The sequence below is a fragment of the Opisthorchis viverrini genome (assembly GCF_000715545.1).
Source record: "Opisthorchis viverrini unplaced genomic scaffold opera_v5_352, whole genome shotgun sequence".
NCBI classification, from domain to species: Eukaryota; Metazoa; Platyhelminthes; class Trematoda; order Opisthorchiida; family Opisthorchiidae; genus Opisthorchis; species Opisthorchis viverrini.
In genome coordinates this window covers 136,652-190,589 of record NW_008752008.1, presented here as the reverse complement: position 1 = coordinate 190,589, position 53,938 = coordinate 136,652, and the positions used below count along the sequence as shown (strand labels likewise).

General features: G+C 43.2%; 2 protein-coding genes across 2 annotated transcripts; both read right to left on the bottom strand.

The window, feature by feature from the left end:
- Nucleotides 1–12,770: 12,770 nt before the first annotated feature.
- T265_10270 (hypothetical protein) lies at nt 12,771–29,437 on the bottom strand (the record flags this gene model as incomplete). Its single annotated transcript, XM_009176590.1, has 11 exons — nt 12,771–12,932; nt 14,500–14,722; nt 16,190–16,466; nt 16,550–16,652; nt 17,980–18,155; nt 18,703–18,915; nt 20,055–20,239; nt 21,661–21,821; nt 23,030–23,209; nt 23,448–23,536; nt 29,266–29,437. The coding sequence occupies 11 exons, from the start codon at nt 29,435–29,437 to the stop codon at nt 12,771–12,773; spliced, it is 1,941 nt and encodes a 646-aa protein (XP_009174854.1).
- Nucleotides 29,438–29,479: 42 nt separating this feature from the next.
- On the bottom strand, nt 29,480–39,922 carry T265_10269 (hypothetical protein; the record flags this gene model as incomplete). Its single annotated transcript, XM_009176589.1, has 6 exons — nt 29,480–29,629; nt 30,637–30,765; nt 33,589–33,768; nt 35,245–35,561; nt 36,685–36,948; nt 39,697–39,922. The coding sequence occupies 6 exons, from the start codon at nt 39,920–39,922 to the stop codon at nt 29,480–29,482; spliced, it is 1,266 nt and encodes a 421-aa protein (XP_009174853.1).
- Between the last annotated feature and the right edge of the window lie 14,016 nt (nt 39,923–53,938).

Sequence of the window (53,938 nt, the reverse complement as noted above, 5' to 3'; positions counted from 1 at the left end):
GACGCTCGTGAATAGGTGCAATCCAGACGAACTTGCAGGCAATGACGGACGGGCAAATTAAGTATTGACATCAGTTACTGAGGAATAAGCAGACCTTAGGTCGGGACGAAACAGGGAGAAAACGAGCAAAGAAACGAAACGGTGTAATAATAAACAGATGCGAGTCACATTACTCATGAGTAGTCAGAAAACAAGGAAAGTTACCGCTGGTTACCGTTGATTCGCAGGCGGAATCAACACGGTGCTTACCTTTCATTATCTGCTACACCTCTACGAATGCACCCGGTTTTTTCTGGGCAACCCATACTTACATTGCAGAGCGGCAATGTATCAGCAATCACGTTAGATGAGACGCAAAAGGATGCTATTGACAAGATTTCAAGTTAACCCGTAACAAAAGACTTATACTACTCAACTGCAAAGAACAGATTTTGGAAGAACCAGCCCTGAACGCAAATGGACCACACTACTGCCAATGGAATAACCGTTTTCATTGAGATTTGCCCTTGACAGATGGGTTTTATTTTTGGTATCATTTTTTGGCATACCTAGAAATTCCTACGTGAGCTTTGTAAACAACCCGTTTTCGGCTGCACATCACACACCTGTACACGTCAGTGTTTGTTAGATCAGCTAATTCGCAAATTCATTGGCTTTCCCGATTTGGCTAAGAGCATCAGGCTATCAAGCGACTACCCAGACGCGTGTTCACGGTAATAAGAGTTCACTGAGAAAACCGTGACCAAAACACCTACATAATTCTCATTTTGCTTCGACGATAAGCCGGCATTCAGGTCGCGCTTGAAGTAATCCATTCCCACAGGCTTCCTGCTTTCCCTTACAATCCTGGGTTCTCCACAATCCACCCCTTTTCTAGACCTTTCTGACTATTGCACATTCATCTCAAACTATTTCCCACAGGCAAAAATGCTAGGCAATTTAGCTTTTCCACCAAGGTGCAGGGCGTTCCCAAACCATACCCTGGAGTAATATGCGTCACGTTTGCAGACCCTGTCCGTCAAACTTACCACTGTGTATATTTTTCGTGTCCAACAAGCTCCAAAAATCTGCATGTTTGCATCACCATATGCCACAGCAATTTCAAAATCAGTGTTAGCAGGGCTAATTATATGGGATACGGCTGTTTATTTTCAAACCATAAGTCCTCAGATCACTCTTCATCCAACAGGGCTAGGTAGCCTATAATACGCATCAGGAAACCATATGTCTTGCGGTAAACCAAAGCCACCTTGGTACGGTGATTGTCGTTTCAGAGGCTTGGATACCACCAGAGATTTATAATATCACTATGTTTATCCTTAAATGTATGGCCCGTAGACATGATTAAATGGGCGGATGGCACGGGCTTGGAGCCATTAATTAGGTGACATTGGCTACCGCTTATCATATCCACCCCGAACATTTTATTTACTCCATTTTTGGGCTCCCCAAACTGTACTCTGGCTGAGCTGGCATCCTTGGAAATATTGAAAACTTCTCACTAAACTCAAGATCGTTGGGCCCAATTTAAAAAACCAAATTTCTACGGGGAATTTTAGTGATCTAGCTGTGAAGAACTCTTCAGACGGCAATTCGATGAAACTACTTTGAAGTTTCTGCTGACTTCATCATCCTTTTAGCCACATGTGCAACAATTCAGTGGATAGCTGGAACAGATGGAGTATATCAAATCAGTTTACCATCAAGACCTTATGTTTAAGAGCCGAACATCACATGGACACAAGCAACCACTGCATCAAACGATTTAAGTTTAACCTACAATGTGTTAGCGCACTCCACCAGCCTGTGAGAACCCATAGATGCAACGATGTAGCTGCGCTGAAAACGTATAGGCTGAACTAACATGGTTAGCAGCCGCTTGTGCCAGCTGCATTGATACAAAAAACGATGAGGTAAAAGTACTGCGAGAGACAAGGAAAGACCAGGGTTTAACTAATTTGGTGGTAGTTAAAATAGTTTGTTGCATCATAGGGATGCAAGGCGAGTAGCCCAAAAAGTGCAACAGACGTGCAGGGAAGCGTACGAGTGGGACTAGCAAGAATCGTTGGCGGTTGTTTAGAGGCACACCCCATTTATATTTTGACCAAGTAATAGCTCCAATGGGCTATCGGGGATATAGCCAACGAGGAATATTTGTTTGTGGAATTATCAGAACTTTTGTTGACAGAAACGCCCATGTGTTTCGGTCACAGCATTAGTCTTTAGGTAACTCAGGCGCGAGTTAATCAGCATATCCAGATAGACTTTAGCCATCGATCCAATAGCCCATTACTTTTCCACGAGGTCAAAGCATTACAAATGTGCCACACAAATTGCTAACGATCCCATTTTTCAAACGACAGGCGGTCGGAACTTTGTGTTTAGTTACGGGCTAGGTGGCATTACATCCATCCTGTTGAGGAATGTGACGTGAAACGGCAACTGTGAACCGCTTACTTAGTACCTTGGTTTTTAGCAAGTGATGCGCCAACTGAAAAGACTTCGTTCAGGAATTCACGTATTTGTGCTCTGTATCTAAGTATCCGTCTAAGCCTTCTAGGTCGGATTTGTTTTTTGCCGTTTGTAGCTTTTTTCACCAGAAAGGACCAAACGGAAAAATGCAACCACTGCTGTTCAACATCTCGAGATTGAGCGGCAAGCTTATCAGCGCAAGGGATCGCAGAAATTGTATCCTAAAGCTCTTTTATTCAAGTCTCAGCTGCACTCTGGGCAATCATCTGTGGGGGATGTTCCAAGCACTAACCACCAGAATTGAGATAAAAATGTGTGAACCTTCCTCTATGTTTCCGAGAGTTTTTCACAATGTCTCTGCTTAGAATCTCTAGATTAATGTTGGAAAACCTGTCGGCTAGTGTAGGTACTAACAAGTCTTGGGTACGTAGCTGGTCACCGCCGAAGGGACGATGGTGGGTGAGTCTCCAAGTTGCTTACGGCGTGGGTCACATTTAACGAATATGAGGCCGGCAATCATCTTTCTTGATATAAAGGTCACGTTGTCCTTGTATCCTCAGCAGTAAACCTATTTGGTATGCTTACTAAACTCAAGGATGGGTGAAAAAGGCTCCACGGAGTATCTACAAGGCCGTGCGAGTAATACGGTGAGCGATGCGGCGGTGCATCTGAAGAATGACGAAGGCGTTTTCAGCCGAGTTGTTACGGGGGGAAGGACGCTTGAATAGAGCTAGATACATGATTCTTCTGTTATCCAATTATGTAATATCTTCTCATGTATTCTCTCCACACCATAAAGTGCATTATACGAGTCCACTCATGAAGATATACACGAATTTTTGTTGATTACGCGCAGCAACCACCCGAAATGGGAAACATTTTGTCTACTAAGGGCGGTCGCGTTGAACCCAAAAATCTCACCGTGACCCATGCTGGGTCAACGGGAAAAAGGTTGTTAGTCAAACCTTGTTTAAGCAGGGCGTAAGTAAGATCTGGGCCTCCTGGTAGGCCATGGAGGATATCTGGTAGTCAATGCGAGTAATAAGGTGGAAGGTGCGCTGGATCCTCCGTAGAACGGCGAATGCCTCCCGGTCCAGTTTCTCATGGTGAAATAAGAAGGACATATTTGAAGCGAGCGGTACCCAAATCTTTTCTGACATCCGTCTTTGTCATGCCTTTGGGTCCATTATCACTACATGCGACACAGTCGGCCGCCGAGTCTCCCCCAAATGACATGTTAACGCACTTTTCGTCATTCAAACGAAGGTGCCATTCCAATGTCCACTGCATGCAGTGCATGATTCCATTCAAAGGGCACCGGCTTTGGAACTCCAGGATTTTACATCGTCCGCAAAAAGTAGACATGGATTTGCAGGAACGTCTAGAATGTTGTTCACGTGGATCAGAAACAGCTCATTTTCCCAAGACTGGGTCTCAAGGAACTCCAACAGATACCAGCGCTGATGAAGAGTAAGTCCAGCTTATTCTCACTCGGAACGATCTGTCTGATAGGACCGCCTTGACCTAGTGCATGATTTTTTCCTTCAATCCAGTAAGACTCGAGGTTATGGAGCCGCGGGACGCGTGTGATTCGAGCAAATGTCGTTGAGACGTCGTAGAATATGGCATCTTATGAGTCCCTCGTCCTTAGTTTGGGTTGGGCTGTTAATTAATACTAGCATGGTCATCACGCACGAACAGTTTGGGAGGAATCTTTGCTTCGTTGGATATATCAGTTTTTTGACAGTGAGGTGATTTGAGATAGCCCGCTACAGAATGCATTTCATCACCGTACACGCTACGCTAATGAGGCTCATAGGCCTGTAGCTGCCGGATGATAGTCGGTTACTAGCTTTTCTAACGTCGCGTGGCAATCGCTTCGTTTCAAGCAAAGTGAAGGTACTCTCGTCAAGCCACTGACGAAGCGTCAGGTAGAAATGCTTCGCTAGTGTGAACGACGTTTCCGCCAAGATCCTTGGATGGATTTCGTCTGGCCCAAATGCGCAAAACGGGCTTGTCTCGTGCATGAGTTGGCGAATGTCCTGCCCCACTAAGAGTAAGTTGTTAAGAGGCCGTCCGCAGCTACCCTTTGACAAGAGTGGATGTGACGAGGACGCTGGGGCTGAATATAAGCCTGTATAGTGTTCTGTGTACGCGTTAGGTGCCATTATTGAGTCCATCGTTGGTTCATCGCTTGTGTCCCTCGAGGAAAACCGGGATTACTTACTTCTGCAGCGATGTCTCCCGTGCTTAAGCAGCTCATTTTTGTTTTCCTGGGTGAGATCTGGGATGGTTGCTTGTTTTTGTATGTTCCAATATTAAATTGCTGATTTACAGTCATTCCGCAGTTTCTCTGTGTCCTGTGGTCAACTTCTTGAAAAATAATTTAAGACCACTATCCAGAGGACGCTTAATCCATCAGAACATATTTGGCTCAACCGAATGCGTGCTGGCTTTTTTTAATGGACGTTGCGTCAGACTTGCGAACGTTATGGAGAGTGATCCTGATTCAATTCAACCAAAGCTGGTTCAAGTTTAAATTGTTGAAGAAAAGTGCATATCCCTCAGAAGTCTGCACGGCAGAAGTTTCAAATCCACACTTGGGGCATATCCCTCAGAAGTCTGCACGGCAGAAGTTTCGAATCCACACTTGGGATTCGGGATTTTCTGGCCCAAAAGTAGATGAAATCAAAGGTCAGCGCACAGCGGTCATTACGTTTCATTGGGGCGTTATTTATCATCTGACCGCAGAAGTGTCTTTCGTTGTTGATGACCGAATCTGGGGGGATGGTTGTTGACCCATCGGTATCCGGTGGGTGCAACAACATGTTGGGTCTAAGCGCTCTGTAGAACGGCTTTGGTCGGCACTGCTGCAAAAGGTCCACTCGATCCGACCCGCTGGAGCTCATTCTGAGAGGCCCTTGGATCGGTGAATTTGCCTACTTGCATGACGCGAGTCAAGCGGTGGCTGAAGTGGATTTGCTCAAGCGTTTGTGAAGGGAACTAGTCGTCTTCCGAAGAACTCTTGGGACAACGGTAGACCACACCGAAAAGGGGGATTAGGGATTCACGCAGCGGGATTTCTATCCACAGAGTATCCTAAAAAGGTGCTGGAGTGGCATTAACGGTAGACCACACCGAGAAGGAGAGAATAGGATTCACGCAGCGGGATTTCTATCCACAGAGTATCCTAAAAAGGTGCTGGAGTGGCATTAAACATGGCATTCGGAATGGGCAGCGCTGCCTGTAAGTATGGATCAATCCCAAAGGCCCCTACTCCTTTTGAGTCAGCTTAAAAAACGGGGTAGCCTTCTTACGAGATCTCTGCGCCAGTGACATATGGGTTGGGCCAGGTCTCTGTGAATGTGATTAGGGACTGTTTAACTTCGTAAAGCTTGTTGAAAAGACTGAGGAAGTTTTTGGACAAGTACTTCAACTTTGTCACCACTGCTTCCGAAGGCGAGGAGGCAAAAGATGTGCAGCCGGACAGCTTGGCAAATTTAATAGCATTCACTTCGGCTCCGTAGACCTGGAGGGATTTTTCGGGATATGACAAGAGTTGCCAGAAGTCCTTCTCCATGAAGACCGAACTGATCAAAGACTGTTCGTAGTTACACCTTGCCATGAACGGATGTGGTGAGTTATCTGGGGAAGAATAAAGGCCTGCACGTTGTGCACTGTGGGCATTTGATAACACTTTTCGGTCCATCTAGGGTTCCCTGTTCCTGTTCACGAAGAAGAACGCCGTAGGCATTTTCCTCCCGCGGGGTCTCATGTACCCATGTGGTATATCTTTATTTTGTGGGCAAGGTGAAATACCATCGTGCTTTCATATGTTCAGTCGCGGCCTTCTGGTTTACAGCGGTTCCATATTTTACGAAATGCCAGCCATGCCTATAAGTCCCGTATTCTTTCTGAAGCATGGGTGTAGCCATATTATCAGAAGCCATCAAATCGTTTTGGGTAACTTATAATTCGCTCGAATGCGCGCTGGTATCTTTTAGATGAATGCCGCATCCGCTTTGCGAAGATCCCAGATAATGAAGTTGTATATCTCACGTCGAATATCTCGACGTGTGATGTTTCGGGGTCTTTACCCAGTAGCAGATGAGATCAAGTCACCAAAAATGCGCAGATGTGCTCGATGGAGCCTCAATTAAAATATAACTGATGATGTGCGTTCAGATGCCGATAACTCGAAACAACATGTTTGATAGCCTGCATGGAATTTGGTAGGCTTACCGACTTGATGAGTTCAAGCACTCAGCCGAACGAAATTATTAAACGTCGATGCACACTACCTACTAGATTTGGCGTGCTGAAACTTTATCACGAAGGCCCCGCAATTGAACAGTCACCCACCAGCAAAAGTTGTGTAAAGTGTAAGTTAGAGGAAAGTTTCTCGGAGGCCTATATGAGGAATTGAAAAATGGACAACGCTGTAAAGAAGAGTCGACCACTTGCAGCAGAATTGGAATACACGAGGCATCACTGAAGGATTCATGAGTGGTATCCAAGAGGGTAGAGTAGAAAGAGTTGTACCTCAGCACAACCCAACGCCACTTGATCCATGGAAAATCATATCGGTCGAAAAAGTGGAGCATGTTTAGCTGTCATTATCAAGGACAAGGAATTCGGCGATCAGTGGGACCGGCCCGACATACGAAGGAATTCCAAGCAGAGTTACAGATGATGACTGCGCCTTCAAACAAATTGACCACTTTTTACAGGTTTTAGCTGGCGGGCGTTATTTTCGTATTTGCAGAATTATCACAGACCTATGGGATACCAGGGATGCGGTTTATTGACATGCGAGTACCGACGAGCGACTACCGCTACGAACTAAACTCGACGAGCCCGAGAATGCAGACAAATACTCAATGCCATTAGACGAATGGGTCCGAAATTAGGGTAACTCGATAGATTTAATGCCAAAACAAACGAGGATAGAAATTTTAATCGGGCTGAATCGGTGCACGCCTGTCTTAACTTCACCAAAAAGGACAGAGAGGCTTAAATGGGGCGCGGTCCACTCCGTTTAGGTCGCAAGCAGAGATGTCACCAATTGAATAATTTGCTATCGGAGCAGAGTTCATTCAGGGAAAGGAGGTTGCGTTGCTCCATACTTTGATAGGCTTTAATCTACCCCACTGCCAACGGCATGGTGACCAATACTTCCCGAGCCCCACTCCCACTGTGAAATGCAGACGTTTGCTGGGCTAATTTACCACAGTCTTTTGAGTTCACTGTTATATACGTGGCTATGACAGAGACCTTTATCTTACCTTTAACTTACTCCATCCTTTTGTCTAAGGTATGAGCGCTGAGTTGCAAGAAATTCCTACTGGCATTCTAAATGTGCCAACGGTGCTTTGGCCACACTTAATTGGTAAATCCCTGTTCAAGCTAATGTACGGCTGACATTCGCACCTTTCACGTGCTCGGGAAGTTAGGATGTGGCCGACATCGCGCATGTCCCCGGAGGAGGTAGGACAGGAACGGAGGAGAGATTGGGAAAACTTGACCGCTGTTGAGGAGAGGACTAGACAGAAAACGGCAAATATTAATATACGACTATTCCACATAGGCGCGAAGGTCAGCTGCAAGGATCAATAGAATCCAAGAAAGAGTGGAACCGGGTTGCGGGAGCTGAACAGTTGGTGTCAAGATCCATTTGTCGTTTCCAGTCGCCGGGTGGACTTCTTCACGATTCACGGAGTTTGAAGGTAAAAAGAGTAAACGGTACTCAGCTTCGGAAGTAGCATAAGGCACCAAAAGAGCTGCCGAAATGACCAGCTTCTGGGGGCCAACCAAAAGAATGAAGATGGGATTTGGTGGCACGCACGCGACCTTAGAAAGGGGAAGGTGTGTGACGGCGGCTATTACCGATGAGGCATGCGAGAAGACCGGGGTCTTCTGAAAACCCACCCCGCGTCTAACGGAAGGTGCAGTTTATTATGGAACTTGTGGAACTGCTTTTCCTGTTCGTTTACAATTGCCTGTGAACAGAGATACGGCGTTCAATTGGTTAGCACGTGTTTTCCCAAAGATTGCTCATAAGTGTGATTAAAAAGAGACTAGAGAGGTCTGTTGAGTCGGTGACCAATACCGGGCCATATGGAACAGGCAGAATGCTGCACAATAGAAGCTTGTTTTCAAAAAATGGTTTGATTGTTGACAAAGTCGTGGGTGTGATGAAACCACTGTGACCAGCTAGAATTCCTCAAATATGGTATCTGGACATGAAACATAATGGCCTCCTCTGTAATACACTACTCATAAGGCTGCTGAAATCTGCTCGACGGCCCACGACCGGTTTTGCCCTTCTTGGGGCTCATCGGGTAGGCGCGGTCTCCGAGTTTCAGTCAATCTTATGTTCTACTTGAAATCGAATTGCACGAAATTAGTGAATATACACTCATTTGCAATTTGGTTTCAAGTAAAACATAAGGTTGACGGAAACTTGGGGACTGCGCCTACCTGGTGAGTCCCAAGAAAAGTGAAGCCGGTCGTAGGCCGTCGAGGAGTTTTCAACAATCTTATGAGTAATGCATTATAAAATATACATGTCTCGTAACGAATATCGTATCGTAGCGACTGAAACATGAGGCGGCCTGGTGCAGAACATTCAGTTTCCTGGAAACATCAAAGCCGAGAGATTCAGCTGCGATCCAGGTGAGTCTCTCGAAAAACCAAATTAGTTTGCAGATGAGTGTATACCTTAATAATACACATATCGTACTGCTAGTAATAATCTTTTTCCACTCGTGTTTTAGTGTGGGTGTTGGATGGTTGATGTCTCCGAATGCCATCATAAACTAAACGTAGTTTGAGCCGATTGTGTAAATCTTGGGAATCGGTTCTTATTCGCCACCTGTTTCATTTAGGAACACGTCTTCAAGATAACTAATCGGTGGGTAGTACAAAAACGAGGAAAAGTTAGGGTAAACGTGTTTCGTCGTGAGCCAGTGCACAAGACCTCCAGATGAACAGATTTGGCACCATCAACCTCCTGACTTCAGTCGTCAGACAAACTGGCTGCTGAAATACGCATACGAAAAATGTTGTGTGAACCTGACAGCCTGGTTTATCTTCACAGATAGCGGGATGACAATCAGTGGCTGTGGACCCCCAAGGCTGGTGGTGCTTACAGACTGTGAGTCAATTCCACGAAATGGAATGAAAGCTCAAAATACAGCAATGAGTTCTGGATTGGCGAAAACATGTACCCATTTTTTCTGACGGCTTGGGGGAGAATGGACAACATAGGCACGTTCCAGTCCATTTAGAAAGGTTAATCAACGCCTGAGTATCGATGACACTTGGCGCAAAAAACCATCAAAGTATTTCTACATATATCGAGAGATCACTACGTAGCTTCAGCTATTCACATTAGTGTGACAGTACGGTTACCACATCTGCCGTTTAATGATCTATCATTGACAAATGAGGTTTTAGGTATCCAAGTAAGCCAGTTGGACAAAAATAATGTGAGATGTACTGCTCAGGAGCTGAATCATAATGGTTGAAAAATGAGAAATAAGGGGAAATGCAAGTGTGATACTTCCAAAACCAAGCCTCCGTTTTACGAACGATGGATCTCGGAAGATTGTGTGTTACTCTGTCTAGCCGATCAATAATTTCTACATATATCGAGAGATCACTACGTAGCTTCAGCTATTCACATTAGTGTGACAGTACGGTTACCACATCTGCCGTTTAATGATCTATCATAGACAAATGAGGTTTTAGGTATCCAAGTAAGCCAGTTCGATAAAAATACTGTGAGGTGTACTGCTCAAGATCTTAATCATAATGGCTGAAAAATGAGGAATAAAGGGAAATGCAAGTGTGATACTTCCAAGACCAAGCCTGCGTTTTACGAACGATGGAACTCGAAAGATTGTGTGTTACTCTGTCTAACCGATCAGTAGTGTGCTAGTTTAATTCAAAATCGGTTTCCCAGTAAGTGAAGGGTACAATTATTTCATAGTATGTTCACAAACATAGGCGCAATGTGGTGTGCGTCTCGATAGTTTCCTATTTCTCAGGAATGATCTATTAACCCGGTTCCCATGATGAAGCACCTCCATCGATGCACAGAACCCTGTTCTCCTCTGAGCCAACAGTCGAGAGGGCCGACTAAGAGATGCCCCCTGATTGCATTGCTAGCATAGTCGCTTCCCAAAAGTGAGCGGTAAAATCGCGGTGTTTCGTATTGCATGATTGATACACTATCTCTGACGTCAGTGAAAACTTCTTGACTCTTCAAGTGTGTTGAGACGCACTGCAGAACTACAGAGTCAAAAGTCAAAGAAAGAAAGCACTTGTACAAAGCTTTTCAGAGAAACGGATACTCCAGCAATTTAATCTCCCGGACTATCAGAAAACTCAATCGGACCAACCTAACAGCACAATGTGAAGGAAAATGGATCATGCGTCCATTCATCAGGAGTATTTCGGGAATGACCGCACGTTAGCTACCACACTACAACAAAACAATGTCCCACAAAACTGCAAAATCCCTACAGAGAGCACTATCAAACCCAAAGAGACGCAATGTTGAGGACCAACATCATGTACAAGATTTGGTGCGGAGATCTTAAGGGACACGACATCATGTACAAGATTTGGTGCGGAGATCATGAGGGACACTATGTGGGACAAACAGGAAGGAAACTTTCTACCAGAATATATGAACACAAAGTTGCAACCAAAAGGCACGACCAATTTTCACCCGTCTCCGTGCGCGAAGATCAAGAAGGACACAAATTCCACTGGAGCACTGATCCCATTTTGGCTCCAACGAGAACAAAGAAGGAACTTGATTTCATGGAAGCATGGCACTTTACTGAAATAGCCGTCAACAAACATCAAAATCGATCCAGTCTATCGACCACTGCGAGTAAAAGAATTACGAAATCACAGGACCAGAGGGGGACAAACAAAACAAACAAACAATCAGGCTGATTCAGGCTGAAGGAAGGAAACTACCAGAAATAGAAACCACCATCACAACCAACCTGATTCAAGGTAGAAAGACTACGACACAAACCGGGAACGAATCAATCGAAATCGGGCCTGAAATACCCCAAAGGAGCAATCCAATCGATGGAACGTGAGGCATACGGACCACAACGCAGTGCAAACCACGATCGGGCCAAAAAAGCTTGGAGAAAGGTATATACCAATTATCCAATCACGTGTCAGGATATTAGATAATCTTGAAAAACTACACAAACGCAGCTAGGCAAGTACCCATTTTAACTGCGCACTGACGATCTCTCCCCAAACGGGGAAGGTACGTTCGCAAACCAGTTGCCAAGCTTGACGACGAGATCAACTACCAACTACCCAATCAACAAACAAAATACATTATGACTTAATCTGACTCGGTGAAAACGACTAATCAAGTTTGGGTAGGCAGATAAAAGAAATACCGCTGTGATTAACCGCCTAATTTGACAGTTTTCTTTCGGTTCTAGGAGGATGAAAACACTTTTGGTGCTTAGATCGCCAAGAGTGACGATCGTTATAGAGCCCCAGGCTGTCACGATATAAGGAATATCTGAGGGATTTAGTTAGCACTAAGTAAAAGAATACGACGTACTTTTACAAAAGTCGTTTAACCTTGGATGCGTCGGTTACGTAGCACACGGCTCTTCTTGGTCATTCTTAAACGAAGGATTGCTTTCCGTTGGCGGGAATCAGCTAAAAGGAGGATCGCTCTATAAGGACGCTTTTTGTGTTTGCAGTGATGTAGTGAGTTCTCGAAACTTCACAAGAGTATGCAGATAAAACACACACACACAAGCATAATTTGATTTTCTGCTAGTCTAGGTTCAAAATGGTGTGGGCATCACTGAGTATGAATGCATGTGAACTATTGGAGGGGTTTCGTGGTATGTGAAGTGAAATAACTCCATAGTTACTCAGAAAAATTCAGCGGACTTGACACGATGTAAAAGGTCAGTTTTAGTACGTAAAAATTTCAACGGTTTTGAAACGTTGTATCCGAAGAACAAAAGATATGATCTGGGATAAACAAGTGAGAAAAATGGCTGGTGATTAACTCCGTTTCTTTCCCCAAATCTGCCTACATGTAATAAAGGCAACCTTTTTTTAATGAGAAAGGTAGTGGATGACAAGAACACTGCAGGAATCCCGAAGACTGACACTGAACTAAACGATCTGTCAGTAAATGCATAAAAGAAATTGTTGCCTTTATCATCGTTTACAAGCGCAATAAATGATGTTGATGTTGACGATGATGATGAACTTGTGCATCTGCGGACCAATCATGGATTTTGCGCATACGGCGGTGGTGCGCCTGAGTCATCGTTGACGTTGACACAGTCTGGCGGTGTCACCACAAGAGCGGGCGGTGGGAGACCACCTTGTTCTCCGCGTGCATTCATCTTGTCTGCTGGCTTCTCTTCTTCCATTGGGGCAGTTTTGTTCTAAAATAAAAAATAAAGATATTAACTAATAGAAAGTCAGTATCCACAGAAAGGCAAAACGTAGGTGTTATAAGGAGGTCAGACCTTACCTCATGAACACCGAAGTCCGTTTCTTCTTGATAACTCCCGAGGTGACCTTAGTTGTTTACTGATTAGTCAAGGTAAAGCATAGGTGCTCTAGTGTGCCCATGATCACTTAAAAATGGTGTAAATAAAAATTATGGACCAAGGGACCCAAGAGGGAGCCATTGGAACACCATCATTACATTGACCTTATACAACTATCATGTCACTGAAATGTTGACGTATGACCACATAAACGGCGGTAATCATTAACAATTCGAACGTTTTAGCATCGGGGCACCGCTTGGGCTTCATGTATCAAAAGTATGTTCAGGACTCAAATTTATTCACAATAGGTATCGTAAGATTTTCAGTCGTGACAATGAGGTGAAAAACGGGGCATCGGAAAGGTTCGACCAGTCAGTCGGAAGAAACAGCAAGAGTATGAAGGTAATTCTTTGTAAAAAATACTTTTTGAGCAGAGTATTGACATGACTTGGATGACGCTCATTTAAAGCTTCACGGGATGTTGATAAGAAACTCAACCGACGTTCAGCTAACTCCCACGTCCAAGATCTTCAGCTACAGTTCTCGACCAAAGAACATCTAACAGCTTCAGCGAAAAATTTTCGAAACGTTTTTCGTTCTTAAAACTGCTTATAAAATCGATGGAAACAGAGCTTAAAAGTATCAGAGGCAGGAGATTCGGGTTGGTTTCAGCTGACCTCAGTCAACCTCAGCTTGATTTGCGAATGAATATTTGGCAGTATATATGCATGGATCAATTTTTAAGTACGAAGTAAGTTTTTGTGAAATCCAATAGGGGTAGCAGAGGTTTCATTAGCCGACTGACTACTTCGGAAGATACAGTGGTTTAGCTAGGAGAGACAACAAACCGTCAAACTCAAGTCACAACGAAGACAGCAGACAGACATAGACGAATCGTCGCGGTGCCTTTGTAGCGAGTTCAACACAATCATAGATTTGGTCTGTTGCTCACGATGCCCATCCAGAATGACGGTTCATGCGATCACTAAGTACGTGCACAAATATTGGTATTTTGCTTTACCGCAATTATTTGGGCATTGTGATTACTCTGTACTCTACAAAGATCCCCGGAACTTCGAAGGAATCCTCACGGAATACCTGATGTTTACGACATTATTCAGTTCATATAGCTTGCTTACAAGTATGGCTGCCTTTAAATCTAGACAGGAATCTTTTAAAAATATCCTTGGGTTTTATCTTACCAGTTCTTAGTCCCATTTACTCTCTCCAAAGAGTAAACGTCTAACGATGTCATGGTTGCAGTAATCCCCAGAAATTTTGTGGAGTCTACGAAATGAAACTCAAGTTCAGCAGTCATGTTTCAATGACGACGGGACCGGTTGTTTTCCTTTTAAGGCTCTCAGTTGTCTCTCTGGCGATGGAGTGAGTTTCCGGTATAAAGCACACGTGGTTGTAAAAATCTACTTGCACACCACTAACAGACATTCCAACTTACTCCCTTCCGCAGTCGCTTCATAATGACACGATAGAACAATAATTCCATGCCCAGGATGAGTGCCGCAGAGAGAAATCCGCAAGCCAAAATTATGAACATACCACCCACTTGTTCCAGCCCGAACCCGATGCTCGTACTTGGTTCGGGGCAGCCTGTGGTGTTGGCAGACCACCATTTATGTTCCAAGTCATCCAGAATATTCTCCGCTTTCAAATGGAGTATCCTACACAACAGTGATCAAAGTACTGGATTAGTTTCTGGACAAACGTAAAGTGATACGATAGAAGGTGTTCAATGCCACGCTGTGCTTAACATAGTGAAACTCAAGTCCTCACAACGATTCCAAGGACCAAAAAACAATCTATCTCATGTCAGCTGCGTTATGTGACCAAATATCGTAATTGAGTACCGCTACCTTCATGAGTCTGGCTCAATCCATTGTCATCAAGTCAGTCCAAGGTTATTCATTTTCGAAGATCTCCTCACACAGTTTTGCATGAACTATTCTGTCCCATCAAAAGTTCGCCGCAACTATTGAGACCCGTAAAGTAGGTGCCCAATAATCCTAGCAGTATCACGTGAATCCTGTGACCACGGTGGTTAGCGGCACTCAAGTCACGTAGGTTCTGATACCAGACGACCAAATTACATTGCATGTTTGTACTTACCGCAAAAGTGGATTAGAAAAAGAACGTTAGTGCGCGCGAGCAATGCGGAACAGCTATTGATTTTGGTGCCCATGTCGGTTAACCTCCATCGGACAAAAACGACTGGGCTCAGAACTGAACGACTGGGATAATAATTCCGGAATATCGTTTACTACCGTTTAACCTGCGGATAACAAAACGATGCCCTATGCTTTTCTCCCATTTAGGCCGCGAAACTAATGAAGATGCAACGTAACGGTTACAATACATCTGTCGTTTTACATCCACTAAGTTTCCCACCAACCAGTTATTGTTGCCTGTTTGTTTCGCTAAAATAAGACCAGGATTGCTTCAGCGGCGAATTATACAATGTCAAAGCAACAACTCTAATGCACATATGTGTGTAGGTTTGCTTTCCTCTGCTTTTCCCATGGAGTGTTCCGGGGTTTTTATGAATGAAACTACTCACAAGGTCGCTGAAAACGCTTCGACAGCCCATGACCGGTTTCGCCCTTCTTGGGGTTCATCAAGTAGGGGCAGTCCCCGAGTTTCCGTCAAACATTGTGTTCTACTTGAACCCCAATTGAACCGATCTCGAGAAATACACTCATTTGTAAATCAGTTTGGTTTTCATGGGAGACTCAAGTGATTCTTTTATGATGGCTTGCGTACAGGGCTACACTCGGCTTAGTGCAAACCAATCGCAGGGGCGTCTAATGGTATCAGTACTACTCGCAGCAGATCCGGTTGGGATACGAGGTGCTTGAACTGTAGTTGAATACCTATTCTTGTTTGCACATTTTCGCAGTTTGAGAGGGAGGAATGGGTTGAATAGATGCAGTGACCATAGAATATCTCAACCTCATGAAATATGAGTGTATAAGTATATAAGTATAATATAAGTATATATTAGGTGGGGCACAAATCTCTGATAAGTTTCGTATATTTTTTTACATATTGGCGTTTGCGAAATTCTCAGTCAAACATTATCTTTATCTAGAACTGAATGAAGTAGTGTTATGCGACTTTAGTTTCCAACTCACATGCTGTTCATATTGGGAGTAAGAAACGACTTTAATGGCAACGCAATCCCGTAATCCCAGCTTCCAATTCGTTCACCAAGCTCCTTCAAGTCGCACGCAGAAGCAATGTGATAGGCAGCCAAAGATGATTCCATGAACACAACCCAACCTTTCCGCACATGGTCCAGTGAATCCACAGTATCGTGGGTAAAGCCCCATTCCTCCATTCGTTTGAAGATTGTACCGTAACGTTCAGTGATGGGGTATTGCCACACCGAGTAGTTGGAGCTGAATTCAGCTTGAAAGGTTGATAGAATAGCGTTGAGATGGAAGCTTAAAGTCTACGGGAACGTATTCACTAATTTCGTTTAAGTAACTTACTCAAGTTGGAAGACAAATATCTCCAGATTCTGAACAGAGATTCCTCGACCCCATACATTTTGCGGAAGAAAGCGTATTCCGCCGAGTTACTTCGAAGGGTGTACTAACAATGAAAAGAGGAATTCTTTATGGAACGTGACAAGGAAAGAGGGGACGACAGCGACTGACGCAGAACAGATTCGCGACAAGTGTTCGAAACGGAGCATATTCATAAACTTTTGACGATAGCATAAAATTGACCCCTGTTTCAGCTCATCCAACTTTCTGTCCACATGTCTCGAACAGTATCGCATTCATAGGAACTGAAGTAAAATCCATTCACCAGGTCAACGGAAAACCTCCTAACTGATACTCTGAGGTTACGCTAGTTGCAAACGGATTATACCTTAGAAGAGAAATAAGACAAGTGAGTATAACGATATAACGGGTTAGACTTTCCGCGAGTTTTCTACTCTTACTTGTGGATGAACGCCCAGCATCTGGAACAAAATACTCATGTTCTACAACGGGTTAGAGCAGTGCATCTGAAAAGCGAACCTTCCAAGGCTAACACTCCCTGGAAGCGATTTTTCCAACCCTAGGACTACTCATAGTGGAAATCTATGGGGCCTCTAAAGTAAACACGTTTGATAAAAAATCTTGGGCCACCAAAATCTTGCTGCCAACATCAACCTCACTGACAAGATGGTAAACTGATAGCTCTCATGGCTCGAAGAATCCTTAGTCACGGATCAGCCTCGTAAAACACTGGAATTCATGCCAACAGTTTGGAAATGTTTGCAAATTGTCGGTCAATATGTTTCTGATGATTTGGAACTCAGTTCTAGAATTGCTTCTGACTTTTACGACTAATCGAAACATTTGAAACAAATATGTCTTATGAACTTATTCGAGTTACAGATGCTCCTCCTGGACCACTCAAATTGATGAACCTCCAAAAAATTTGCAATTTGAAAAGCGACTGAAGGTGAGTTCAAGAGGACAGCGTTCCGCGGTTTTGACAAAAAATCAAGCACTTACATGTGTACCTTTTTCGACCACTGCATGTGTTTGGAGAACATGCCTCGAAACGACTTGGTATCATGCACAGAACGAGAACTTCACCTATACGCTTTCACACGTATCTCAGCCACATTCCTCACGCTGCCAAACAAATTCTGCACAATTGTGGATTATTTGGTTTCATTAACTTGAGCTTGGTCCCCTTCGCAGACATATAAGAATGACCCTTTGGGACGGATTGTGAGTTTTCATTTTTACCATGCTGATAGCCTTATCTAGTCACACATTCTCACCACAGGTAATCGATTATGCAATAAAACAGAAACGATCAGACTAGGTTTTGCCTTCTTTCATATGGCCCGATATTACTATTCTCTTGCAAAGAATATAAACACACTCCGATGTGCGAATAGGATGTCTTCATTCACCTTCACTTCTGTCTGGCCGGCGAGTTGTTCCAATGATTTGATTTCCTCTTTCAAACCCGAGACGGTGAGCTTGGCGGATAGATTGGCGGAGAACATAGACACCATTATGACAACGAAAATCCAGTGGCCGGTGATTAGGATTCTAGTCGAGGTGGAGCGTGGGTCGAGACTTTCTCCTGAAAGCAGAACACTTTACGGTTAGAAAATACACCAATCAGGTGGCTTGGTACGGTGATTCCACTGATTCAATATATATAAAAAAACAGATGCAAATTATTACAGACAACACGTGATTACCTAGAAATCAAAAACCACAATGTATCTATTATTTCCAGAAGTACAGTGAATTCATTCAAGTGGTTGAACTGATGACTAGATGCGGTGGTGTTTGAAATTTTAAGAATAGATATCTAGATATTTCGCTTGCAAACTCATTTGAGCACTTCTTCAATGAGACACGTACTGATCAGCATTACGAAAAAAGAGGAAGCAGTTGGAACATAACGTGGGATTGAGAGGGGGTCTAGGAAGACTGTACATCCGATTTTGAACATAATGACAAATAGTACTGATGGCAACACGAAAATGAGGTGATGAAGGAGGTGGGCAGTGATACTGGGGTAAAATAGTTTTGAACTCTCATCTGAACTGAGGGCTGAGAAGTGTGGGGCTAATTTTTGAACTGGGGGGTGGATGAGCTGAAACGTAAACTATCCGACTAACCTTGTTGAGTACATGCCCCCAACACATACCATACGGACTCTTTGAGAGTGAACATGGTGCCAGCTTCTGATGCACCATTGTCTTTCAGAGCCTGGTTTTGAAAACTGTACGGTGAAAAGCGATCCAGCGCATAGACAAGAAGGCTGACGAACACAACGGCACTGATGCAGCAGATCCACACTGGCCTGATGAAATAAATGAGAATAGTCAGTGCTTGAATTGTATACATTACGCACTGGTAAATGAACTTTATGGCAGAACAAACCAAATGCTCAGAATGATGACTCGCTGATATACACCTGTGTACGAAAGTTGGTAACATTTCACCTACTTTTAATTTGTTACTTCAAAAATTGCGAATGTAGTGGATGAACAATTCACTACGAGAGAGATTCAGGGTACTCGTTTTGAAGAACAGAAAAGAAATATGGGTGTCCAGGCGAAGATTCTGTCAATGGAGTCATCTGAAAGTTAGCTAAGCACCAGGAGTCTACAGTGTCTTGGGATGGAAAAGTTGTTTCATAAAAGTGATTTAGTGAAAACGTGACCCACAGGATAAAGCGTATTTTATACATAGTTCCAGAGAATTATTCATAAAAATGCCGTGGATTCATTTCATGTGAGTTTTGAAGAGGTATAAGTGGACGAAAATCATAAACTTAAAAAAACTGTTGCAATTGTGGTCTTTAACTACACACCCATGTTCATTTCTGGCAAGTCTATTTTAGAGACATGTACAATGGACTGAACAATGTCAACAAAAGTTAACGCCGAGAACCTCACTTTTTCCGGCTTTTCCACAAGTATGCAGAAACAGCTCTTGCAGCATGTATACCGCTCGTTTGGAAAGCCGTTCGTCTTGCACCACTGACCTTTCAAATTACCAGTAGGCTGTCTTAGAGGATCTATGGTAGATGATCGGTGCTTCCATCAGCCGTTCAGTCGACAGACCTTTTGTGTGATCTGCTTGTCTCCTGAAATTCCATTATGTTAATCAGCACCGACAACAACACCGGTACTTTACAGTCGAATGGCTTTCTAAGAGCTCTTGCAGCATGTATACCGCTCGTTTGCAAAGCCGTGCTTCTTGCACCACTGACCTTCCAAATCACGATTAGGCTGTCTTAGAGGATCTATGGCAGATGATCGGTGCTTCCATCAACCGTTCATTCGGCAGAACTTTGGTGTGAGGTGCTTGTCTCCTGAAATCAGCACCGACAACAACACCGGCACTTTACAGTCGAGTGGCTTTCTAAAGAGAAGAAACGAACGCTGGATGGAGAAATAAGGTGATTTGCTCTTGGTCCACAGTGTTCAAGCACCTGGCCAGAAACGTAAACTATCCGACTAACCTTGTTGAGTACATGCCCCCAACACATACCATACGGACTCTTTGAGAGTGAACATGGTGCCAGCTTCTGATGCACCATTGTCTTTCAGAGCCTGGTTTTGAAAACTGTACGGTGAAAAGCGATCCAGCGCATAGACAAGAAGGCTGACGAACACAACGGCACTGATGCAGCAGATCCACACTGGCCTGATGAAATAAATGAGAATAGTCAGTGCTTGAATTGTATACATTACGCACTGGTAAATGAACTTTATGGCAGAACAAACCAAATGCTCAGAATGATGACTCGCTGATATACACCTGTGTACGAAAGTTGGTAACATTTCACCTACTTTTAATTTGTTACTTCAAAAATTGCGAATGTAGTGGATGAACAATTCACTACGAGAGAGATTCAGGGTACTCGTTTCGAAGAACAGAAAGGAAATATGGGTGTCCAGGCGAAGATTCCATCAATGGAGTCATCTGAAAGTTAGCTAAGCACCAGGAGTCTACAGTGTCTTGGGATGGAAAAGTTGTTTCATAAAAGTGATTTAGTGAAAACGTGACCCACAGGATAAAGCGTATTTTATACATAGTTCCAGAGAATTATTCATAAAAATGCCGTGGATTCATTTCATGTGAGTTTTGAAGAGGTATAAGTGGACGAAAATCATAAACTTAAAAAAAACTGTTGCAATTGTGGTCTTTAACTACACACCCATGTTCATTTCTGGCAAGTCTATTTTAGAGACATGTACAATGGACTGAACAATGTCAACAAAAGTTAACGCCGAGAACCTCACTTTTTCCGGCTTTTCCACAAGTATGCAGAAACAGCTCTTGCAGCATGTATACCGCTCGTTTGCAAAGCCGTGCTTCTTGCACCACTGACCTTCCAAATCACGATTAGGCTGTCTTAGAGGATCTATGGCAGATGATCGGTGCTTCCATCAACCGTTCATTCGGCAGAACTTTGGTGTGAGGTGCTTGTCTCCTGAAATCAGCACCGACAACAACACCGGCACTTTACAGTCGAGTGGCTTTCTAAAGAGAAGAAACGAACGCTGGATGGAGAAATAAGGTGATTTGCTCTTGGTCCACAACGAGTGTTCAAGGGATCTCAAACTACAGGTCCTGAGAATCTGAAATTCAACTGGAAGCAGTCGTAAGATTGCCCCAACAACTTTCTCTGCATCGCCTGCAATCGTGCAGCTGCTCCTTGGGTGTCATCATGAGGGATTAGAAGCAGCTGCAGTGGGCGACCTTAAATTCGAACTTTCACCATATCATCTACAAGATGGTCTGCACTACCACGCGTTTGGTGTGCAGAACAACGCTCTTCATCAAGAAAATATCGAAAGACCGTACCACTATTGCTTGCAGTCCCAGAGGCATTTTGCTTGTGAAACGCGTCCCGCCAGATCTGATCACCTTATCTGAAGTCGGTCGGAACCAGATTTTTCCATTAAAAGTAACACAACAGTCCGTGACCTTATGTTGACATTTCGGATTCCCTAAACTGCATCAAGTAATAATACTAATACATAAAAATACTCAAAAGCATGGGATCAGGCCAAAATGTTGAGGCGAATGCACTTAAATGGGAGATACTTGTGTTGTCCTACCCTGTGAAGACTTCCAAGAAAAAGAACGGTCCCAATTCCTGATCCGTTTTCGTACTGACTACCATAGCCAGGCCAGCCGATACGTAATACGGTATTGTAAAGTCTACGACAAGTTTTCGTTCACCATCTTGAACGATCGGACCCAAACCGACGTCTGCATGCTGTGAAAAGGCACGGGAGATCACAGTGACTTCAGTGAGAGGTGTGACATAATCTTGTGACCAACCCAGTTGTCAAAACACACGAACAACCTAGGTGACAAACTTTCAATTTTAACAATTGGTTATCTACCAGCATCTTGTGTTTTTATCGAATACAGGTCAGTATAAAACAGAATCAGAAGTATAGAACGCGACGTGGCAGCAGAGTTTAGACGAGTCTATAACTACCTATTGCTTTATTCAATGTGGGTCACCACCCTGTATGAAGAAGGGCGATAAACTTGACTATGAACTCATAAGTGACTTGTCATCAGGTGTTCCGCTTGATGTGAAAACCTATTACGCTTGCTGTGATGTTTTGTGACGGTAGAATTACTTTTAAAAACGAGCCAAGCATACCGCTGCTTCTCCCGCTTATCCGTTTTACCGAAGGAGTCCGAATTTACGGTCGACCCCCCCCCGCCAAAGCGGGATGGTAACCACATCACTGCTGCAATGAGTGCCTGAGGCAGAACCGTTCTGCATTAAGTGAAAATACTGTGTTGAAGTCGCTGCAAAGCTTCACTCCACTTTCGAGTGTAGCCACAATGTACGCACACTTCAACTTTGTCCACGGTTGACGCAATAGTTGAGGTAATCTACAGAATGCATTCGAATTACGCAAACTGCTATTGTGATGGGTTGATTCTTGAAACAAGTCGCTTTATCTGAATAGAACAAACATAGTTTGCGGTTAAGCTATTTGAACACATTAGTGTTTGCACTTCAAAACTGGTCTAGGATGACTTAAGCCTTGCACTGTACTGTTCTTGCTGATAGTGTCTTACAAGTGATCCCGGAGTGGGACCAAAGACAACTTTCCAATGGTTATTCCGTGACCCATATTAGTTCTGTCATCTCTTACGGCGTAGCTGAACACATGAATCAAATCGTGCATCTCCTCCGCCCTAACAATTTCTTCAGTTTCATTTGGCTTCTGCCACCACAGTGTGAGTTAATGGTCAAGAGACACTGTCCCCAACTGAGAGAGTCTCTCAGCGAACTTTCTTTCGGTAGGTACCGCTGATGAGAAAGACATTCAAGCCAGCAATAAACTGCAAACAGTGGAGCTCTCCGGAGGTTTCAAACGCATCGTCAACCCTACAGGAAAGAGTTGAAAGTCCAATTTATCAAAACATTGCACCCACTGAAACAGTGTTTCTTCTTACCTTGGAAGCTATCTCTCCAATCACGCCATTCCACTGTCCATTGGGAAGCTTGACACCATAAATATGATCCAACTGTTCAATGTATACGTAGTCCAAACCGAGAGCATCCGCTATCCTCTCAAACACTTCTACACTGTATCCGGTCCAACCGTCTTCAGTCTTGATCACGAAAGGTGGATCCTTTTTGAATGATCAAAATGATGTTCGGTGAAATATCTGGTCAAAATGGAAGGCTTGACCAGCCAATAAGCATTTTCACCCAAAACGTAACTGATTACCCAAGATTTGGCAGATAAATACGGGTTGGATTTTGGAATGGAACGTTTACGCGGGTAACCCCGTTTAACGCAGTCACTATGACGTTTCGATACTTCAGCAGTGACTAGCTGCTAAATATGTTGGATTCATGTTAGATCACATGGCTCAAGCGTGAATACGTTCGCCTGTTCAGACGTGAAAATTCAAATGCGTCCAAAGTGCGTTGGTGGAGCAGTGGGTACACACTCGCTTCGCATGTCGGATGCCCGGGGTTCAAATCCCGGCACGGCCATTGATGAGCTCTAATAAGAGCAAGACTCGAGTCTAGTGCTTCACTTTGGTGTGGACTCACCGGAAAATTACGCCAGAACAGGAGTGGTGTGATTATGAACAAAATACATATCCCGCAAAACCCCAAAATATGTTGGATTCGTTAGTTCTCACACGACTCTGCACCGTATAAAGAGCAAAACTCACGTCCGGCTGCCCACTTAGAGTGACGTAATTTCATAAGAATAAGGGCGCAAAACCCCAAAATATGTTGGATTCGTTGGTTCTCGCACGACTCTGCACCGTATAAAGAGCGAAACTCACGTCTGACTGCCCACTTAGAGTGACGTAATTTTCATAAGAATAGGGAAAGGGATGAAATTAATGAGAGTGACAAACTTACCATCAGTGATGGCTTAGTTATGGTGCCGTCTAGGCTTGTGGTCGATAGCTAGGCCTGTAGGAATGACAATTGCTTAAAAGTAACCAGTAACCGATACCTCGACCAGATCAAGTGAGATGTCAAGCACATCTCTGCGCCCGTGAGGATTAATTCTTAAAGACTGCTTCATTTCAACCTCAGATTATGGATCGGCTTTCATATGTGATCATATGCGATCACAATTTTTTGCTTCAATTTTCGATTTTGCTTCGACGGATAACAGAATCTCATTTGTACTGAGAACTGCCATGAAACATCCAATAAATATTATATCACGTAAAATGATGTTGTCAAGTTGTTGGACAAGTGTCTTTTATTTCACACTGCGATATTCAGCTCGTAGAAGCTTCAGAAGGATTCCGGCTAGGACAACTCTCGCTAATTGTGACATAAGCATAGCAGATATTTTCCAGACAAGGGTCAGTCACACTGCAGCACTTCTCCTAACTTAACTTTGCTCTGTAGGAGAAAATCTGCGATCTACACTAAATCTTATCAGGACGCTTGGTGATGCGAGCGAAATTCCGGTACCAAGCTGAGTACCATGAGACATACAAAGGCAATTCTTTCAATGGATTTTCAAAGCAAGCCCGTTCCGGTGGGTTTAGGGGGATCTTTTCCAGATAAGTCAAGGCCACTAATGCAAAAAGTATATGTGCGAAAAGTTGAGCCCCACCACTTTTTGCCAGCTCCAATCCAATGTACGCACACAAGCTTGACCTATTTTGGATGAAAAGAATTTTTTATCCGCATCTAGGTTCTTTTTCTGCAAACATTTCCTTCGTTTGGAGGTAAAACCTCAAATGAACTTTCTGTTGCTTTCAACTCTCCTTCATGACAAGGAGACCGCAATACGATTTTGCAAACCTACGGAGTGATCCATCAGCAGAGTTTATGCAACGATGGCCGCCAAATGACACTTTTAACTGTTTCTGACAGGTGGAGGTGTAACGTCCGACAGTGTTGGCAAGAAATCGGTCTTCTAAAGGGAATTTGACTGGAGCAGTCTAGGATGGAGTTTAGGACAGTAGTTTTATTCATTTATTACTGGTCCAGAAATTCTGCCCAGAGAAATCATCTATTTGCCACAAGACCGTTGTTGACTGGAAGAATTTCCTTCGCGCATGACGGCTTCTGCACACTCCAACAGTTATCGGCGGCTCAGGTCTGCATGTCGTGATCGATGAAACGCTAATATCTCGCCGTAAAAACCACACAGGACGAGTCCTTCACCAACTGTGGATTTTCGGAGAGATCTGCCGGGAAACTAAGGAGGCGTTCATGTATGCAGTGCCAAATCGAACTGCGGCCACTTGGATGGACACAATCCGGGCCTGTATCGCTCCTGGCTCAATCATTATCTCCGATTTTTGGGCATCATACCAAGGAATTGAAACGATGATTGACATGAATTCTACTCACAAAACAGTTAATCATTGCGAAAACTTTGTGGATCCAACGACTGGGGCTCAAACACACTAACGCGGCACACACCGATCTTCAGCGGACAGCTACTTGTGTGAGTTTGTTTGTAGGCAAAGGTACCGAAAAACGGACCTTTGCATGCAAATTATTAATGACGTTCCAAGTTAACCCTCCTCAATAAAAACTAAAAGTACAGTTTCATATCCTCTTTTTTCTAATATTTTTGGGTGGCGGGGGTTAATTTTTTGGCGGAGCTTATCTGGAAAAGATCTAGGTTTAGGTCCAAAAATGTATTATTTAACAAAGTGTGGGCCATTTCAAAACCTGTCATCACTAGGGATATTGGGTGCCTGATTACTTTCCACAGCTTTTTTAGGCTAGGAGAGAAACTTAGTGGGCATACCCGAAATCTCGTCTTCTGTGAGAAGGTGTTTTAGCCACCAGTAGATTCTTTCAGTAGATTCGTAATCATTTCAGCACACTCAAAAGTCTCTTCTAAAGAGGCTTTCTTTGCACGTAAACAGCTGCTATGACAAGGCCCTAAACGCTAATGAGCATTAAGATACCATGTATTACTATGCCTAATTTTTGTTTCGTTAGCTTTGGTATATCAAGCAAACGCTTGTGGGACGCTCTATGAAATGGTTGATAGAGAGGGACCAACTTGGCAAATGAAACAGATACGTACCGGAATCACGAGCACCCGAAGTGGATGCCCTCGACCAAGGGATGGTAGGGTCTCGTTCTCAAGAATGACCTCGTTCGTTCCGTAGGAATAAACGGCTTTCTATGAGGGAAGTACGAACCCAGAAGCTTTGTTAAATAAGAGCGATTGACGTCGAGAGCAAGGGAAGTTGATTTTGGTAACTTTTTTAATTTGTCCTTTCAAAGACATTACGGGTGGGCATAAAATGCCCCAAAATATTGAAATTAAATTGGTTGTACAACCATGAAAATGACCAACTGAAAGGATTGATTCAAAATGCCCCATTTTAGGGGCTGTTTTTTTGGTGTGGGACTCCAGTAAAATCTATACTGTCGTACTTATTCCTCTCAGTGTAATTATTTCAACCGGTGACGCCAGCAGACTTTGCGCAGTAGTGGCACCTTGTTTAAATCAACAAAAATAAGTCTTTGCTCTCACGACATCAAAATCTGATGGACTAATTTAGTATAGATCTCAGAGAAGGACATTCTTCAGCAGAGCTGTACTACAAGGCAAACTTCATATTACGAAAGCGGGCACGATTGTTTCCCCCGATTAAATACCAACATCACGAAAAAACCCGGTTTGTCTCGGTCCAGCGGACTTCATCGTTGTGAAAAATCAGCCAGACTCCCCGAGGTGAACCTGAAAAAAGTACCAGCTGTGTCTCTCCTGTCCTCTGGCTATTCTCAGAAATCATGTAGTACAAACAGTGCACAAACAGTCTCTTGTGGTAAGTCGGGCTGCCCAAAAAAAACCAAGTTTCATCCCACTGGTTGCCTAGACTGCCTACACTCAATTTTACCTTCCGAGTTTGACAACCAATTCTGCACAAATCGGTTGTCCTCTAACTCGCGAGTTCAACTTTATCCAATTTCCTAGTCAACACTTTATATTGTGAGCCAAATCAATTGAAAAAACGCTCGTTTGTGCCGCCGTTAATCTATCGGAATGTGTTGGGCGCCATGAGGAATAGGGTGTTTCTCGCCCTCAGATGTGGCAAAAGATCGTATGCCACAGTTGAAAGGATGACAAGAATGTAAAGCTGTTAACTGGTAATGACATAAGGGGTATAGCATCGCCGAGAAGTAGCTAATCACCAGACAATTTTATGTGCTTTTTCCTAAAGAGCAATTGCATCTTAGTTTGAGCAGAATTGAAACACACTCGACAAAGTGGAATACATTACTTCGTTCCTCTCTCTCTCTCACTCAAATACAACTTGCTCTACACAAACTCTGCAAGTTTGATCGTGCTTGACCATTCACAGACCTAGATTAGAAGATCCAGTTCTTTATTGGTATATAACATGATACTTCGACTTCAGCGAAAATTGAATAAGGCGTCGGCGTCATAAAACGTCGATTAACTACCTTAACTGATTATACATCTGGGGACAATCACTTATCCAGTAAAAATGTGGACTGAAACAGTGAACGTCGTGTATCAGCAGCATGTATCCACAGGCTAACGGGGATCGCTCTGGCTGTACAAGACGAAAACCTGTGTGTACACTGTTGGTAATATGAATGGAGACAGGATTTTTTTATATAAATCCGATCTACTTCCAAAAGCAGAGAATTGTACAGTCGTCTTAGCCTAATTGGGACTCAGCAGAACTTTGCATCTCACGGGGATCCTCGAACGCGTGGCTAGTATTTTGAACACTTAACCGTTCGACCTCGAGCGATTGATCAGCTGTGTAATTAGCCTGCACTTAGACAAGATGAAGCGCTGCACAGTGTTGTACAGCGAGTGCTATACATCTGTACAGTGTTTCTAGGCTTTCAGCTTGGATTGCCCTCACTTGCTTAACGAAATCTTCACCAGTTTGTACACTTTAGCGATTTTGAGACTGGTTCATTTTTCTGCCAAAGGTTCAACCAAAGTGGTCGAACGTGGACGCCGTAAATCGCCTATTAAAATTCTAGCAATTGAATTTAATTTTGTATGCCGAATCTCACCGAATGCCACATCGATATAAACTTGCGTGCTTACACGAGCAGTGCTGTCCGATAGCAGTTACCGTCGCAAATATTAAGAAACGTAAATGCGCCCAGCGAGCTCAAGAAATCGACGTAAGTCAACGCCATTACCTGTTCCCGAAAATTTGTCAAGGATGCAAGACCATATTGGTTCCATAAAGACCCTATTCCAGTCTGCCAAACTGAATAGCCATACTCTTGGTTTCTGGTCTACAAAACGTGAATTTTGACGAGGAACCTCTGTGCCTCAAACAGAACCATTTTCGCAACCTACTAATGCCAGACAGAGTGAGCCTCATTGAAATTCTCTCGGCTAAATTCCATCGCAAATAGATAGAAATAAATGTCCTGGCGTAACAGATAAATTTTTCCATTACTCAAAAATGTGGTATGCTTAGTGAGTTTAGAGTAGGTCTTACACGTTTCGTTCAAGGTCAAACAGCGCGAAAAAAGTGTGCATATCTGCCCAGAAACATTTGTATTTCTCAGTCAAATCCATTAAGATAAAGCATAGTATATTTATCTCCTCATACAATCGGATAACGTTTGCGTAGGTTTATTACAGTTAGACTAGATAATGCACTGTCATGGCAACAGTTATTCCATCAGCCCCATCATCATTTCTAAAGTACAACTGCTTCAGGAGACAAGTCAGGTGAGCTGAAGTCAGCGCTAGTATAGACGCATTTCGACGAGGTTTTTGTGACCAATCATCCATAGTCAGATTAAGCCATACTGAGTTTTAGGACGACTACTGTTCCTCACTAATTTGAACAATACACTTAGGAAAGGGGAACCAGTGGTTGCAGCGATTTTATTTGACTCGTCACTGCTAAATTATTGGCAATAGGAAGACGACATTTTTCTTGCCTCTACTAATGAATTCAGGTTACTCAGTTAGTTGAGAGAAACAACGCATGTCCGGCCTAGAGTCTTTAGCAGTGTCAGCGAATTCGAGGACACTTAATCGGATGACAACGAAAAACGGTGAATGTTTAGATCGAATCAACACGATACGTTGCTCGATAAATACACCCATTTGCAAATTAATTTGGTTTTCATGGGAGTAAAACGTTAGGTTGACGGAAATTCGTGGGCCGTCGAAGAGTTTACAGCAACCTTGTGAGTAGTTTCCTTTATGAAAATATACTGCGATATCTCGAAAATCGTGCCAACTGAAATATGAGGCGGCCTGTGTGCAGCACATTCAGTTGTAGAATATCATAAACGACAGATTCAGTTGAGTCTCTCGTGAAAACCGAATTGAATTGCAAATGAGTGTATTTCGCGAAAACAGTGCAGTTGGGGTTCAAGTAGATCATAATTTTGACGGAAACTCGGGGACTGAGCCTACCTGATGAGCCCTAAGAGGGGCGAAACCGGTCGTGGGCTGCCGAATAGTTTTCAGCAACCTTGTGAATAGTTTCTTTTATGGTACGGTGCTGTAAGTACATTCCGCATCCGTTGAACAAAGTGCTTCTCCCTCTGGACACTGAAGCACCTCTCATTTCTGTCTATATAACGTAAGCCATAGCTGCCCATGAGATAGCAGTGGGATCTGGCCTCAATTGTTTCATCTCCCCTAACCAAAGGCAGCGGTATCCCTTCATTACGGTTGGATCGCGACAACAGAACGGTAACCACCTTAACGTTTGGCTGCCGAAGCAGTGAACCTATCACATTTGAAGCCAAGTTCCGTGAATATGACCTTTTTCAATACAGTATTGTAGTCGGGGTGCCTGATATCCTACACCACCGTCTCGCTAACTGAACAGTTTAGGAAATCCATTTCGTCCAGGGTATTCTAGAAGAGTCTTAACTGATTAGTCGTAAAATCTGGTGTTCTGAATCGGCTCATGACAAAACGGTTTTGGCAAAAATGTTTAAATCTCGAAGAACTGTTGCACTACTTCGACAGTAAAAAAAATTTGAAAACTGTAAATTTAAAAAGCATTTCAAATCTGCTTTTGACGAGCATATCTGAATGGGCGAGGACAAGCACCGGTTTCTTCACTTTGGGTTTTTTTGACCAGTGCTTCAGCCTTAGAGACGACAAGTGTTTGATTGGCGTGCGCTCGTACACTACTAGTCCTGACAGGAAATCCATCAACCGTCCGTTCAACTGGAACGCACAACCTTTGGCTAGAAATGTTTTCAAAACACCGTCAGTTTGCTCGGAACGCTATTTATCGAACAAGGGACTTTGTGCTCGGTATTTGTGAGTTGGCACGGACGAGCCAATATGATAAGTCCGCATCTACCAGATTCCGTCCTCTGAATGCACACGGAAATTGCTGAAAGCATAGATGATGAAGTAATCACGGAAATTTAAGTAATGCTAGTTCCGGGCTTGTTCGGACGGAAGACATCTGTTGAAGTGCATACTTAAACCTGCATACTGCATAGAATAAGAAAACTACATTTCGAAATTTAATTGGTCATGACTGTTTCGGTCAGTCTATCGGGTGACACGCAATAAACAGAGTTTACTGGGAATGCTGTATGCGACCGTTACACTCACCATATCTTCACAAAGGGTGTTTGACTCAGAACCATCCGTATCACACCGCATCAGTCGAACCCTGGCGTTATGGTTGAAGACAGAGCCGTTGAATACAATCTCTCCAGCTGCACCGATCCGTGACGGTAGCTATAAGATTTTAGAAGTGAAGAACAAAATTCCGCCACCGGTACATGGGATTGGTGTAAAGCTATCCTTTAAGGAAGGAAACACTTCTATCATGGCGCTCAGGATTCGGTTGGTGCCAAAAAACGATACAGCATTTTACTAGCAGATTCTACGCTCGAGCCTTCGAGAAGTTGTATCATTCTTACATCAGCTTGTCGGAACACCCAGCCCAATTGCTAGTGAAATCCATAGACAAACAAAAACACCACTTCTGATTTGCCGTGCCACGAAATGCAATTTGACGTGACCTTGAAGGTTATTGATGACAACCGTCGTTCTGCCATTGAAGCACGCGCGACCCCAAATGCCCCTCCTTCTAAGCAAAAGATTTACTCAAACGCCTAGCTAGGAGCAAATTCTGATATCATTTGCATAAAAATCTGAGGCTCTGTGGAACTCCCCACCCAAAATTGGGGGAATTGCACACTTAAAATTTATTACCAGCTGCATGACTTCAAAGAATCGCTACCGGTCTCCGTCAATACGGTGTGGATAATGACTCAGTGAGGTTCAGCGGCCAACAAATAAAATATAGCTGGAAGTACTGTGTAAATTCATCATAGATACGCAGGTTTTCCGGAAGCTTCTTCAATTATTTAAAGTGACTTTTGGGATAGGTTATCTGTGTTGGTTCGAACAGTTCTCATTCTGTCTTAGCACAAGTATTCTGATTGGTCAACAACTGAAGAGGGGAGCACTGGGCTTGATTCCCAAAGAACATAATCCATCCAACAAAAAATGTTTTACCCCTCACTGGACGGAAAACCTTTACGCATTAGCACATACTGAAAAGCCAACCGCCACTTCGATGGGGTGATGCCGGAGGAATGGACAGCATTACATTACATACATGGACTCTTTCTGGTTTGAAGTGGCTTGGCTTTCCCAGTACAGTATGGATCCAGCATCGCTTTTCCGAATATATTACAACCTCACTGAGCACTGGAGATAATGAAGCGAATTATGGCCAGAAGTTTTTGAATCTCTTCTTCCCTGTGGTTTTTATTTCACTTTAACAAAATACGGCTTAGTAGTGAATTATTTGCTTATGCCTATTCTGTTGCCTTCTATAGACAGACAAAGTATGCTGACCACGAGGCCAGATGCTTTGCCGAGTGTATCAATAAACTTACCAGATCTACAAACAGCGTTGTGGTGGCACACCTTGTTGAATTAAATTGATTCATTCACAACTTCCGCAGCGTCTTTACCGGCTTTTCATGAGAGACAAACAACCAGTAGTTGCGCTTGAAGCACAGCTGATACAGTAGTATGTTTTAAAGTGTTCAACCCGCATGTTTTTGCTCAAAGGCACCACATACGGACACTGCAGTTAGCTTGGCCTATTCACTCCCTCGATCAATGCCACAGTAACATGTACTCACTCCCGACACCCCTTGAATGGTTCAGATCTGAACTCTTGTTCGTCAGCTGCTTGAATGGTAATTTCCCTGTTCCAGCAACGGACCCATCATCAGCGTATGAAAACCAGTATGATTCAGAAGTGACTGTATTCATTTTGACCAGTGTCTCCAAAATCGAGTTGTTTCCGTAGCTTCCAGGTTACCCGAACAACAAACTCTCTGTAATGATGCGATTGGTAAGACCATAATTTATCTGGTTCACTTTATTGATTTACCGTGGATTCACTGGGTTTACCTCAGGGGAAGTAAATTGTCCTTCAGTGGAACGGAAGAACAGATCGATGAATAAAACTTCTATCGCACATACATGGATGGCGTGCAAAACGACTTTTATTGGTCATTTTTATCCTGGACCGGAGTCCAGGACACAATTTGGTACCCTTCAAACCGTGTTAAATTAGAAGGAGGTTAGAGCGCGAATTTACTGACCGGAAGGTCCATGGTTCGAACCCAACCTCTGCCTCTCGAATTCCCTTATCTAGGCTTGGGCAACCTGGCATTATCTGAGCTCTTGTGTCTCCTTCGTGTGGCCTGGCAGCTAGGCATCGAAAGAGTGCTACAGCTGCACGCAGTGAACAGTGAAATTTGCCAGTTCGCGTTCTAGAAAGTTATCAGACATGGCGCTTTGTACCAAGGTGGATGAGGTCACAATGAGCCTATGCACCCACTTCCTCAGCCAGCCTGCTGAGGATCGTGATCGATATTCAGGCTCATTTAACAATCAAGCAAAAGACAAACTACTTTCTGGTATTGAAATCAGAAAATGCGGGATTCCAGCACACAATAAAAAGGTACAAATTTCAGTCGGACTGTGACCTTAACAAGCACAGTTACACCTTGGAAATGATACTTATCACAGCAAAAATACCGTACAGATTGAATGTTTGTGTGTACATTACTGGTGATCCATGATCTATCGCAGTTTATACTATATATTGCATATACAATATATTGCACTTTCGAGCATACTACGGTCGTTCTTCTACCGATTCAGTGCCATTTTAGCGCTGTATTCTTACCGTGTACTTTGGTTAAATTGAATCTGTTGGGTTTTACTGCCGGTGTTCCATGGTCCATCAGTTTCAAAGTTTTCTCGATGTTTCGCTACAAAAAATTCAGTTGCTCCACATAATGCCCAAAACCTGGTCAGTAACTTGCCAACCACTATTACTTTCCTCACTAACAATGGCGGTCATTCTCCGAACTCAAGTACTCAGACATCAGTTTGGTTTTACAAGGAACGTAATGATAACAGAGAACGGCGTTTGCAAGGAACAGCCTTCAGATCGATACCGTAAAATTATATCAGCATTCACGGCCAACAACTATCAAATGTGGGTGAATGCAAGTGGTACCTTACCTTTGTGACTGCGTCAGCGAACCTATAGTACCGGGTGCTGACATCCAACTTTGGTGGGCAGACGTTACACAAGTCCATTTCGCTGCCGTTAATTGAGTCCGGCCACTGGTCAGTCACTATGAGCTGTCCAAGTGCCAATACAGTTGTTTTGACAGCCTCATAAGCAGAAACAATCCCAAGCTGCACAAAGAAGCGACAACGGTACATAATTTTTCAAATGGCCTGTCAAAGCATCTGAATTGTAAGTTGGATAGATGAGTTTCGCCTGGAAGAATCATATTGGTCAAAAATCGATCAATAGAGTGCAGCTGATGAATTACTACAAAAAAAGGTTTTAAAAAAGTCATTCATCGGATGCCTGTTAAATTTCCACTTGCCGGAGATGGATGAAAGTTGGATAACAGGTAAGACTTCAATGACTTTTCAAAGCAGATTGGCTACTTATTCAGTTTTCAGGTTTGAACGAGGACCGGTTGTGTCACTGTCGAAATCTTGGTAGCTCGAATGCGTTTACTTTTTGCTGATCAGATAACTGTTGATTTATTCACCGAAAGTGACAACTGGTTTGCAATGAGGAGACATTATCAATGTGCGGTTGGATGGGCACCTCCTGACACACAGATAAGAAGGAAGAACTTACCCAAGCCTCATTTGTTGACTAAACGTCTTCAAGGTGGTTGCTAATCTATGTGAGCAGATTAACAGCTGCGTGAGCAGCAGCTAAAGACAGGCTCCCTGGGTGAGAAGTGCTACATCACGGATGCAGCTATTTTTAGAATGTCTGGACAACAATGATTTGTTTAAAGGCTACCGCGGGATCTCACTAAAACTTTCAGTCAGCAATTGGAACCTGAAGTGTTTAGCCATAAAGCTCAGTAGGACAGTAGTGCTTAGAGGTTTCCATTGTCAACCCCTGTTCGTGTAACGGCAAAAGCATGACCGTTACCAGACAGTTGAAATGAGATACCAGAGAAAATTTCCATCGCACCAATTTTAAGAACTGGTTTCACATTTCTTGGTTCAAGGTGGGTTCAAACAAGCGCACTCACAGCGCTTGGAAAATCTGTCCATCGATGTAAAAGACAAGCATTTTAGTGGATTAAGGTGCACAACGTAGCCACATTTCGTCTGAAATTAGCTGTTATCATTGGAAACAGCAACAGCCGTACACCATAAGAGAACATCGTCACTGAAAGTTTTTTTACAATTGGTCAATACTGTCCAAAGTTCAACATTTTAAAAGGCGACGATATTTTAGGGCCAAACAATGTTTCCTACTCGTGGTCAAAATAGCAATTTTCCATCAAAGTTATCAAAATGCGGAAAGAATTAAAAACAATGGAATTCTCAAAACTTACAGGGTCTAAATACTGTTCACGTGTGAGAAAGATAGCCCTTCTTCATGAAACCGTTTGTTAGCAAATTTTTGAACAGGAAGTTAAACGTCTCATATGCACGTAGTTTTAATGAACTGGACATCGTGACGCGTCTTTTTGAACTTTTAATGGATATTAATTGAATAGCACGCAATGGTCAACGAACGGGGCAAATCAGTTCCACAAGTTCCCTAGTAGACTTTGCATTCCGTTGAATGTGGGACAGCCTCGAGAAGGCCACAGACTACTCGTAGGTCTAATCAGTAGTATCCACCGTTACACAGCCATCCCCTTTAGGGGCCGCTTGCGTGCCACCGACATCCGTTAGGTTGGTCCCAGAAGCTGGTATATTCGACAGCTCTTTCGGTGTACCATGCCGCTTCCGAAGCTGAGCACCGCTTACTCTTTTCGATCCTCGACCGTCCTGAATTGTGTGGACGTTCCTGGGACCATCAGTAACGACAAGCTGACCTTGCCACTGACTGCCCATCTTCCGAAGCCCCAGTCCACTCCTTCCTAGATTCTGGTGATCCTTACATTTGACCTCCGCGCTTATGAGAAACGGTTGTGCCTTTCTGTATGCCGTTTTCTGCCTAGCTAATGTTAAAATGCATGCATCCAATCCAAGGGTGTAATTAGTTACTGGATTTTCCTGTAGATTGAATCCTGGTATCATTTACAAGAATGCCTGAAGCATTCTGTTCTTCAAAGCAAGGAAGAAAGTGAACAAGCCCTGTGGTTAAAAATAATCCTGAGCCACCCAAAGGAGTTGAATAACATAGGCCTTGTCAATCTTTTCTTTAGAGACAAGCTATACGCGTTGTCGGATTCCGTAATTTCCAGCAAAATCTCGTAATATGTTTCAATAATCTCTTATCATTCAAAGCTACCTGAAGAGTGACCATTCAGCACCAATGGTCATTCGACTACGGGGCCAACAAATGAGGTGACTGATGAATACTCTTCAGACTAAGTTGCCCAAGTCAGCGTGTCGTTTCTCCTATTATTACCTATCTGCCTTTTCATGGAAAACATTTTAGTTGCTTGCTTTCGCTTAGAAGGTTGTACCCATCATAGATAACCTACTCCTGAAGGAAACTACGCGCAAGATTTTTGGAAATACTTCTATCCGAGGTGGCCTGTGCTCAGCCTGTTCAGTTCAAGAATAACATGAAAGAGCGATTCACGTGAGACCCCGCTGTATCTCCTGTAAAAACCGAATTCGCGTGTATATGAGTGTAATTGGTGTAAATCACTTTTGTTTTAAAAGCATTCAGATTGTTGTTAATTCGTTCATATGCGTTTCAAACAAACTAATTTTCTCAGAACAGCGCTGCTAAACGCAGATCACAGGACACCAGGTATCGGATATACCTGGGTTGGTGAACTTATTTCTAGCTTCCTTTGTCTACGCTGATAGTTTACTTCGCACAGTTTCGATTGCACGTGGTAAATGTTTCCGAAAAGCAAACTGAACACATCACCTCCGCACTTTTTAACTTCATCAGTTTGAAAATAGAAAGCACAACACCGAGATCATACAAACATGCCTGGTCCATGTCTACTTGTTTCCAGCTTTCTCCAACTGCAGTCTTAACGCGGTCCAACGCAAGCAAGTCCGCATTGCTCATGTCCAGTTTCAAACAATAAAACGTTTTGGGGTGATTTGATACCCCGCACTTCTTTTGTCCGTCTGTGTCGGTGTAACACAATGGCTCACAGACTGCCTCGTTCAGGCTTTCGTCATACAGCAACCAAGCTGTCTCCAGAACATCACTTGTCCAATCAGCGATGGCCAGCGAATTCAACACGCGACGCATAGTTGGTTGGCTGACCTTGAAAGACCAGAGCTGTGAATTAACAATGCGATGAAGCTTCTCCAGCAAGGCTAACATGTCGTTCTGGTTCATATCACTTTGCAGCTTGATAAAATAGCGGCCAACGAATTCCAGCGCTCCAAAGTCAGAGAACAATGAGTTTGGCCCTGAAAATAACAAAGAGTGAAGGTTGTGAATTTGGCCGGTCTGCTTTATATGCCAACCAGTCAGCTGTGGGCTAAGAATTTGCACGGTAAGAAAGTACAACTCACTTTCTCTTGGCTGCTTTTAAAAAAGGTCGCGCATTGCCCTTCCATGGGCTAGGCTTGTGGACGAACTCTCTGAGATTCCGTCAACCTTGTCTTTTTCTTGAACCTAAAGTATGTAGGATTCTCGAAAAGCACACACTCGAGTAGTATGTTGCGTCAGGAAACATATTTTGCCTAGTAGTACTAAGTGATGTATTAGGCTACCTTTATGGAGCCCGTTCGGTTGAACAACAGCATAAACGAGAGATTCAGCTGGAATTCAGCTGAGTATCCCGTTGAAACCAAATTAATGCACAAGTGAGTGTATATTACGAATGTACAGCTCAGTTTAATTATCTCGTGTACTGATTGATTTTACGATAAATTAAGTCCGCAACGACCCAAAATAACGAAGTTATCTTGATTGTTGGTGAACGGTTTGAAACGGAATAGCGTAGTTCAGTAAACAAACCAAAAACACCGGTGCTATCTAAGCAATCTACATTACCTTCAATAGCAAGCTGGTGGAAATTCCTGGGTTTGAAATCTTAGCAACAAACAATCATCATTTGTTCTGGTGGACTTTTGTTGCGAGCACTGTCAGTGCATTACACAGTAATTTCGCGTTTCACGAATACCATATTAGCTACTGAGGTCTGTGACTGGTGGCTTAAGGCAGTCCCATTTCATTTATGCGTTTTTTCTGAAACAGTGAAGGCCATTAACCGAATAGGAATTGCTTCGGATGTTTGAAATGCTCTTCGGATCACTGCCTGATAAAGTAGTCTGATCGGTTGCGCTGGGTCAGTCTTGTGGTTTGTATCAATCCCATGCGCGGCGATCTCACCTGTCACTTATCTGGCCTGTTCAGTTTTCCTGCAGCTTGTTTTGTGCTCAGGAAATGCCTGGACGCCAGCTCTTGCGAACATTCGTGCTGAACGTTCGCGAACAAAGGAGTAAATCATCATTGATGAATCGTTAATCAGGACTCTACGCTTGAGGCTGATATTGAGTAGTGGGAAATTTTTTGATGTGTGCCATAATGTAGACTGGACTGAACGTCCGTTTCAAGGCGGGGTTGGACGAAAGGTGAGTGCCTCGGGAAGGTTAATGCAGATAAATACACTCACTTTGAAATCAATTTGGCTTTCATGGGAGACTCAAGTGAATCTCTCTCTTTTGATGTTTTTCAGCTAAATGTGCTGCACACAGGCCGCTTCATGTTCCATTTGGCACGATATTCGAGGTATGGCAGTTTATTTTCATAAAGGAAACTACTCACAAGGTTCCTGGTAACTCTTCGACGGAACACGACCGGTTTCGTTCTTATGTTTTACCTGAGTCTCTCAGGAAAACCAGATCAATTTGTAGATGAGTGCATTTGTCGAAAACAGTCTAATTTGGGTTCAAGTAGAACGTAAGGTGGGTTTTTGAAGGGTATTTGAATACGGACAGACCTTTTCGCGAGTGCTTTCTCGCGAATTCTAATTTGGTTCTCATATTAGGGTACCTCTTTGTAAGCTCTTATGAGTATCAGTTTCGGTAGAGCATTTTACGGATAATCTGTAGTTTGACATCAAATCAACCACCGGTGCGGAATCCGCAGTCCGTCTAGGCCAAACGTCCTATTGAGCCTTTATCATACTTCATGTTCACAAGCTCTGGTAACTAGTGTACTGGCCCAAACAAGTAAGTTTTCCGCACATACCACTCCAAAGATATTGGTCACGTCTTCTTGACAATGCACATTTCAGGGACTGGTGTTTATGATCCACTTCTATCATCCCGAGTGGAACTGAGTGCAAGATGAGCAGAGACAAAACACACAGGGAGATCAACCATCGTCATATCGCATTCCTAAACGATGAAAATTTCGTTCATAGTTTGCCAACACACTTTAGCAAATTGTCTTGAAAGCACTTCCCTAATAGTTTTTCTTGACAAACGAAAGAAACTTTGTGAAGACTGCTGATTCGTAGATGATCGTATGTGTCACGAACGAAGCTTATTTTTGGGACTGTTCATCTTGACTAATGAACCACACATTTATGTGAAGCTAAAAATGAATCACTTGTCCGTTCAGATACATTTAGGCCTACAGACTAGAAGCTAGATGGCACTTTACAGATCAGCGGCGCAAAGTCATGGGGACTGAATATCTAGCACAATTTAACAGGCCGCAACACAACTTTGGCTTGATTGTAGGATTCGGATAACCCGTATGATCGAAAGCAATTTGAATCCTGTTGTTCTTGATCGATTCAGATTATTAATCGGTACACAAACGTTGACAAATTCAACCAACCATATGACGGCGCAGACAAGTACCCCCCGGATCGGTCCCGATCAGTTACATTGTTGTGTGGGTCACTATCCATCAGCCGGTATGGTTCTAAAGAAAGGAATTTAACTCATCAGTCTGATACATAGGCACTCAGCGGTATCGAAAAAACAGAGAATTATTTAAACAAGCTTCATACATAATTCAGTTTAGATGCCCGACAAACGGGATATGTTTATACCTCCGAGCAAATAAGGGGACGAGGTCGCTGAATGAAAAAATCTACTCATTGATGATAGAAAGTGGCACTTTTGTCAACAGCTACTATTTTAGGTCTATTTTCGCTGAAATGTAGTGGTTGAAAGCAATAGGTCTTCGACACTCACCCAGATATTCATCTGTGGCAAACACGGTGTCACTGAATCGAGCTGATGCAAGCTGACTTCCAAATGCTGACAAGGCGGCTACTTCGGCAGCACTGGGAAATCGAATGGAAGGTACGCCAACCAACACAGTAGCGTCACGTGGTTCCAAGTTGCTCGGGGTCAGTTCAAAACTTGGACACTCGGTCGGCGCAGCGGTCATTATGCCAGAGTCCAACTGACGGGCCATATAACGTAAAAAGCAGGGGTTCGTTTTTGAAGTTGTTAGGTCAAGTAACACGTCGGGATGCGGTGCTGTTTTGGCCTGGATATCGGAGCAAACTAATTTGTTGGGTGAAAAGATTGGAACGATATTTGTCACCACAACGCAGGCAGTAAATTCGGTATACTCCAAACTCACCCTCAGCTATACGTCAAATTAATACCTCTCAGTATTGCTTAAACAAACCTGTACGCTTTTACTAAAAAGTGAGGCATTTCAGGTATAATCAACTGTAGTAAAAGCCCTAGGATTCTTTAGCCCATTTCGGTAGTTCTGAACTTATTACCATAAGAAATCCAATGCAGTAGTAAATTTAATGCCACTGGTATCCACGTGTTGGGATCTGCGAGGCTTGCTCGAGCAATATATAGCAGCTCTTGTCCTTTAACTATACGCGCTGATTTTATCTGAACTACTTTTGCCGGAGACAGAAAAGCTTCCAGAATATGTCGATCGCATCATAACACACAGTAGCTCTCCTGGAACAGTTGAGGGGCTGAGGAAAAAATACGGGTTGGGCATCTTGACAGAACAATGTTCGGCGGCAGTACATATGCCCCAAACATTCAATTTTTTTCTGACTTTTGCACTTTTCAGGTAAATGATGCTCTTGCTTGTAAGCCTTGAAAAACTTGCAGTGTCTGAATGAGTATAACGTAATGATATTTATTGTCATTTAAAACAGTGACTGGGCCAACTGCATACAGCAGAGCGGGGAAGGGACTTTTTCTTCTCCATCCGTCATCCTATTGATAATTCTTTTCTTGTAGCCCCACAGGTTTCGACTGAAGACCCCTTTCTTTCATCTTGAAGTCGTCCTGGTGGCAACATCCGCGCATCAGTCTGGGTCGAACGCCTTAGACACGTTGAACGTAGCCTTCAATCCTCAACGCCCAGTATATCTGGCTACTTTTAACGTTCGCACTCTGAGGCAAGCAGAAGAACCGAATGCTCTTGCTGACATATTGTGCACATCTTGTATTAACATTTGCTACGCTGAAGGAACAAGATTTCGGGATTTAAGACCATTCTCTGAGCGAATGGCCCATCACTCTCCACGCACTGTCAAACCTGCGACGGTCGCGCTTCCGGAGAATGGCCCATCACTCTCCACGCACTGTCAACCATGCGACGGTCGCGCTCCAGAGATCGTTGAAGCTGGCAAGGTACGACTTAACATTCTTATGAGTCCTAGTGAGGAAGGGCCCTTGCTTGGCTGGATACACGTTGACAATCACCTCTTTGTGGTTCTTAAAAGATTCTCAAAAGCTAGAAGTCGATCGTTGTCTGTTTAAAGTTTTTGGTTTTATTTTCATCGACTGTAGCTCTTACGTAGCAAAGTGAGCCTTTTCACGGTGGGCTCGCTGTGGGCCGGCTTTGCGCAATTGCGTAGTCAACTAAGGTTGAATACTGGACGTATAGAGAATGCCGAAAGACTGCCTTATTTTTGTATATGGACCACGAACTGTTTCCATGCGGTGCTAACTTCCAAAGTAACCAAAATTCACGTGGTTAAATGGTGCAATCCACAGTGAGCCAACTGCATTCGCAAATTGAATACGCCACCGCAAGTTGCGGGTGCCGGACGCTTGTCACTCCCTTTGGAACACATGTGGATTCTGATCATGCAATTGTCTGGAGTTGTCTTGCTCTTCACTCCTCAGATCCTTGTAAAGGACGGGCAACTCGCTTTGCAAACCAAAGGCTGGCATTTCCCGAAGGTAAACACATTTATCAGAGCCGTTTTCTGAACCCTCTTCAAAAGACTGAGTCTACGGATATCAATTCATATTGGAATGAGATCACGATAATTCCGTGATGTTATCCTAATTCACAACGTCGCCATTTTTACTCAACCAATCAAGTACGCAGTGGTACTACTTTCTTCCTGTACAATCTTTACTTTGTTAAGCCACCAGATGTCAGGCAAAAATTTGTTTGTCTGCCAATCGTGAGGCCCGATGGACACGGAATCCTGAGGAAATGGAAGAGGCGAAGAATGTCGGGAGTGCCCAAAGATTATTCGGGTTCGCTGTTCGAAATGCCCTCCCAGAAGTCATACGTGAGGAGCTTTAAAAAGAAGAATGTCTCGACCGGTCGATCTTGGCTACCTGTTGTCAATTACTAGGGTTGTTGAACTACGGTAAGACCCTGGACGGTCACTCTGGAAACCCCTATGGTGGTCAGCTTATGACTAGATAGGTTTTTTTTAAGCGCCATCGAGCTCCTGTTCTGGATGACCTTGCGTTGTTTAAGAATGAGGATGCATTCCTAAGTTAGCGTTTATCTTATCTGTTTGCCTACACTTGGAAAAAATCAACTGTCCCAAACAACTCGGGTTAATTGACTAGATTGTTGGTGGGTTGCGACATAAACTTTGGGATCAGCTTGACTCCAGTAGTAACGAGGCACTTGGCCTAACCAACAGTTTATCGCTTTAATTTGACCTGTGAATGACTAACTCGAGAGAAGCAAGTGGAAAATCCTGGGGTTTCACTGACAATATTTTCATACTCTCAGGTACTAGAACGGAGCCATACGAATAGAGGGCCTACAGCTTTAGTATTCCTAGACTTTTAAGGTGCAAATGGCTCAGCAGACCAATCTGTTCTCCTTGGCACGCTTGCGTAGCAAGAAATGTCCCCAAATTTTGTTTATATAATGTGTTCTTGGTATTCTTGAATTTGCGGACATATGAAAACATGCTGTCCCAAACTTCTGTTCAAAAACTGGTGTTCAGCAAGTATGCTCACAACCTTCATTCCTAGCTAATTTCCTGATCGACGCTGGAAAGTCTGCAAAACCCGGTGTCCAAATGACTGCTGACGACAACCTTGTTGAGTTGGAGTATGCTGGACGAAGTGGAAAAGAAGGGACAGGTGTTTTGGGATCGAATGACAAAAGTCACTCTGTCGATTGGCATGCGTTTTGCACAAAGTGCAGTCACTGAATAGGCTAGTCGCACTAAAATCAGGCAGTCGAGGTTGTGCAGCCCTCCGTTTGTCTTGAAAGTCCTGATTATAGTGTGGCAGGAGAGGTCCTTGTACGAAGGTGGAAGACTGGTTACGTTTGCTGATTTGAAACACATGGTGCTGAAGTGGCCTACCCTGGAATACCGTGGGACATGTGCATTAGACCACAGTCGCATGACTATGAGACGTGATTTCTGCAAGCAAACTAAGCTATCTGGAGGTTTATGATAGTTGTTTTCTCTGGGCAACAGCTCGTGTTAGCTGATGCCAGTGAATCCTTAACGAGACATTTGGAGAGCCAGTGTTCTGCTGTGCGGTACGGGCTGAAATCCAAAAATGTATCCAGGACCAAAAGCTACGATGGTTTGGTCTTGTGTTGAGCACCCCGAATCGTTATTTGCCGAGGAGACGGATGTTTTTGTGCCCTATTCAATAGGCCCAAGAAGAGCAATAATCAGCCTTCGACCTAGTAAGGTGGTACAAAGGAGTTTATTAACATTCTGGGTGCTTTCGTTGCGAATTGCCTTCCAGTACACTAACGGCGTGATCCTCACAGCGCCTGGTTGTAGACGCTGAAAGGTATGGCTGCTAATCGATATCAGAGGTGTCCTTGTTGTCAGTCTCCCTCCAGCTTGCCTGAAGGAATGTCTGAGAATTTGGGCAATTCGGAATGACTGTGGTTAGCTAACGCTGAATCCTTCCGTTTCCACGTTTATTCTCTTCACAATATGGCTTCCAAATATATCTAAGATGTATGGCATCAAAGCATCACTGTTGAACACTGACATCGTGCGGCCGATGATGATGATATGATATGATATTTGATGTTATTTTACACGGAGCATTTGGGAACGTTTTCTGGACTTCTTATATTTTCCCGTTCAACTGACTTTATCGGTCGTATGGAGCCAACATTTCTTTTAAAAGTGCGAGAGTTTGGCAAGTCTTGTCATGTTTTCAAGTAGTCAGACTAGATATTTGTACTATGAGCTAGGTCGGGGTCTCGTCCGAGGTCACATTCTTTGACGCAAAGTCTAAATCTTAAAACAGACAGAGTGCCAAGCGGTGTCCAAATGACTGCTGACGACAACCTTGTTGAGTTGGAGTATGCTGGACGAAGTGGAAAAGAAGGAACAGGTGTTTTGGGATCGAATGACAAAAGTCACTCTGTCGATTGGCATGCGTTTTGCACAAAGTGCAGTCACTGAATAGGCTAGTCGCACTAAAATCACGCAGTCGAGGTTGTGCAGCACTCCGTTTGTCTTGAAATTCCTGATTGTAATGTGGCAGGAGAGGTCCTTGTACGAAGGTGGAAGACTGGTTACGTTTGCTGATTTGAAACACATGGTGCTGAAGTGGCCTACCCTGGAATACCGTGGGACATGTGCATTAGACCACAGTCGCATGACTATGAGACGTGATTTCTGCAAGCAAACTAAGCTATCTGGAGGTTTATGATAGTTGTTTTCTCTGGGCAACAGCTCGTGTTAGCTGATGCCAGTGAATCCTTAACGAGACATTTGGAGAGCCAGTGTTCTGCTGTGCGGTACGGGCTGAAATCCAAAAATGTATCCAGGACCAAAAGCTACGATGGTTTGGTCTTGTGTTGAGCACCCCGAATCGTTATTTGCCGAGGAGACGGATGTTTTTGTGCCCTATTCAATAGGCCCAAGAAGAGCAATAATCAGCCTTCGACCTAGTAAGGTGGTACAAAGGAGTTTATTAACATTCTGGGTGCTTTCGTTGCGAATTGCCTTCCAGTACACTAACGGCGTGATCCTCACAGCGCCTGGTTGTAGACGCTGAAAGGTATGGCTGCTAATCGATATCAGAGGTGTCCTTGTTGTCAGTCTCCCTCCAGCTTGCCTGAAGGAATGTCTGAGAATTTGGGCAATTCGGAATGACTGTGGTTAGCTAACGCTGAATCCTTCCGTTTCCACGTTTATTCTCTTCACAATATGGCTTCCAAATATATCTAAGATGTATGGCATCAAAGCATCACTGTTGAACACTGACATCGTGCGGCCGATGATGATGATATGATATGATATTTGATGTTATTTTACACGGAGCATTTGGGAACGTTTTCTGGACTTCTTATATTTTCCCGTTCAACTGACTTTATCGGTCGTATGGAGCCAACATTTCTTTTAAAAGTGCGAGAGTTTGGCAAGTCTTGTCATGTTTTCAAGTAGTCAGACTAGATATTTGTACTATGAGCTAGGTCGGGGTCTCGTCCGAGGTCACATTCTTTGACGCAAAGTCTAAATCTTAAAACAGACAGAGTGCCAAGCTTTCTGCAGGTTTTCGGACAGGTAGAATCTATATCACAAAAGCGGTTGACTAAAAGGAACTGCGTTTTGAAGTTGTGTCATATGAAGAACGGATAGTTTCCTAACGGCTAGGCTGGACGTGCACATTTTGCATGCCCCAGAAAGGCACAAAGTAAAGTAAGAACTGACAACCGCATGAACAGAATCTCCAGTGGCGTTTCATCCTCAGTGACAAGAATCAGCAGATCCACACCACATGTAGCAGATAGCACTTTGATGTGTTTACGTTTGAGGCTAGCATGCATATGGGAACACCAAATGGTGTTTTAGACATAACTGCTACACAGAGTCTCTGGCTAATGCACAACGACACCAAGTATTAATGCTTGTATGCATATCTCCTTTTCAGCTCAAGATGATCGCCTATTTGGATTCCTGCATCGCTGAGTCTATTGTTGTACGTATTTGTATCCATAGGAAATAAATCGGCCGTTCATTGTGTACTAAAACGTCAACAGCATCATCTTTGTGTGAGTTTCAGCGCCATATTCTGTTGGAAAGGTAGATGATCGGTGATCGCCCATTTTCTTTCGATCTTTGTTTACATCCGATGCCAACATACTCTCCTAAGATAATATATTGTTCAGGTTTCTGTCAAGCAGAGATCCCTTTGTTCAGTTGGTTAAAATCAATACCCAGTCAGAATCAGTTAACTATCGTGTCCTTAGTTGTGCTATTCATGGTTGTACGTAGACTGGACTACTATCAGGGCACACATATCTGGACAAGATGAAAATTTTGGTTCTATAACAAAACTTCCTGACCAAAAGCCAGTGGTGTCTGGTGAGAAATACCAGTGCAGTACACCCCCCTAAAGAACAAGTTGCCCGATAGGCTCCAGCTCCCAGACCGAACGAGCATCAATCCACAGACCATGGCCAGACCTGGCGTAAGAGATTCCACGAGCGTCGCCAAGTTTTCCATGCATATCTCCTTTTCAGCTCAAGATGATCGCCTATTTGGATTCCTGCATCGCTGAGTCTATTGTTGTACGTATTTGTATCCATAGAAAATAAATCGAACGTTCATCGTGTACTAAAACGTCAAGAGCATCATCTTTGTGTGAGTTTAAGCGCCATATTCTGTTGGAAAGTTGGATGATCGGTGATCACTGGCCCATTTTCGATCTTTGTTTACATCCGATGCCAACATACTCTCCTAAGATAATATATTGTTCAGGTTTCTGTCAAGCAGAGATCCCTTTGTTCAGTTGGTTAAAATCAATACCCATTCAGAATCAGTTAAGTATCGTGTCCTTAGTTGTGCTATTCATGGTTGTACGTAGACTGGACTACTATCAGGGCACACATATCTGGACAAGATGAAAATTTTGGTTCTATAACAAAACTTCCTGACCAAAAGCCAGTGGTGTCTGGTGAGAAATACCAGTGCAGTACACCCCCCTAAAGAACAAGTTGCCCGATAGGCTCCAGCTCCCAGACCGAACGAGCATCAATCCACAGACCATGGCCAGACCTGGCGTAAGAGATTCCACGAGCGTCGCCAAGTTTTCCTTACTCAAACAACGGGGCGAATAGCTTCTTCTGCTAGATCTATCTTCTGAATTCTGGTATTGTGGATGGCGCGAAAGATTTTTCAGGGGGGGGGGACACGTTGCCCCAAACTATAAAGGCAAAAGACTGAGTTCATTGCATCTCTAACCACTGGTGTACGCTTTGAAATGAGCTTCATCGGGTTGCAGCAATACAAAAAAATAATCAGAACGCAGTAGTGTGTGTTATGAAGCCACTTTTCATCCCATCAAGGAAACCCCATCTTGCGGTTAGCTTCGTTAAAAACTATTTACCCGAAGAAATTCCCAATAAGCGCTGTTATCATTTTCAGCAATCCAAACAGTTTGGAGTGTATTTCCAATCTTTTATTAGACCGTATAATGTCCAGATCTTAAGTTCTGCACTTGAAGCCCTCAACTTCCCCTCATATCATCGAGAACACTGGGAGGGACATATTGGTTTGACTGAAGCTGGTTTCAGTCCATGCTAAAAAAGCTGTGATGGGAAACTTATGGGATTACCAATTTTTTTCACCATGGTTTTTAGTGAAGTTGGATGATTTTTTGTCACATACGGCATGTCAACCGGAAAGTAACCTCAGATCTGGCAGATGTACTACTCAGATAGGAAGACGTAAATTCCAAAAAAAGTAATAAGTGCGACTAAAGTCATGGGATGTCTTGATGATATTTTCCAAGCATTCATTATCAGCCTGTATAAATCAATTGGAATTACTTATGATGAGTGTGTAGACAACATTTTGAATGACAACTATTGCCAATTGTGGGTCAACCTCAACCCGGAGCCGTACGTTTTTACATTTAGCTACAGATACGACATTTCTGCAGCATGAGTGGTAACAATAAGCTTGAAATCAAGATTGTAATATAGTCGGCTGGATAGTCCCACACGGTGGGACAGGGTCCAGCAATCGATGATATCATAAACGTAAAATACTATGCTGTCTACCTAAATATCCCTATTCAAGTATCCCTGCTATTCGGTCATGGAAACCAGGGAAGCTTTTGAGATAATAGTCCAGACCTGCATTCTTTAACTGACTAGAACATATCCTAGGTTGTAGCCCAAAAGTGTCAAAAACGGGCAGCATGCTTAACTTAGGTGGCTATCTAACCTTTAGTTTTCATGAATATTCTCGTCTGAAGTAAATTTTTATGAACAATTCGCAATAGCTTATCCTACTTTAGGATCCACGTCTCACTGTAATCGACCTGCTGTTGTCATGGCGCCTTCATTAATGTTTCCGAAAACTAGTTCGCTATTCCCATTTTTATTGGAAAAGAAGTATGGAGATGCCGGGGTTCGAACCCGGGGCCTTTCACATGCAAAGCGAACGCTCTACCACTGAGCTACATCCCCACGCCGCCAGCGCACATTTCCATATTTCTCAATCTGAACTTGAGGTCGTTGAGTGAAGGTGCGTTCTAAACACAGACACCACTAATCACACCGTCACTAGATGTGGTGTCACATGTGCGTTTATTTGCGTAGGTTTTGCCGATTGTCAGACGTCTAGTTGGCACTGTTTACTACATTTCTCAAGGTCAATCGATCAAGTGCCCTCAGCACGCTACTGATTCCTGTGATGGGAGCATAAGCCAAGCCGATTTTTGCGAGTAAAATGTGTGAAAATAAAATAACTAGGCCAAGATATCTGGATATAAAAACCTTTCATACGGCAAACTTGTAAGTTTTGCACTCCGAAGATGGCAGAAAGTTACATTCACTTGTCTCACTTCATCCGTTATGAGGTTTGGGGCTGAAGTCTCACGCTCCTCATTTTGCAGCTATTCAGGACTCAGATTATCAAAATCTATGCTATAGTGTCCAAGAGCAAATTTCACGAAACACCACCGAGATTTGTCCACATGAATAGCAAGGTTGATTTCTATCCCAAATAAGTCAGAAAATGATGCACGCAAAGCCTTGGCTACATCCGAAACCTATTGATACTCATGACCGGTTGAAAGCGCTACACGGAATTTAGTACCTAGTTATGATATAATCATCGGCACCAAGCTGTTGTAAGACCACATTTACTCGCAGGAAAGAATACGATTAGTTCTGGATGACAAAACCCATAAGATAGCAGTAGTTTGAATAAATTACAAATGCCCGCACATGTCATCTTATCCAAGACTTACTTTGCTTTGTCACTTCGTCGATTTCTGTAGCATTGTCAGGATCAAGACTGTAAGCGCTTGCGGTGATGCTTTGGTCTGCGTAAACGGACGGATTCAGATTGATTTCCTGGATGGCCAAGTCCACCGCTTTTTGAAATTCAGGCAGTGACGGTGGCAGGACAACGGCTTCCGTGATCAAAAAGGAAGGTACAAGCAAAACAATAAGTGTATGCTTATCAAGTTAGACGTCGTTTAAAACCCTGCTACTAAAACTTGTGCGCTTGTTCTCACGGTTTTTGCGCTCCGGACCACGAACTCCAATAACGGTCAGGATTATGGTGAATCAGGTTAACATTTTTGATCAGACTCAAATCTCCCTATACTACTGAAATGGAAGAAACACAACCTTCCTCTCAGTTCAGCAGTGACTCGCTAAGCCAGACCTAGTTTTGCATTCGCATTGCCACATCTTGCTTCCTGCTGTTGTGTACAAAAAGCATGTTGTCAATTCAAACTCTTATGAAGCCTTTGCCAGAGAGCATCTGATGCTGATCGTTTGGTCTGATTTCATACTTTCCGGTATAAAGTATTTCCACGCGCTATTTCCATGCGCTATCTCGTCAAAGTCTGGTTGTGTGAACACTCTTACAATCGAAGCTAACAAACCGGCTGATTCATAGGACCAGATTAAACCGATACAAATGTTAACAAATGGTTTAATGGTTTTCTAAGGAACCAATGACCTCGTAAATTTTTGGCTGGATCAAGAACAACATTCTTTGCTAGTAATCAAATTAATTGATAGCCTTTTTTGCCCAGTCGGCCAAAAACTTAATCAAGCGTATTTGCGGTCATGCTTCAGTGTTATTTGACTGGAATTTTATCCTTCACGTGATGTCTCTTGAAAGAAAATTCTGCATTTATTCATTAGTTACTTATTTGCTCAACTACGTGCGAAGACGCTAGTAGAATACAATACAAAACGGAGAAACTCAGATGGTGGCTTGGATCCGTACCGGAGTCCTACAAATCACGAGATTGGTGTTTCGCTCGGGGTATGTGTCTTTTTCGCAGGCTGGTATCCTCTGTCTGACCAAAAGCTTGTCAGTTTACTTCTTACTGTGTCATCGAACTTGGGGTTTCCGGCAGAGGGACATATAGCCTCTCAACAGAGAAAATACAATTTGTTCTACCTGAATGGTAGTCATCACGGAATAAAAGTCTTACTTGTAAGTAAATGGCAACAGCTTCAGCAATAAAGATTAATAGTGCTTGGAAGAGAAGTCCTGCAAGTTCACAGACATTAGGCAGTACTGTGAGATTTCTTTGACAGTATAGCTGTTGGAAGAGCAATTAGGTTTAATGATTGAATGAAAATGTGTGTGACTATTCATCCCACTATACTGCAGTACTATACCGCGTACACTTCCCGGTGTCAAAACAAATTGCCAGCAATCTTGAACAAGATGTTATGAATGGAGAACTTATGATATTTGAGCCCTCTTTCAACGGGCCCTGCACCTAAGTATATATATACTGTATACATAAACTATATTCCTTCCAATGAATTTCATTTGCGTAGAGCCAGAACTTTCCATAAAACACACACATGCCTGCATGTGTGTCTTAGTGGAAAGTAACTGTCTATGTGAGTCCACGTAAGTGCCACAAACGGGTAGACCTGATACCATTTGCATCGAGTTGCTAAAGCATGTAGAAGATGCATCTGTTTACACCTATTGGTGCACTCAGTTAATCCATGTCTTATTCCGGTTACGAAAACTGGTTCTGGCTAGCTTATGGGCTGTTTGTTTACCAAAAGTCAATTTCAGTGAACTGATTGTCATCGAAAGGGCCCAATCAAAACGCCAACATCGCCCGCATTCTACATACTTGAAACAGATTGGCGTGGAATTTTGGTGTAACCTGAGGTCGACTACAGAACTATATCATGAACGTAACTTAGGTATGATTTCTTTTGTTTGTGATGTAAACGATAAAATATCGGGACCAGAATTTTGTAAAAGCCGCTTCACCTGTAGACCACATTTTGCCCCCAAGATTCCGTCATGGATATAAGTAGTCCTTGAATCGCTGGTGGGCATAACGACTCTTTATTCGACTCTAAGCTGTGACGCAGTGACGTGAGGAGAAGCAGCGATTGCAAATACTTGGAAACGTAAAAATGACCCATCATTGCCACTGAAGTGCAGTCGAAGTTGGGGATAACAAGTCCTATTGTGGCTAAATAAGTAGTATAGAGTAATATCATTTACGATTACATTACTGCCACCACTGTGTCACCCAAGCTAGCGGAAAAAATACACAGATAAACATTTGAAACTGCAACAATCGCATGCTGGCACACTTTCTAACTAAATGTTCAACGCAATAATGTTTAACTCGGTGAATTTGGACGTTTTCTTTATCCGGGGGGATGTCAGTCGATGTGATTACAAAGCCTGAGGTGGTATTGGACTATTCTGACCACTTCTGAGTGTCAAAAGTTACTTGTCTAAAAATTTTGTTGATATGGATCTCTAGATATCTTGAAGGATATGTTTTTGGGACGAGTCTGTGAATTTTTAGCTCATATGGAAGTAAAATTTATGGTACTTGTCAAAAGACTAATCTTATTTTGTACCATCTGGTCAAATATTCTGTACTCTGTGGAACTGTTCGATGGGGAACCGGAAGGGCTATAGTTGCAAATCGAGTTATTCTATTAGAAAGTTTAATATTCTGATTAACCAGGGAATCAAAGCGGGCTGGTATGCGCTCGGTGGGCTTGTTGCGTGCACCATGTATGCTTGTGTTCTTTGGCTACCAGACGCCTTCCTCCAGACTCATAGTTTCGGTGGGCTTGTTGCGTGCACCATGTATGTTTGTGCTCTTTGGCTAGCGCACACCGTCCTCCAGACTCAGTAGAATTTTTAACGCCGGGTTCCACACAAATGGCCATGATTTGAACAATTTTGCAGTGCGAACGCTCTGACCCTAGCACGAGATCCACTAGGCTGCAGACTTGAACTTGGGAGTCCCAGCTAAAACACAAGCTGCTGTGGCCTATTTCTAATCCGGTCACCAAAGTGATGGAATCGTTCGAGAATGCGTTTCGTTTTTATTGACTCCACTTGTCCACTAGTTTGGACAACGCACGCAAAGTGACCTTTAGCGTGGTTGATCTTTAGGAAGGAATGCCTTAGACCTGTATGGAGCAGGTCTTCGATGCGAGCTGTCTCCAGCTGAAGCACGTTGGCGATGCAGGTTGTGTGAACTTTTCAGTAAAACATCACTTGTTGAATAGTTTATGGTTTATAATGTCAGGAAAGGAACGTTATATCTTAACGGAGGCAATTTATACTATGACAACACAACGAGTGCCCAACAGCTACAGGATAAAGTCTGCTTAATAGGTATGCTACTCCTCATTTTCACCCGCTGTTAACGATAACCCAGTACACACTTGTTTCTCTCGGAGGTCCAGTAAGCAATTCACTATTCGATTCACGTTTTAGCAGAACTAAGGTTCAGACGACGATCTCACCGCGTTGATTTGTATACTGGGGATCCGATCGTTGTTTTGTTGCGAAGTTTTAACAAGGATGGTGATTCGTTTTGTAAGCTCACGTTGTACAATAAACTGAATGGTGTTTAGAAAAGGGTCTTTTACAAAGTTGTCACACTATATTGAACCTGTGGGTCATAAAGAATTCAGTGCACCAACAAAACCTGAAAATTTCTGATGGAATAGTACAATGCCTGGGTTGATGTGAGGGCAACCGAGAAATTCAATAAAGTCTCATTAGGTTGTCGTTAAAATACATATGCTGAATTTTACGGTCAATTCCTGACCTGAACAGAAGGAGGTGTGTGGCTACACAAAGTAGGTGTTCTTACGGTAATTCTCTAATATGGTTTAGGCAACCAGTGTCAAGTGTATTTGGGTACTGAAAAACAATATCAGAGATGACAAAATTTATGCCTTCCTGAGGTAACTGATTAAGCGGGGACAAACAAGTCGATCATATGAACCCACAGATTTTCGGGGTGGTTTGAGTGTGACCGCAAGATCGTTGAACAGTTTCGGATATGGGTTACCTTGTCAACAAGGCGATTTCAACTGAATTCTGGGAGATAAACCTGCCGCCTACTGAACTCATTCACAACAATCCTGCACACAATTCACAGGGGATAGCTGCCACCACTAAAAAATCACGTGATATTATACAGACCAGCATCGTCTCTAGGTTTTACTAACCAATTAATCCTTAAAACTCAAAACTCACAAGTGTTTCTACTCCCATCGCTTTGCCATAGACCAACGTCTCACGTCATTCGAACCAGAAATTAGTAATTAACTGTCAGGTCTGTCATCAAAGGTACACCAAGAATCTAGTGTGTGCTTCGGGTTGTGTTGATCAACACAAAGAACGAAAGAGAGCTTCACAAGTAACTTCATCAAACTCATTTGTTAAAGTGGCCCAAATGCTGCCTAACGTCGCTGTCTAAGCAGCAAGGTATGAAGAGAAACACCTAGAGCATATAATATTGGAAAATACTCAATGCAATTTGAAATAATAGATTGTGTTGTGTGTATGTTTGGATGAATCAAATATTGACTGAAAAAATACACTGTAATTTAACACATTCTCTGTATACACATGCAATACAATGTGACATATGGTAGACCGAGCACATAATATAATATGATATAGTATAATTTTATATAATATAAAGTAATATATAATACAATATAATATAATTATAATATAATATAATATAATATAATGTTGGACAATAAGCAACAAAAATTATATAGTACACAATCAACAACAGCTGCCGAGTCACTATTTTTTAACCCAACTTATCTTTCGCATCTGTACCCATGTCACTACTTTACCCACTTCATTTGAGCAATGATCTATGTCTTTGGACCATCCACCCATTACTGAGCTGCAATCGAGCCACTCTGTTTCAAAACTTCGTTGGAGTATTCAAACAGGGAATCTTCCTTCGG